The sequence below is a fragment of the Barbus barbus genome, assembly GCF_936440315.1.
Source record: "Barbus barbus genome assembly, chromosome: 18".
Lineage (NCBI taxonomy): Eukaryota > Metazoa > Chordata > Actinopteri > Cypriniformes > Cyprinidae > Barbus > Barbus barbus.
The window spans coordinates 12,462,381-12,534,469 of NC_136746.1; the positions used below are offsets into that span (position 1 = coordinate 12,462,381).

At 37.9% G+C, this 72,089-nt stretch overlaps 4 protein-coding genes across 5 annotated transcripts; 1 reads left to right on the forward strand and 3 right to left on the reverse strand.

Annotated features, from left to right (window-relative positions):
• Nucleotides 1–298: 298 nt before the first annotated feature.
• LOC306883939 (deubiquitinase DESI2-like) lies at nucleotides 299–10,679 on the reverse strand. Of its 2 annotated transcripts, none has more exons than XM_079439477.1 (5): nucleotides 10,122–10,679; nucleotides 3,008–3,080; nucleotides 1,691–1,784; nucleotides 1,436–1,577; nucleotides 299–1,296 (listed from the first exon to the last, which is right to left on the reverse strand). In XM_079439477.1, exons 1-5 carry the CDS (start codon nucleotides 10,158–10,160, stop codon nucleotides 1,054–1,056), a joined length of 591 nt encoding a protein of 196 aa, XP_079295603.1. In that variant the 5' UTR covers nucleotides 10,161–10,679; the 3' UTR covers nucleotides 299–1,053. The 2 variants fall into 2 exon arrangements, with proteins under 2 accessions (XP_079295603.1, XP_079295604.1); XM_079439478.1 differs by having other exon boundaries at nucleotides 299–1,221; nucleotides 10,122–10,649.
• Nucleotides 10,680–11,043: 364 nt separating this feature from the next.
• Nucleotides 11,044–17,992, reverse strand: LOC306883870 (cation channel sperm-associated auxiliary subunit epsilon-like; the record flags this gene model as incomplete). Its single annotated transcript, XM_079439360.1, has 18 exons — nucleotides 11,044–11,505; nucleotides 11,596–11,646; nucleotides 13,592–13,749; nucleotides 13,873–13,953; nucleotides 14,029–14,128; nucleotides 14,356–14,435; nucleotides 14,655–14,685; nucleotides 14,785–14,838; nucleotides 14,947–14,999; nucleotides 15,132–15,222; nucleotides 15,336–15,394; nucleotides 15,525–15,644; nucleotides 15,921–16,240; nucleotides 16,399–16,843; nucleotides 16,933–17,428; nucleotides 17,566–17,669; nucleotides 17,760–17,837; nucleotides 17,957–17,992. The coding sequence occupies 18 exons, from the start codon at nucleotides 17,990–17,992 to the stop codon at nucleotides 11,379–11,381; spliced, it is 2,484 nt and encodes an 827-aa protein (XP_079295486.1). The 3' UTR covers nucleotides 11,044–11,378.
• Nucleotides 17,993–20,914: 2,922 nt separating this feature from the next.
• On the forward strand, nucleotides 20,915–39,095 carry adss2 (adenylosuccinate synthase 2). The gene is made up of 13 exons (XM_079439954.1): nucleotides 20,915–21,134; nucleotides 29,100–29,202; nucleotides 29,956–30,024; nucleotides 30,096–30,146; nucleotides 31,652–31,718; nucleotides 32,739–32,846; nucleotides 33,027–33,108; nucleotides 33,329–33,455; nucleotides 34,002–34,156; nucleotides 36,214–36,338; nucleotides 36,431–36,528; nucleotides 36,608–36,757; nucleotides 37,057–39,095. The coding sequence occupies exons 1-13, from the start codon at nucleotides 20,979–20,981 to the stop codon at nucleotides 37,107–37,109; spliced, it is 1,344 nt and encodes a 447-aa protein (XP_079296080.1). The 5' UTR covers nucleotides 20,915–20,978; the 3' UTR covers nucleotides 37,110–39,095.
• Nucleotides 39,096–56,990: 17,895 nt separating this feature from the next.
• Nucleotides 56,991–62,877, reverse strand: LOC306884142 (zinc finger and BTB domain-containing protein 18-like). Its single transcript, XM_079439836.1, has 2 exons — nucleotides 62,730–62,877; nucleotides 56,991–59,061 (listed from the first exon to the last, which is right to left on the reverse strand). The coding sequence occupies exon 2, from the start codon at nucleotides 59,045–59,047 to the stop codon at nucleotides 57,434–57,436; it is 1,614 nt and encodes a 537-aa protein (XP_079295962.1). The 5' UTR covers nucleotides 59,048–59,061; nucleotides 62,730–62,877; the 3' UTR covers nucleotides 56,991–57,433.
• Between the last annotated feature and the right edge of the window lie 9,212 nt (nucleotides 62,878–72,089).

Sequence of the window (72,089 nt, forward strand, 5' to 3'; positions counted from 1 at the left end):
CCATTCCTCACACAAAGCTTTCATACATTATTCAGACGACTTAGAATATAGTGCACAAGTTGTATGGATTACTTTCATGGCACTTGTCATTTTTGGAGACCAGCAACTTTTCACTTTTATTATATGGAGAAGAGCAGCTCAGACATTCTGCTAAACATCTGTATTTTTGTTTGATAAAAGAAAGAGAAACATAGATTTGAAATGACAAGAGAGTGAACAAATACTGAATTATGCCTTTAACATGAAACACTCTTGTATGTCTCCGTTGAGTTGTCAGAATTAACGGATAACTTTGTTTGAGAACAGACTTGTATATTTTCTTTAATAATCATCAAATGGAATACAAATGTCTCAAGTACATATAAGACTCTAAAAACTAAAAAGGTGTAAAACATCTGAGGAAGGTCTCATAGGATAAGAAGCCTGCCACTCAAAGCAGACCGAACAGGCAGAGATCTGTAGAGAAAGAGTGCAGATGTCTCTGAGCACGTAACGGTAAAAATCTTCAGGCAGTCACCAAAGTGTGGGATGTGCGTCATTACAAAAGTGTGGAGATTTGGCTTTTGTAACCCGCACACAACAACACAATCATACACGGATTGGAACGCAAGAAATCTGTAAACAAATGTTCTCCATAAAAAATGTCTCATATTCACTGACTAGGCGCTTTCTGTAGGAATAAGGGGGAAAAGGCTAGTGCGCAACTCCAGCATAAGAAAAGCATTAAAAAATAGAAAACAAAAAACGTGACTAAAAAAAGCCATAGTATTCAAGTCCTGAGTTTTTAAAACAAAACATAAAAGGCCAAAACGTAATTAAGTCAAAACACTGACAAACCCATAGAAGGTTTTACAGTAAACAAGATTGATAGTTTCCAGGCCCATAACGGTCACTTGAGCGTACTGAAATAAATCAGTGAACACAGATGGTGGGTTTCATCTAGTCTGCTGGTGAATTTCTAGTCTCTCAGGAGAGGTGGTGAGGGGTCTATTGGCAGCAGAAGCTGTGGTCCAGCTCAAAGCAGGGGTGGCCTGTCACTCAAGGCAGCAGGGTTCATCGGCGTGGTTGGTGTCGGGTAGGTCTGGGAGCAGGTGCCACGGCGCAGGAAGGCGTCGAGGCAGAGGCTGCAGCATCCTCGGCCTTCTCCAGCTCTCCCTGGAGCTCCTGACTAACACTGGACTGCAATGCGGCCGGCGTCAACCACTCCATTGGCAGGCAGCTCTGAAGGAAGGGCACACAAGAGCTGAAGTAGGCCAGTCGGTTCACCCAGCGTGGGATCTCTCGACCACAGAGGATCTACCGCAGACACGAGGGAGATATAGTGAGATTTTAGACTCTTTATGGCAACGTGGACCCAAAAGATTAATATATATATATATATATATATATATATATATATATATATATATATATATATGCACTTCCTTCTGCTCACCTCTGATAGTGCTGACGAAAAGTGATTGCAGTTCTTGTGCATGAGGTGGTAGGCGTTCCCCTTATATTCCTTCCCCATTTCCTCCACAATTCTTGCCACATCCTCTTCTGTAAAGTCTGTGCTCCCTAAAACAATGGCCTCTCTGAGAAAGCAAGTAGAAAGTAAAGAGGGTGTGAGAAAAAGGCCGAGAGAGGAAGAGGTTTTTGCAGACATCCTTTCAGTCTGATCAGCATAGTGATAAATATTGTGACTCACTTGAATTTGAATGTCTCTCCCAGTTCTGTGGCGTCACCAGGTGTTATCTCAAATATACCTGAAAAAGGATAAGGATGTCCTCCATAGGCAAATTCTGCAGTAAAAGAGTTAGGTTATTAAAGTATCTCCACAATCTGCCTCTACAGAGAGATTGTTAGCACACAAATGTGCTAAAGAGCACATTTTATCATTTGCATGAATTTTATAGTCATTTAACAGTTTTAAAGTTTAACAGTGTAAACTTTTAAATGATTTTACATGCATGCTATTCTGACATACAGTTTTCAGAGCGCACATGCAGAAACGGGCTGATACAGAACGTGTACTTGACTGAGTTCTCTTTTGAACAAACTCAAATACAAGGTTTACATACACAGTCGGTTGTGACTTAAAGTGAAGATTTTGAACTTGAATACTACTGTTCAAAAACATACTGTACTTTTTAAATTTAAAATTTTAAACACTGTTTATTTCAGAAAAATTGTGATTAGACTGTATACAGATTAGACTGTATCGTGATATACATTATTTTTACTTATTGCTCACCCCTAGTCAACAATAATGTTATAATTATTCATATACTTATTATTTATACTATATAGTTTTTTATAATCTGTATAATTTTCAGTTTTCATTTCATTTTAAGTTTATTTTTCTATCAAGTTTTAATTTATTTTTATTTCAGTTGTATTTTAGGAATTATAGCACTTTCAGTACAATTATTTTATTTTTGATTTAATATTTATATTTTGTTTTATTTAAATTAATGAAAATGTTTTTACTAGTTTTAGTTACTGTTTCACACTTCAACAATGGGTGTAGATAGTGTAAATAAACTTATTTTATAACTTACACATTGAAGTGAGGATATGTTGTCTACACCTACAGCACACGGCTATGTTAGTATGCTATAGGTCTATCTGTCTATTTGGGGTAAAGGTGAAAAGCAAACTTTGATGATCAGTATCTAGTCCTGTTAGTGTAATTAGCATCCACTAAAAACACTTTGTCCATACTTATAAACACCCTGGAAGGCTGTGTGATCTTTTTAGTCAATTTGTTCACACAGACATCATTCAAGAAGGCCAATGCAAACTCTCTAGAACTGCCAAACAAAATATCTCCTCTTCATCTGATTACACTGGAAGCCTTTGGAGGCAGAAACTGCTTAAAATGTCAAGGTCTCTTCCTGTTGCATCAACAGATCATCTACGATGTGAGGTTTAATCATGTTTAGACACCTCTTCTTTCTTTTTTGCAGTCAGGCAAGTTAAACACCAGATTTCTGAGCAGCTTGACTCATAATGCGAGCCTTACCTCTGCCATAGATCTCAATTCCTGAGTGAAAGACTCCAATTCCCAGAGAGGTAGTGAACTCATTGATCCAGTACTATAAGGAAGCAAAACAAGTCTGAGTCACATACAGTCAAATGGTAAAAGTGTTTCAAGGACAATTGGGTTGCTGTTTTGATTTGCAGTGTTCAAATTTGAAAAGGATGTTAATAATAAGTGTTAATATATATATATATAATATATATTCAATAGATTCTCATTCTCCATAATAAACCATTCTTAACTATGGACTTAAAGACTCAAGTGTACAGTACTATTACACCCCTATAGACATTAATGAACTTAGACGCTACATTGAACTTAGCATGGATGAAAATGAGACCGTGAGGGACAGACTTAGTTTTTTTTTTTACTATGGTATGTACAGTATAAATGGCATTTTTGTGTAATGTTTTGGCTCCCTAAAGTTTTTTTTTTTAAATAAAAATGTTTCGTCAGCCAAACAACTGGTATGTTGTTAAACAACAATCCATTGAATGCACTCTACTTCCACCCTCACGGCTTGGTTTTCATTCCTGTTAAAAATAAATCATACCCTGACTAAGGTACTTAAATAATTTTTTTAACAAATAAGGGATGTGCAGAACTTTCAAATTCTTTGCAAATCTGCTGATATTTTTGAAATATTCTGTAGGTGCTCCAAAAATATGCGCAATATGTGCATCTGGAGTGGATATTCATAAGCTAGCTATAAACATTATTAAAAACGTTCATAATATATATCTTTGGTCCAGGTTAAAATTATTTATTTTAGGTTTTGTTTTGCTAATTGTCTTCACAATTACACTACTAATCCATTATGACTTATTAAAACCATTTGTTAGAACATTTAAACTAAACAAATAAAGTATCCAAGGATATGTAGAGACAGGCAATGTCTCAAAACCTTTGTGTTCACACCCAACGTATTTCATTAGCAGGTCTGTTGTTTAAGGAAGTAACCAAACAGATGTCCCCAATTGATTATGTGTCATCAGAAAATAAGATGTGACTGGACCAGCTGGTTTCTAGATGTCTTTTATGGCATTAACCTACTGCACTAATTTAACTACATTTGCAATATATGAATTGGCACAATGTAAAGTGTTGTTTTGTTAAAACAATTTAAAAATACAAGAAGAAAAGAGATAAGGGATAAGAAAAATTGATCAGCTAGACAGTTCTCCAACTCCTCATCGTTCAGGGTTGTCAAATAAGATTCTTATCCTTCTGGCCTCAATTACTTCAAAGCTTATTATACATATCCTTCATCACAGAACTGGGGATTAGTCTCTGTGTGATTAGCAACTGGCTTCTAAGTGTGATTTTCAGCAAGACTACTCTCATGCCAAGAGCTGCGATCAGAAAATAAAATCTACAAGCTCTGACATGGGAGATCTCACTCTGATAAGTTCCTATGGGAACTATTGTAAGGGGACTTTATTTCAGCAAAATACCTTATGGTAAGTTTGGAACCTAGGTTCATGATATAAATGGATGTATGATTAATAATGAATTAGCCTCAAAATTTCAAACTACACTTTAGAAATCACAGGCCACTTGTATGTTAAAAATAGAAAGATTACTACTGACAAATTTCCCATTTCCAGCTTTTTAAGCTACAAATCTCCTACATGGTTTATAGGCTTAACTAAGGGCATACGACTTGTAATGTGATTCCCATCCAAATTAAGCTTAATTTGACATCCTTTAAAACCTGGAGCAGCTCAAATTTCTAGCCTTAATCTTTATGTGAGAACATTCGCTTAAAATAGTCCAACATACTACTATGAGTGAAGAGGCCCAAGGAAAGTATACATTTCCATGACCCTGTTTCAAAGGACACACACGAGACAGACTAAATCTTTAAATGGAGACTATTCACATTACTCAGTGATCAATGACTCTTAAAAGGTATGGTCAATTTTTCCAGTCAATTTTTTTTTGTCTTTTTCAGCCCACAACATTTTGTACGTTTGGGGTAAAATGCATGTGCATTAATGTAAAAAAATAGGCCTTCCACAGCACAAAGTGACTTGCTACTTTAGCCCTGTTTCCACTGCAAAAACTTTCCCCAGGAACTAGGGACTTTGGGCTGGTACTCGGTGTGTTTCCACTGCAGGAACCAGGATCTAAATAAAGTTCCTGGTACAAATTTGCCCTGCTCGTGAGTACTTTTTGAGAGGTCCGGAACCTTCGGGGGCGGGACATGCTGATTGGTTGAGTTCACACAGCAGTGTATTTCAACCACCATATTCGAAATAATTTTTTCAAATATTACTGTTATTGTGTCATGAAATGTAGTTTTAAAAGTATTACAGGCGAGAATGTAGTTGATTAAAACTCAAATCTGCGGTTTATTTATAAAGACAGCGCCTATTTGAAAATGTGCTTCGCTGATTTCGGAGACGTGAGCTCCACGCGATCACCAGGCGCTCAGTGCTCATGTATCCCACTGAGAGGAGCATGACCTCGGCTAGTCCTTCTGAAATTTGCCACTGGTGCTGAGGTCTCTGTAGTGGTTAAACATGAGATATAATTCGCTTTGGGTAAATCTAACAGGTAATCTTTGGTCTTTATTCTATAATTCTATTAATATGTTAAAATGAAAATGAAAAGAGGCAATGCTGTTTGATATAATATTTCGCTTCATTGTAACTTGCGTCATTCATTGACTTACGTCATCCCGTCGGCGGGAGTTCACACTCCTGAGTCGAACTCGTGAAGTCAGAACTACCGTATTGAGAAACACACACAGACCTACGTCACCAGACTATTTGCCTATTCTTCTCGGTATTTTAGACCACGATGGAAACACAGACATCAACAGGTCTGGGGTAAAAAAAAGTTCCTGGGACAAATTGTTCCACATAATTTCAGTGGAAAAGCGGCTATAAATTAGTTTACGCCATGTAGGCTAAATAATATTATAGGATATAATATATACATCCATGAGGAATTGTAAATTATATAAATCAAATAAAAATGGAAAAATATAAGACTATTAATTTAAAAGATGTGTATATTTACATTTATTGCAAAATATGCATACAAATATTCAAGTACTTTGAGAGTGTAGGGAAATGGTCTCACTCGTAGTGCTTCATGGTAGTGGGTGGGCGGTAAAGAGTTCTTCTAATGCAAATTGCTTATTTCAGTTTTCAATTGGTGAAGGCTTTGGCAGAATCGTAGTTTTTCAGTTTAAAAATAAATTGAAATATTGTGGGCTGATGGCTCCAACAAAAGCATACACCATCAATTAACAACCTCATAGCTTAGAGCAGGTCTGTCTGTAATGGCATAGCCTATAATTTATCGTTAAAAAGCAATTTCTGAATGGAGATGATGAATGGGATTTTTACTTCTGGAATAGACTGTTGCATTACTTCCGCTCTCTGAGGTTATGTTTGCATGAAAACAATGCAAGAGCTTTTTTTTTTTTTTTTTAATTGCATACAGACAACAATGTTGTCGAAACGAGCCCCACTACAAACACTGTATTGCGCATGTTACGCTAGTAGTTGGTGATATCACTTTTTAAAGAAACACTATGCATTCCTATAGACTGAATATGTAATACACGTGCATGACGTCACCATTTTCACAAATAAATTTTTGTAGTTTACACGGAGACGGTAATAGTATTGTTTTCAAAAACTTGCGCTTTGGCGACATTTACACCAATTTTCAACTAAAAATAGAGAAAACTTTGTGTTTTGGAAGTATAGGGCTGCACGATTAATCGAATGCGATTGCCATGCGCATTTAGTCAGTAAAGCCGGTTCTGTAATCAGCAGTAAATCTCCATCAGCTTCTTTCAGATGGAGCAGCCGTAGTTCACTGACAGGTAACGGAAAAAAAAAACCTTGCAGACGATATTATTGCACGATTATGAAATCAAAGAAATCGTTCGCGATAATGACAGCTGTTTGCGTAGCTTCTCAGTGATCTACGGCTCTGTGTAGTAAATGTTGCTCTATCTGAAAGCATGTGAAAATACCACATTTAATAACATGTTTTTACTCCAAACTCACTTCATAACATCAGTCGAGTGTTTGAAATAAATTCTTCTGTGAAATTATGTGGCTTTTTACACAGAATAAGGCACGCAACATATTTCATAGTATTCTAAGCAGTGATAAAGGCATTGCATCATAAATACACTTTATTATAATGAAAATTATAATAATAAAAACTCAGATAAACTATATATTGTCATAGTCATGTGTTTATTAGTCACTGAATCAATGAAAGCAGTTAAATCTTCTGTTTATTCAGCTGCAGTGACTGGCATTTCCTGGGTTTCTTCTGCGGGGCGTATGTGGAGTTTCTGCATGAGAGCACCCTCTGGCCTTTGGATGAAGATTTACTGCTGATCACAGAACCATGCTTCACTGAAAGATACACATGACAATCGCAGCTTCTGCCTAATCGCGATTTCGATTTCACTTCGATTTATCGTGCAGCCCTATTTGGAAGTTTACACGACAACTGCATTTTGGAGGCCTGAAAACAAACTTTTGGAAATGGGTTTCAAAGTGCACAATACGGTTATCGTCTCTGTGTAAACTACAAAAACGCGAATTTGTGAAAACGGTGATGCCAAGCATAGGCCTAATACTTGTTCACACAGTGTTTCTTTACATCGCCAACTACTGGCCTGGCATGCATAATACAGCTTTTTAAGTCATTTTCGAGGATCCATGTGAACGGGGATTGTTCTGACAACATTGATGTCTGTACACACAAAAAAATGTTTGTAGTACATTGTTGTTGTGTAGTATATGTATCCTTTGAAACCAGTTTTCTAAAGTTTGTGTTTTTAGGCCCATAAAGTGTTGTTGTGGTGTAGACACCCCCTGACACCCCTCATGAGCTCAAGCAGGAAATAGAAAACCTGGGCCGTTTCTCAATATGCATTCTTGTAGACTTGTGAAACGTCATCAGTCGCTGCCCAAGTACTGTTCCAAGTCAAAGTTCACATCTAGCCAAGTACAGTTCAAATCCCCGAATGTGTTCTTGCTCCGCCCGTTTTATCAAGGATGCATCCAGAGGTGATTTGTGCGAACTTGAGGCAGCCATGTATCCCAGAATGCATTTCGCACCAATCAGTGAGCGTTAATGGTGGAGGGGGAAACCGCAAAATTTTCTAAATATTACAGTTATTGTGTCATGAAATGCCGTTCTAAGCCGTTCTGAGCAGCCTCACCGCGGCTAGTCCTTCTGACATTTGCCGCTGGTTCTGATGTCTCTGTAGTGTTTACCTTTATGAGGTAAAATTCCTTTTGGGTAAATCTAGCAGGCAATCTTTGGTCTCATGAATCTATTATTTCTTCCAGGTCATATTGTTTTGGCTGAGCACAAAATTATGTTTTATTAATCGTAATACAGCACTGACTTAATGCCTCTGCCTCCATGTTAACATTACATACATTTGACTGAATTGTTTGCTTTTGTCTATTTCCTATTACATATTAAGTCTCTTATACTTTATACTTTTATAATGGCTATTATTGTTCATTAAAACTGACATAACAAAACAGGCAGAGTTGTGCTTGTCGTATTTCATTTTATTATACATGCATACAGTGAAGATAATCAGAGTATATGTGCATATATTACCTAAACCACATATTAATGTTTTATATTTTTAAAATGAAAACGAAAAGGGTTGTGTTTTATATTTTGAAGAAAACGAAAAGGCAGTGGCATTTGATATCATTTCGTTGTATTGTTATGCATGTAGGCGTTGTATGAACCACATTTTTGTGGCTATTAATATTTTAAATATTAATAACAGAAAAGAGGCAACGCTGTTTGAAATAATTTTCCTTTCACTGTAATGTATGTACGTTCCCTGAAATACAATTTGGCCACTATTGATATGTTTACATGAAAACAAAAAGAGGCAGTGGTGTTTGATATCGTATTTTGTCGTATTGTAAACAGTGTAGATGACGAGCTAACTGACATGATCAAGTACACTACTGTTCCATTTGCAGAATTACCAGACTTGTGTCCTCCCGAGTCGAACTTGCGAAGTCTGAACTACCGAGGCAAGTTCAAACTTTGCGTACTTGGTATTGAGAAACGGCCCTGGAGTGAAGTGATTACAGAACACTTTGAACCAGGAGGAGCACTTCCTGTCACTCAAGGAGTGTCTCGCTGCAGCCCACAAGATCCAGGGGGCGTGGTTGGATCCAGATCCAACTCCTCCCAGCTTACATTTACCTAAACCTACCCATCTCCACGCCCTGATCCCTAAAGCCACCCCATCTCCACCCATAAACCTACCAATATGATGTCACACTTAGATGTGGGCGGGGTTTGATGTCCATACAGGATGCAGCAAGCCCTACTTGTGTTGTGTCACTCCGCTCCACTTATATGCGATATTCCATTTAGGCTTTAAGTCTGTATATTGCTTTTGGCTTTTAGTCTGTATATTGCTTGTTGTCAAGCAAAGCTTGATGCTTTTGAGTTTGACAGAAAATAAAATTACACACTGCAGAACTGTTTTCTGAGACTCAAGTTTCTTAATGTTAATTAGCTATTAATAGAAACTTCTATTTAAGGGAGTTGTAATATTGCTGTAATACTGATTAATTGAGCTGTTCTCTTGTCATTTTAAAAAGTAAAGCATCTGTTATGTTTAGCATGACTTCTTAACAGCTGTGGATTCAAATGACAGTTGAATTAACAGCTAGACAGTTATCTCAATACTTAGAATTCAACACCTAACAAACTTGATGATCTTTTACTACAGGAACGTGGTTAAACTTAAGTACTGTTTAGGAAATAAATAAAAGCTGGATCCTCTCTGATAAGCTTCCAAGTAACGTTACCGCACACATTTCCTTAGACTATAAAACGTTATCTTTTCCATTGCATTTACTAACGGAGCTTTAAATGCATGCACGCATGCAAACCTAGCAAGCTAAGCTGACTACACGTTCAAGCGTTTGCAAAATACTGCCTAAGTAGGCAGCTCACAAGGTTTTAAGACACAGCCAATGAATGTGTTGAACTAATGCCAGTAACGTTACTACACACATCTGTCACGGGAGCGAGTTATCTGTATTTGTTTAAAGTCACCTACCATATCATAGACGTTCAGAATAACCGTCTCGTTTGCCATCACAGGGATGTTGGTGTTTTTCTTTCACTTTAGCTGCCGACCAGCTGCTGCTGCTGCTGTCCTCCGTTTTTCCTTTTCACTCTTTCTCAGCACACGGACTTATTTTCTTTCCCCTTGTGAGCACCTTGCCTTTGCTGCGTCCTCTTGGCCTTTGCTGGTTTATAACAGTCTAGAGACATCCAAAAGATGGCCCTGAAGGGGTTTTTCATTTATTTAATTTTTAGGCCACTTTTTATAGTCCAGCTAGCTACAGGGAGTAGCTACGCTGCTAGGCTAACTGCCATTTAGCTTCATGACCAGCGGAGACAAAAATGAACGGCACAAAAGAGAAAGATAAGAATTTGCGTGGAGACTCAGCCATTCAGACGACGAAGTGATATTTACAGTGAACGGAAATGAAAGCAGAAGAACGTCAGATAAAAGGAAGACGTTTTAGCACCCGAGATATGAGAAGACTCCCCCGTTTTGTGTGTCTGACGATAGTGCGGTGAACTGAAGTGAATGCGCGTGCCTGATGATGCCCAACCTCACAGCGATGCTTTACTGCCACTCTAAAAAACAGCCTCCACACATGGACACCTCATCTTTACATTGACATTACATTTAAAGCATCGTTACACACCATTAAAACCAAGCATATGTCAGCTTTTTAACAAGATAATTTATGTAAATTATTTTGTTTTGTTACCTATATATAATGTTATAAATAATTATGCAATTAAAGTTGTTAGAATAGTTATCTATTACATATTTTAAATCTACACATAAAATAATAATTTAAAATAATAAAAATAATATTAACAACAGAGCTTGTGACTATATATTTCATTTTGGGGGAAATAAGTACACTTTCTCATTTTTTTAAATGTATTTATTTATTTTTATAAAACAAGCTGTATTAGTTTCTAAATCCATTTTCGAATGCAACAATATACATATAATTACATATGGTTTCATATAATTTTAGAAAATTAGTTCTGAATCTGTTAAATAAGGTTAATTGATAGTAAAGTGGCAGTATCTATATCTCTATATATGTGATTTGAAATAACTGACAATGGGGGTTATTTATAAAACATAAGATGTGTATATCATTCATAAATTCATTTGTACGTAAATTGTCCCACTGAATGGTTAAGTATAATAAACAGAAAATTCAATGAATAACGAACAAGGCACACGCATATGTACACTATACACAATTTAGTAACTAACTAATCACACAGATTTCTTCTGAAGCATGTCTCGAAAGATGGAGATATATCTGTAGAAGCTGATGCACAGTATGATGAGTGTAATGACAGATTGGAACAACAACACATAGAGGGGAAAGAGCTGATCAAGCCTGTGAAGAAAGCAGGTTAATAGTTTTAATCATTAGTCATTTTCCAAGATGATCTTTAGAGGAATAACAGAGGAAAAATTAATTGCTTACTCTGGAATTCCGTACGTTTGGACTGCAAATACAGCACGAAGATCACAAAAGCTGAGTGGAAAGAAATATGTGAAAATAAGATATTTTTTCACTGCAGAGCATATAAAGATTCTGCCATCAGGTGGCCAAGATCTTCAAAAACTATCTACAAGTTATTAGTATCTAATCCCAAAACCAGCTTCAGTAACACACCCTAAAAACAAACAAACAATGGGTCTTGTTCACTAACTGCCTATAAAACAATTTGCGTTTGAAATCTGCATATGAACATTTTTAATAAAAAATCATAATTAATCAAAAATGTATTTTAAATAGGAAAAACTGACATGCAAAAACGAGCCATTTAAACATGTTAAGATTAAATTTGATAGCTCATATCAAATATGAGGAAGGAAGGCTGTAAAGGAAAGGCTTTGGGGAAGAACCTTATATGGAAATACTTTGGGCGTGTTTAATTTAGAATACTGCTAATTTATTAACATCAGAACAAGTTTAAAATGCCAGATCACCCAATATTTAAAACTGTCATCATTTACTTACCTTTGAGTTGTTCTAAACCTATATGACTCTCTTTCTTCTGTTGAGTACAAAAGATAACATATTTAAGAATGCTATTAACCAAACAGTTTACGGTAGCCATTGACTTTCATAGTATGGAAAAAACTATGGAAGCCAGTGGCTACAGTCAACTGTTTGGTTAACAACATTTTTCAAACAGCTTGTTTTGTGTTTAGCAGAAGAATGAAACCCATACAGCTTTGGAACAACTTGAGGGTGAGTAAGGACCAATCCCATTTCTACCCCTTAGCCTTTCCCTTTATACCCTTCTGTTTTGCGTGTTCACGTGAAGGGGTAGTGGTGTCTCGATTCTGTTTTGGTTGGAGGGGTAGGAGTAAGGGGAAGGGCCAGATAGCCCTTCAAACGAAGATTTTTCAGGACCACACTTCAAACGAAGGGGTAAGAATTATCTCAGCATAAACTGACTACAGCAGCAGCATGGCTGCCCGAGCGAGCAAAAAGACACAAATGTAAGCATTATTGGCATTGATAAAGATTTTAATGCGCAGTAATCATTTGTTTTATGTTACATTCAATCGTGTGTTCATATTTACGGTCATTTTATTCAAAGAAATGTTTGCAAAAAATGGCTAAAATTTGCTAACGTCATATCATTACAGACTGCACCATAGTGCCACAACATATTTTCATGTCTGATCAGGGTGATAACTACCATAAACATTGAGGAGGGCAGGTACCCCCACTAATTATAAATCGCTAAACCTTTTTCCTCAAATACCTATTGCCAATTCGAGAGAGAGAGAGAGAGACAGAGAGATGAAAGTTGCGTGAAAGCATGTCTGTGCGTCTCTCTTTACAATGAGTGAGTTTACTTCAAAAACAGTGAATTTATCCTCTCCTTGCTGGAAAATGTAATGTAGCGATTCAGTATGTAAACTGTTATTAATAAAAGTCATGGGGCAGCGTTGACAAGTTCCTGGACGTATGAGCTGCGCGATCGCCGATATATGTGTGTGTGTGTGTCTCTCAGTAAGCAGCATATTAATATAGAACGGTAAGGCTCTAATGCACACCAGCACACCAGTATAGGTGTATTTATTGTAGGAGCTAGATGACGTATGATGACGTGTGACGGTATAGTAGTGGTGTCCCAATTCTTAGGGGAATATTTTCACCCCTACCCCTTGTTTCAAGGGACAAGGGGAAGGGGCAGGTGGAGGGGTATAAATTAGAATTGGGATTTTGCCTAAATAATGACATAATTTTCATTTTTGGGTGAACTATCCCTTTAAGAACATTAATATGCATATGCATGCACATTGCAAATTACACTGAAATTTTTCATGAGAAATTCTCCTTTGTGTATAAATACGAATAATCCATGTAATCATAAGTAAACAAGACCCATTGTCCTTTTCAGTTAACACAGACAACCTATTTATCTTCAAGAGCTATTTAAAAAGAAAGTGACAGGCACCTGTAATTTGGGTCCACAATCTTTACATTGAAAACATAAATAGCACTGTTTTCTTGAGAAAAGGTAAGATAATTCATGGAACTCCTATTCATGATTTCATAGGGTTGGTCAAGGTTTCCTAGTTTTTCAGAGTTGTCAACAAAACAGCTCTTGTAATTCTGAAAGACATAAAACACATCCCTTTTTATTTCATTGCTAATAAACCACACGATTGCTCATATCCCTGAGAGAGAGCCAGGTTATGAAAACTAGAGTGAGATAAAACTGTTAACGACACCCACATGAGGTCCCCAGGCCTCTTCAGGACGCTTCTCATTAACTAGCATAGATTTCCATGTTTGGGCCTCATGAAGGCAGCCTACCTACAGAGCCAAAGAAAGCTTTAGGGTTTCTACAAAAACATACTGCCGAAAACACACAAATCTGACGCATCTTACCTGATGCATGGTCGCATTGAAGTAATAGTCTTTTCGATTAAAATTCTCCCACACTATGAAGTTGGCATCAACACTGCGCACAAATGTCTCTCCATCATACCTAAGGAAATAAAAATACACATTTGATCAATTTTATAAAAAATGCACTGCAGTAACAATCTACTTCCTCACAGAAATATGCAGTCCTCATGATTAGCAATATGAATTACACACTGTTTTACTTTAAGGTGCTAACTGTAAAACAGCGTGTGACTCATATTGCTTATTGTTTCAGGTTTAATTTCACTTTTGTGCTTAAGAGTCTCATTATGCTTGTGTCTTACTCACAGCTCAATGTCTGGCTGAAATTCATCTTTGTAGTGGATTCTCAATACACAGCCAAAGTTCTTCCAGTCATAGAACACAGTCTGTGAGACATTAGAGAACTCATGACTATCACCAGTTGCCTCACATGTATTATAGCACGGGGTCATCACAATATAGTTGCTTTGTTTTGTTTTTTTCTGTTATATAAATCTGTTATATGACTCTATGACAAAAAGAACGCTGTGCTTCTCATACTTATGTCGGTGATGCTGATTAAATGACAGCATCATTATCTACAAGTACACAGGACAGATTCTCACCAGATCCTTTGATGAATTACTAAGTACAAATCTGTGAAAGATCAATTGGGAAAATTATTAAGCAGGAGTCAGGACTTACTCAAATTCAATGTATTCTATTATTAAGTGTCATGTTTTTAGTGAATATTACCCTGGAATGGTATAGCTGTCAAAAATGTGCATCTTACATGGAATTCTCTGTGGTCTACAAGGAACAACACGATAAGTCTGGTCAAAAGGTATAAACTGCTACAGTAGATGGTTGTAGGATACCATTCTAAACGATATTGTTAGATAATCAGATGACACTTACTTTATAACACGAATGTGTCTGTTTGGTGGGCAGCCCACAAAGAAATGGGAAATCTACAAACAATGTATGCCTTATTTAGTGGTATAGTCTAGTCTATAAACAGTAGCTTTCTTATGAGGAAATGTTTTTCTACAAATAAGAAAAAGGAAACTCTTCAGTAACCGCCCAGCATGCAAAAAACGTACCTGATTTTTTGGCAGATTGCATGAATTATCAGTCTGGGTTGGTACCAGCTCCATAGTGACTATATCACTTGAGTTTCGGCTGTTTTTAATTCTAGGACAAGACAGTTGTTATAATAGCTGGAAGAACTAGTTGTCTTAACTAATATGGTTAAATTAATCTGTACAAGAATCTTTCATTGATGTGCCATTAAAAAAAACACTCACACGAGATCAGAATTGTTAGACACGTCTTTGTAGTCTGCATCCTGGTCAATTTTAAAGGTCTGGAAAAAGAAAAGAGCTATTTTTTTTAACTTTGCTTATATAAGCATCACAAACAACTGACTACCTAAACAGTATTTAAACACAGCTCAATGAAGACTGGCTTCACTAAAAGACCCTTCTTGTCCAGACCTTGTTTGTTGTATCCAGATTGCGGACACTCTCAAAATGGGTCCTTTCTGTGATCTGCAACACATGGTCTTTGTTCCTACGTAGCATCACATTAATGTTTTTACCTTCATGGTAGACTATCTGGAAATACACAAGAAGTATAAAAATATTTGGTTGGCATCTATGGCTCTACAAAGAATCTTTAACATCCATTAAACCATTCCATTGCACAGAAGGTTCATTGTAGTGAAAAAGGTTCTTCAGATTATGTTCAGAGTGTGTTCTTCACACAAAAAAAGTGTTTCTTTCATGAACTGCTCACTTCTTTGGGGAATCCAAAATGGTTCTACCATGGCATAGCACATTTGGTAACTTCTCTTGTGATGTATGAGCTACAGCAGGTCTACTCTAACTTACCTGGGCCCAAAACTCAATGGACTCTTCCTTATCAATATAGTAGACAGGCCTGTTCATGCTGTGTGTGAAGCCAATAAAGGGACAGCTGTGGACCTCCCCTCGCATGGCACTCCTGATCTCCATCTGCAAAGGGTACTTCTGTACATGCAAACCTCCATCTAACATTGTCAGCATAATGATCTCCCCTTTCTGGTTTAGGTAGAGCACTACAGAATGTCCAGGGTCATTCCAGGTGGGCAGCCGAAACAGTTTATTCATGCCGAATTTACAGAAGAACAGCACGTTGTTCTCCATCTTTACCAGCATGTTCCTTGAGTGGTCTGTAGAGCAGAGTCAAAAAGAGTGGAGATCATTTTATCGCTTTATTCTTAAATCAAACTCTTATTAGAGATACAAATCAAGCTTATTTGAATTTCAAATGTATTCTGAAGGAAATACAACTGCTGGCACTTCTCATAATCTGATTTCTTCCACTCACCCATGACCACGTGGTGAATGTGGCTACCACTTGCTTCTTGGCTTATGTTTGAGGAATCCATTATTTGCAGGTAACGCCATTCACTATCATTGTGAAAACTATAAAGCATAGTGTCTTTGTTCCACACCAGCAGAGTTTCGAAGGCTGCGCTGACAAAGAGCATCTGAAATTGCCCTTGGAGAACATTTGTACTCAAAGTTCTGGTTCTCCAGATGCCTTCAGTCTCACAGGATGTGAGCAGGGACAGTTGTACAGAGTCTGTGGACATCACCAGTGCACCAAAAGATGCTGGATGGGATCCAAATGCAGCAGTAAGAATAGTAGTAGTTTTGGGAAGACTCAGTACGTTTGACATGTAGTTGCTATTAGTCTTCCAATCCAGAGCTTTCCCACCTTTATAAAGCTCATGGTCTGTCCATGCAAGAACTGTGGCAAGTTCAAACCCCTGCAAGTAAAATTCAAGAGACAAATCAACATTTCTGTAACCTAATATTAAGAAAAAACAACTGATATTTAAAAATGGTAGACACTCACTAGCAAGGGGTAATAATCTGCACAATGAGTCCTGAAACTCAGGCCTTTCACCCCTTCACCTAGCAGTTTCGTAGGATTCCTCCTCATTATTCCTTCCTCGTTGTCCCTCCAGAAAAGAGCATCTCCTATGCGGAAAATCGAGCCATTCTCCAACAAGACGGCATCGAAAACAACGTAATAACCCTCAGCTGGCATTAGCAATTCTCCAGGATCAACCTTTATCTCCTCATAAGTGAGGAAAGCATTTCTAGTTATGAATGTGCCTTTGTCAGACAGGAGCAAGGCTCTGTGAGGGCTACATGCACCCCATATTATCGACATTTGACTACCAGTTGGCAGGCGTAAGGACACCTTTTTGTTGCCATGTGGTTTCTCAGGTGATGTCCTGAAGAAAACTTGTTGACTAGAAGCAACAGAGTTTCCATGAAAAGATACTGACTGACCAGTTATGTGAAAATTATGATATTCATGTACACCAAGATGAGCCTCCCAAAACCTGAAAGAAATCATGATTGTGAAAGGTTGCTATTTAGATCATTATTGTAAATATATTTATTGAACATTAATGAATCATTTTAAAAAGTCAGTAAACATGGAAAAAGCCTGACTTTGAATAGAAGTGAACCGGATTACCCCAGATTTGTAAAATAACTCTGGCTTGTCTGAGGGAATGAAGACAACTCGATGACTGCAAACTCTCCACCGACAAATAAACACTTAGTAAGATATCTGAAATACTGGAAAGGTACAGAGATTTATTCTCATGCACTTACAATAATCAATACACAGCTAACATTTTACATAGGATTTTTAAGAAGACGACTTACTACAGAGGGAATCATTGCTGTGTTTTTGATTACAGCCTCATCTGCTCGCTCCGGATCAATGATCCATATTTTGACAGTCTACAGTACACACCAAAAATCATTATAAACCACATGGTCTTGAACAAGGGAACAAATCAACCTGCATGTGACACAGGTTCACATTTAGCAAAGGTTTCTGATTAGAGTAAAAGTCTCACCTGGGGGTCACGTTCAGATGAATTTCTGATGGACATGGGGGGGAAAAAAACTTTTGCATATATATTTCTATTCAAAGAATTTTCTCACTTTCTGAATTCTTGAGATTTTTTAGTGCAATAAAAGCTGAAAGAAGTTGAGCTGGTTAAAACCTGAGCAAAGGAATAACAGCATACCACGCAAGCCTGAAAAAGGAGTCACTTATATAAAGGTGTCGCTCTTCTTCTCTTTCTGTAGACACATCCTGCAATGAAATTATGAAATATTTGAAAAAGCTAATTGATGAAAAGAATGTGTGGAACCTCATGATATATTTGTGTGTGTACTTACAGAAATAAGTGGCTTTACAGCTTGAAATCCAGGGGATTTACACCACATAACAGCATGAGGTGACCTTATTGGATCAATTTGTCAAAGAAGTAAATTTAAATTGAACTGATTAGACATAAATACATATTAATAAAGCTATACATTAGAAAATGATCATACTTATTAAGTAAATATGTGGATTACCTCTTATCACTCACATCACAACCATCAGGATATTGCCACTCCAAAAAAGAGGATCCTTCATACTCTAAAATTATCTGCATGAAACATAATATTTGTGGCTTATTATGTAAATAAAACTACATGCTCGTATTTTGATAAAAACCTATTTGTTTTTCAGTGGCGATTTCTTTAAGACTGCAAGGGAAGCTCAGCTTCCCCTATAATGTCAAAAAATGTATGGTCAAACATGTACTATTGTGTTAACAAGTTATTGTGTTTATTGATTAAAAATGCGTTAGAACACGTTCATCTCGAAGACGAGTTCGTTCAGAATCAGCTACATATAGCAGGTGACTCGATTTCCTTCTCATATATTCCCGTAGCATCAGTGTATTTGCCTGTTGAAGCCCAGCGTCCATTGACTTCTATGGGGCTGCTTTGAACAGTTTTTTTCAGTGCTTCAAAACTAGACGCTCATTGGATAAATGCTCCGATTATGTCCCGCCCCCGGACGCTCAGCGTCTCTGGGGGTGAATGGAGGAGTGGGCGGGGCCGGACTCCGGGCTTCTGCGTGATGATTGGAGGGTTTGTCGAAAGACTGCATCTCCTTTTGATTGACAGCGATTGTGTCCTATAAGAAGTCGCTGATGCTGAAGCTATTCGAGCCAGTGTTGCCAATTTAGCGACTTTTCAGACCACCCTAGCGACCTTTTTCCCCAAAAGTGACTAGCGACAAATCTAGCGACTTCTTTGACAAACCCTAGCGAGTCTCTGTGATCGCTGGTACTGCCGCAACGGCGCGAGGTCAGCGCGCACGCACCTCTTTCTCTGTTCAGTGAGCGGCTGAGAGGAGCAGCGCGTTCAGTTCAAATAGATATTATGTTGCTTCTCTAATTTTACATGCAAATATAGCCGAAATCACAGCACAGGAATTGTCTTGTCTTATCTTGTGTGTATTATTTGATTTAATCAGACGACGGCTCGATTATAAATTAGTATTTTTGTGCAGACTAACTTCTTGGAAGGGAGAGCTGGTTATGTATTCTTAAAGGGCTGCGTTTCAGTCACTATTTCATATTTATCCCGTTGACTGACAACATAAACAGTAAAATATATAAAGGAGAACAGTTTTATTGAGAATTTGGCTGCATTAAAATACAGTATGAGCACAGAGAGACAAACAAATGTAAAAGGCAATATGACGCGATGATTAATATGCTAATTAGCGCATGACGTCATCTGGCGACATTTAGCGACTTTTCAAACTGGCTTTAGCTACTTTCCATCGAAAGAAGCTGGCAACACTGATTCGAGCTCAGTCCCATAGTGGACTTTGCAAGTGTAGTCAAAAGACAAACTGCTGCAACCTATTTCTTGATATTTGCTTGGCGAAATTGCTGGCCAATTTTCATTATACGTTTCACACAACACCACATTCCTTGTTTCAGTTTAACCTAATTCCCACATTTCCTCCGTCGAGTTTAATATGTTTTTTTAGATCGTTTGTTATTCATTCATTCATACAGTAGGCCAGGCGGTGAACTAGCCAGCTAGCAAACTGCACACGATGGCAGAATTTACGTATAAATAAATGGACAATTTTTATGATGTAGGCCGAAAATGAGCTTCCCCTCTTTGAAAGACCAGCAGCCGCCGCTGTTGTTTTTATATTGGTGTTGAGAAAGCAGTTCACTTAGGCGTCAGAAGACTAACCTTAAATCACTATGAACAAGATCATCCCTTACTTACAATAGCAACCACCAAAATATTGTTATAGAAATTAAACAAAACATCAGAAATAAATCGACGAGGATGATTATACGGCGAAATCGGTCTAAAATAATTGAAGCCACTGTATTTTAGCGGTACTATTTTGTTAAAATTGTGACTTTTGTAAAAGATTATGTTCACTTACAGCACTGTCTACGATGAATAACTCTTTATCCTCCAAAATCTGCTTGTATCTGTTAATAAACAAACAGTAACAGCAATCACAAATTATTTACATATCAATAACTTAGCTTTGTGACACTAAAAGTGTTTAATTGGTTAATAATTTACCTCCAAATTCCGACGACAGTTTGAAAATATAAAAATAAAATGTATGTTAACACAACCCCAAATCCCCACATCTTGTTCCACTGTGTTTTCCCGTTGTTTGATGTAACTAACAGGGTGACAAAAGCTAAAGCGATTAGCTGTAATACTCGCTTTAGACTTCAAGTATCGCTGTTGCACCATAACAAACTGCGCAGTCGACGGTTGGAAGTTTACGTTTAAACAAACAAATTATAAATAAATACATACAGTTGAGAAATGTTACACGGAAGCCTATACGTTGTTTGTAATATGATGTACAACAGTTCTATTTATATAAAAAATATTTTTAAAGCACAGAGTACTTTAATGACTACTATGTAGTGTGCGTGCGTGCGTGCGTGAGGAGGCTCCGCCCTCGGCGTCTCAGGTGTGCGTGTGACGGAGGAGCATTGCGGACTCAGAGCTGCAGGGAGAGCAGAGGGGAGTCGAGTCATGTCAGACAGCGGGAACGCACAGTCGCAGGACGGAGGATACCCGAGTGTGGGCAACAAAGTGACCGTGGTGCTCGGAGCACAGTGGGGCGATGAAGGGAAAGGAAAGGTGGTGGACCTGCTGGCCCAGGACGCTGATATGGTCTGCAGATGTCAGGTTGGTTTATGAGAACCGTAGTGTTTGAATATGTGAATATATCCCCGGTGGGCTGTGTAACGATGACGGTATTGTGATGCCCTGTGTACATCATCAACAAGCTTGTTTGTACGGACATATTCATGGCTGATCAGAGAGTAGCCTGTGGAGTAACGTTAACGTTACTGAATGCATGTTAAGTGCTGTGAAAGCTCTTGCAGTATGTGATTACAGGACTTGTTTGCAATCCAATTCTTAGTAAGCTGCTGTATTATCAAAGCGGAAATGGACATTACTGCGCGCTTCCGTTACTATCAGCTACGCTGCCTGCACGCGAGCGACGTCAATTATAATGCAGCCTACTGGGTTAGCTTTGCTAGCAGTGTACCATAGGGTGTTTGCAAATGTCACCTTGACTGAATTATGTGCTGTTGATGCCAGCGTGATTTCTGAGCGAAGGCCAGCCCAGTGTTGCCTTGAGATCTTGCCAGATGTCATTCCATCAGTTAATGTTGGAATATCCGGGGTGTTTTGCAAAGGATGTAAACATCCTATGAAGTCTTTGACGCCCAAATGTGTGGTATTTATATGGGTATTACAGTCAAAGCAGATGTTGCAAGGGGTAATAATTAAAATAATAGTTGATTTTACAGAACATTAATCTCCAGCTACTTGATTTTCCGCAGTTGTCTCATGTGCCCATGTGTTATAAATGTACACAATCCTGCAACTCACTGATTTTAAAGACATGACCTGCTACAACTTTGCTTTAAAGCAAAGTTAATTTATTGATGAAAATGTATGGGAACTGTGTTAAAAGTTAATAGTCCTACTCCTAAATTGTTTTATTATGTAAAATACCCAAGGCCAAGTATATATTTGTGTGTATATATATATATATATATATATATATATATATATATATATTACACATATACACACACTCACATATATTGTTAAGCAGTTGTTAAAGAAAGGTTTATGTAGCATATGGCTTCATGTGTCAACATCTCACATTGCCCGTCAGAAAGAAACAGGTGTCACTATTTCAGCCTCATTGCTTTCAGACGCTGCTGTGCTCTCACTTAACATGCACTGCAAAACTGTTAGATATGATATATATTTATAATGAAAAAGATCATGGAATATGTATGTGTGTGTATGTATGTGTGTGTGTGTGTGTGTGTGTGTGTGTATATATGCCATGTTTTTCTTTTTAGACTCCCTAAGTAGGGTTAAATGCTTCTATTCTATTCTGTTAGACCTGGTGATATTTAAATGTTTACACATAATTATATAGCATAATGTTTAGATTTGTCAAGAGAGGACTTTTAGGGACAAATGGGGAAATGGTACCGCAGCAGTGGTTGTGTTATGCTAGAGAGCAGTGATAGCAGGCCGCTTTACGCCCCCTGTCACTATGCATGGTATTGATAACAGGTTCACATTGCAAGGATTCTCTCCTAAGAAGTTTGTATTCTGCCAAGGTTGTGACTGCATTAAACAAGACACTCGGTGCTGCACTATGCAAACCGTAATGTGTGTGCTGTGCAAATGGATGGGGCAGAAAGCAGATAGTGTTAGTCTTTTTATAAAAAAGGTGCACTCAGCAGTCTGACTGGTTTTCCTTACAGACAGATGATATGGAATAAAGACCATCATGCTGTTCCATGTCACACCAAATTGATGTAGGTCCAGAAACCAGAGGATCAAACACAACGCATGACCTCTTATAATAATGCCCTTGACATTTTATTTGCAGATTAACCTCTTTATATATTGCCTCTTCTCCTGTCAGCCTATAAATCTGTTTTATCTGTTGACAAGTTGGTTTGTTTCACATTGTAGTATTGTAGGCTTATATTAATCATGTGCTTCTTGTGGCTTGCTTATTGTTTATGGTTTTCCAGGCATATGGGAAAACCAATGTCTCCAGATCTATTTTTGTGAGCTTTATAACCATCTAGAGGAGTGTATATGAGTATCCTTTAATCAAGCTATATTTTTGGTATTACATTTCTTTCTTGGTCTGCTACTGTAATAGCAAATCTGGCAAGAATGAAAGGCCATCTGTTGCTCTTACAGATAAGTTCTGTAATCAAATAAATTTGCTATATTGACTTTGCAATTGACACAGTTTGCTTCAAAGAATATACCTACTACTAAAATATTTTAACTTAAGTGACTTAAAATATCTTGACCATTAATGTCAGCTTGATAATTGAGTCTGTGGAAATCTCTTGACTGGAGTGTTGCAGTGGTCACGTTGTGTATTGTGCTGCTGTTTGTTTATCAGTGAGTCCAAGTATGTTGCTTACTGATAATTAAGGTGCTATTTTTAAACCCAGTGTCATTCAAGTCCCAAATGCTTTATTTGATAACAGGAAGTGTTGAATGATTAATTTCTGTTTTTTTTTTCTCTGTATTTTTTGTAGTTAAAAAAGTTTTACACAAAGAAATTAATAGTTATTTTGAAAGAATTGGGGCTGACTGGGAATAATGCATTTCTGCAAAAGCATTGGTGATGGAAAACTTAAAGGGGTGGTCATATGATGCGATTTCAAGTTTTCCTTTCTCTTTGGAGTGTTAAAAGCTGTAAAGACTAAAGTCTCAAAACCAAAGAGATATTCTTTATAAAAGTTAAAGGGGTCATATGATGCTTTTTTAAAGATCATTAGTTTGTGTATTTGGTGTAACGGAATATGTTGACATGCTTTAATGTTCAAAAAACACATTATATTTCAAATACTGTACAATATTGTAGTTCCTCTATGCCCCGCCTCTCTCAAATGCTTAGTTTTCTACAAAGTCCCTCCTTCCGACAAGCACAGTCTGCTCTGATTGGCCAACTGGCACAGTGCATTGTGATTGGCCGAACACCACAAGCAGTCGTCAGAAATGTTCCGTCCCTTTCCATAATCACGAGTTTCAGCTTTCAAAATAAATGTAAAGACAGTTAATAATGTCCTTAGTTTTACCATCAGTTCAAGTCCGAAACGGGAACAGAGTCGCGTGACAGACACAGTGATGAAGCTCGTATGTGTTTGCACACAAGCCACGATTAAGAAAGCTGACTCCACTGTGATGTGACCCTGTCTCTTTATCTCACACACGTGCGTGAACACACAACGTGCAAAACTCTGCATTTGAACAGTCAAATACTTAAACTAATAACAAAACATACTTACAGTCGCTGATTCAGAAGCGCCAGATTGTCATAGCAAAGTCAGAATTACCTCCTCTCCTAGGTTCATTAAACAGTCGTCCATAAAATGCATTGCTGTTCAGTTGTAAATAATCTTAATGATTCCTAAATGCATCTACTTTCGGAAGGCCAAATAAAGTGCTTTTGCTTTCGCACAGAAACATACAGCATCTCCCTGACATGGCTGCATCAACAGTACAGCGGTTGCCTTCTTTCTTTGCTTCTTTCTTCACGCCTTTCTTTGCATTACAAATATTTCCACATCGTGACGTAGAAATGTGGGGGCGTGTTTGAATGAGCCGTTTTAGGGGGCCGTTTTTGAATGAGCTGCTTTAGTCTTTGCCACTTCAGGGATCTTATCTATGCACAATCAGCTTGTAACACTCCAAAGAGAAAGGAAAACTTGAAATCGCATCTTATGACCCCTTTAAGGCTCTGCCATGCCTTCCTAAAATGGCTCATTCAAACACGCCCCCACATGTCTACGTCACGGTGTGGGAAGATTTGCATAACACTGCCCAAACGTGTACACAATGAAAGAAGGCATAACTTTTATTCTCGCTGTAGTATTGTTGTTGCTGACGCCAAGTCATGGAAACGCTGTGTGTTTCGTTGTGAAAGCGAAAGTACTTTGTTTGGTCTTCCAAATGAAGTACACAAGAAATCAGTGGTTAAGTTATATTTACAACACTGTTCCAGAACAGTACAATGCAAATATTCGAGTGTGTGCAGCCCTTTTTACGGAGGTCTATTTCCTGATCCTGGGAGAGAGTAGCCTACAATGTGAGCACTATGAATGGCTGTGAACACTGTAAAGTGGGGCAATTCCAACGTTGAAAGGACAGTCTGATGCTTCTGACTCAGCCTGTAAGTACGTTTCGATATTTAAAGAATTTGCTACTGACTATTCAAATGTGAGTTTTGAGCAGTGTAGAGTAGTGCTTGTTTGGCATTTCTACGATCACAAATGCAGACATGGTGTTACGTTTAGGTGGCGCAACGCGTAAAAAGACCGTATGCGTCATTATAATCAGTAATTATGTCCTCACTGAATGCAACAAATGCCTCATTTATAGCAGGGTTTTATTCTTTTAGTCTCGTTGCGCCAGGACCATAGACTGTAAAAAGGGACATGGCATCACAACATGGGAAGGGGCATAACATTTCCGTCACACCCCTGAGGTATTCGGCCAATCACAACGCCTCGGTTCTCAGAATGATGAGCTTTGTAAAAATCGGTGCATTTCAGAAAGGCGGAGCATAGAGGATCAACAAAAATGTACAGTATGTGGGAAATAATGTTTTTGAACCTCGAACTGCGTAAACGTATTGCATTACACCAAATACACAAAATAATGTTCTTTTTAGCGACATCATATGACCCCTTTAAGTCCATGACACAAAGAAATAAAGAAAAATGGAGGGCATTTGTAAAGGACTGTTTTGCTGCAGAAAAAGAAAGGTCAGGGAATTTTAAAGCTTGAAATACATACTTGGATAAGAAAGTGTAAGTGAATAAGTGGAAATATTATTATTTATTTATTTTTTTACAGTTTGCTCCTCTCTAAAACTGGTTCATTAACTAGAAGTTGCCCTTTGTGAGTGCATTTTCTAAAACCTTTTTTTTTTTTTTGACTTGGAATGTTTCTTTCATCATCCTAGAGAGGTTTGAGTGCCATCTGTCCTTTCTTGGGAATTTGAGACAGGCTTATAAATTTAAAGTGCCCCTATTATGAATTTTTGAAAATTTCCTTTCATGCAGTGTGTAACGCAGCTCTAAGTGAATGAAAACATCCTGCAAAGTTTTAAATCTGAAAGTGCACCGTGTATAAAGTTGTCTCTCAAAAGAAAGAGTCGACTCTGAATCATTGAAAGGAGTTGTTTTTAAAACGAATACCAAGCCGTTTCATGTTGACGTCAACATGAAACATTAGCATATTGCTGCCCACTTGTTGGTCTGAATGGAAATTCATTCTTTGCCACTAGGTGCAGTTATTTGCTGAATTATTTTCTTAACGTGGGTCGTGCACCGGCACAACTCCTGGATGAATCTAATGTTTTAAGGAATATGTGTGGCTGTCAGTCACTGCACCGGTGTGGATATTCACTGTACTTCGGAATCACAGATTCTACGTCTTGGAAGTATGACCCAAATAAGAATTTTCACCGGATATTGTTATCTGAACGAGTAAGTAACAAGTCTGACATTTTGTACTGACCAACTGTGGAAAAAAACATTACAATAAATCCCGCTACCAATGGTGATTAAATCTAACCATTGGTTAGCTCATATCACATTAAACCGTGCAAATTATTATTAAACTTTGTTCTTAAATTGTTAATGCTAACAACATCAGCATTGCGTGACTTCATGCTTGTAGTGTGTGTATTAGCATTACATGTAATTTCAATTTCTGTAAAATCTCTAATACCATTCGAATTTCATATAAAGAAATTAACTTAAACTTTAACTTAAAAAGAAAATGACTCTTCCTTAGAACTGGTTCTCTTTAAAATACAAAACTTGTGTAATCGAACATAGGGTATCTAATCAGATGCACATTTAAAACTGGAATATAATCTAATTTCCGTCACTTGTATTTCATAAACGCATAAACCTTTTTACCTTTTTGGATTACAATCCGCCATCAGAGTGATAAATTTACTTAATTCCATCTGCTGTGAGAATAGGCTATAAACAATCCGCCACCTACAGCATCCTCACATGCGATAGTAGCCGGGACAACTTCTTTGTTTACAGACGTGACGTAATGACGCAGCGCCATACTCAAATTTCCTACGAATTCCTACCAGTGCCACTCAAATTAGAAAACATTATTATAAACTTACTATTGTGAATCGGGCTAAGTTAAGGTGATTTTTGAAGTGTTGAACACTGGCTGGTTATGTACTTGCTCAAATTGATTTTAGATAATTTAACCAAAAAAGTCACGTACTGCAGCTTTAATAAATGCACACTCTCACTCTCATTCTCAAATGTGCACCCACTCTTTATTCTGAGGAACCAACAAAAACCAAACCAGATACAACCATCACAACAGTTTAATCTCACCACTGAAAACATTATGTAATCAATCTATTTAATGGAATTGGTTTGGTACTTTTTCAGCTTTTTAATTCTGATGGTTCCTTGTGTGTGATAAGGTGGTAACTTTGCTAGAAATCCCTGTATTATTTCCTCAACCCCTTGTTCCTCCTCAAACAGACGGTGGAGTAGATCACTCACTCTTGCCACTTTTAGCACGCCAGGTTTGGAACACTGGACGCAATCCAACAAACCCCAGAGACAGTCATGAGCGAAAATGTGACACACATCCTATGAAAGAATGTTCCAGGTTATTGTCTCAAAATATGACTCTGCTCTTCCGAGTTTTCTCCAAAATATTCCAAGGGGAAACAAATTTATTTGCTGACATTAACAAACTTTTCACAATCCATTTTTTTTGCATAAAAACACATAGTTTAGAACAAATGAATCATTTAGTGTTATGCTGAGATCTTTTGGCTTACAGAGAACTTCTTTGCATTCTATGTTCTTAAATGTAAATGTATGATATCCCAGAGATTATTTGGAGGTGGACCACTGTGTAATGAAACCACATTCATTACATGAAGCCAATGCTTCCCAAGTTTCTAAATTGTCAGCACGCTGTTATGAACAATGTGATGTATAAAGAAAAAATTCTCAGGTTGGGCCCTTAGAAAAGCAACCTTGTAATAGGAGCCCATAATTATAATGTGCCTCCAGCAATGCTTTTGGTCACCATGGGTATGAGAACATCGTAAATGGATCTAAAACGGAGAGGCATCCACACACACACACACTACTAAACTGGTCAAAGAAGACCTGGCCTGAAATAGCTCTGCTCTGTTCCTTGCTGGATTAAAGACTGATTTATTGAGCACACTTTGTTATAACGCCATCAGATGTGACATGAGGTCAGAGCTGATTGACGCCATGTTGAAACCTAACGCATGTGAGGACTCTCGATGATTCTTGACGATGGTAACAGTTGGTGTGCCAAGTGTGCTCTTTAATCTATGGTTTAGTCACTTTCTCTTTAGTCACATGTCAACAAGGAAGGAATCAAGTTTGCATTCTTTATGTAATTTTACAGCTTTTACAATTTTACAGGAATGACAAATAAAATGAACATTAAACCGATGTAACTCTGCAGAACTGGAATGTGGAATGTTCGCCCTTTGCACATTCATTTAAGAATGTAGTAATTTTAGATCTGTTCGATGCATTTTACCATGTTGAATTCTATTCTGAAAGATACAACACACAATTACAGAAAATGTGAAATGGATTTCGTCTGGTTTCCGACTTGTATCTTGTCTAATTGAGCAATAGAGCTCTTCTCACATTAAATCCACACCTAACAACCAAAATCAATGTTGTTTACATGCTTCAAATTTTCCATTTCACAATTGCATGTCTAAGCATGTCTGTACCATACCATAGTAATGCTTGGGATAGTTAGAGAGAGTTCATCCATAAACTTGCTTTCTTCTCTGGAACACGGAAAGATGATATTTGAGATCCAAACAACATTGGATCGCATTGATTTCCATTGTGTGGACAAAAACACTGAGGCATCTTTTATGTTCCATGAAGAATGTCAGTCATAATATTTTGGATGACATAGGTTAGTACTGTAAATAATGACAGAATTTTTGATGTGAACTAACTATCCCAGATTTGTATGTCATCTTCTCAAGAATTGAAAAGTCTTTGTGTTTCTTCTCTCCTGTAGGGAGGCAACAATGCAGGACACACAGTCGTGGTTGATTCAGTGGAATATGACTTCCACCTTCTACCCAGTGGAATTATTAACCCTAAGGTCACTGCCTTCATTGGTGAGTAATATATTAACATGTAAATTTCCTCCCTCCATTTGGATTATATGAGTTGTGCACATTCTCATGCAAGCAGTGCAGATCTCAGTCCTTGCTTTGAAAACAACACCATAGCTTCCTGTTAGAGTGTTTGGATGTTGGCCAGCATATCCAGACTAATATAGCTGAGTGCAATCTATGCAGTTTATTTGCAAAGATCCAATTTTACTAATGGCCACTACTGTGTTTGGCTTTCTGATTCATATGTCAGCACTGTAGATTAGTATGATGTATTGGAAGTGCTTGATGTTCACAGTACATTAGATTATACAGGTTTCAGAAATCTGTGTTGCAGGGTTTAAGGGTTGATATGTGTGATTTTTAAGATTCTTCTTCAATATTACAACCCTTCCTATTCATTCCAAAACCTTTAAATAGGTAATTCTTTACCTCTTGCTCCATTTCTTTTTAAATAATTCTCACTGTACATTTATAAACTTTGGTTAATGTTATTTTTGCATATTTATGAAGTTAATAATGTTGATTGGACAAGCACACAACTTGCTTGTCCATCTGTGATATTGTTACAACTAAAACGATCACAGTATTACTCAAGAAACAAGTTTCTATGATTGTACAAAGTGCGTGAGTTTGTCTGTGGCTAAACAACTTGCTGTAATATTCCAACACTACCTTAGGCACTATGTGTTCAGGCCAGGATTAAAGCCCTGTGAATTGGACAGTGATGACTAACAGCTCCTCATTTGATTGCAGGTAATGGTGTAGTCATTCACCTGCCGGGTCTCTTTGAGGAGGCTGAGAAGAATAAACGGAAAGGAAAAGGTTTGTTTAACTGATTGTGCCCTTAGGCTGTATGAGCATTGACCGGAGTCTAACAGTGAGTTTGCTCGCAGGTCTGGAAGGCTGGGAGAACAGGCTCATCATCTCTGACCGTGCACACATTGGTAGGCTGATGGCTCCTATGACAAATAAACACCATCATATCCCAAACACAGCAAAATTTAGCTTTATATGGTTGCAAAGAAATTTATTTGATTGCAATTCTTTACTAATTGATTATTTTCGATTCGTAGTTATTTTTAAACATATGCTGAATACTTAATATTTTCACTACCATTCAAAAATATATTTATTTGAACTAAAATACAGTAAAAACAGTAATATTGTGAAATATTATTACAATTTAAAATGACTGTTTTCTATTTTAATATATTTAGAAATATTATTTATTTGCGATGATGGCAAAGCTGAGTTTTAGTCCCGTCTTCAGGGTCACAAGATACTTCAGAAATCATTCTATTATGTTGATTTGTTGCTCAAAAAACATTTCTTTTTATCAATGTTTAAAAAAAAAACAAAAAAAAACAATTGTGCTGCTTAATATTTTTGTGGAAACTCTTGATAGTATTTTTTTTTCAGTATACTTTGCACATAAAGTTCAAAACATTGATTTGAAATAGAAAACTTTTGTAACATAAATGTCTTTATTTATGATCAGTTTAATGCATCCTTGCTGAAAAAAATGCATTGATGTACATTAAGTACATTGAGTGTTTTGGATTGATCAAAAATGGTCAAGAATTGTTATTTGTTAAAAAAAAAAAACATAATACAGTAGGTATTATTACAGTGCTTGAAAGACATTTTATTGATGCCCCTCTAACATACTGGTAATTTGTTTTTACAGTAATGTCTGTTTTTTTAAATATGAAATTTATGATAAAATTTTGAAAACCTCCCTTTGACTCCATATTTATTTTAATCCTGAACCTAAATCTTAAACACTTTTTATGCCTTGCAAGCACTTCTATTCCCTTCAGGAACTGCAAATCTAGCTAGAAATAATAGCTTCCTATCAATAATAATATTTAATTAATGCATTAAAATGTTGTTTGATGCATCAATGCATTTTTACTCCTCTTTTTTGTGTGTGTTTGTTATGCTTTGCTTTTAGCTTTTGGCATTTGAAGTAGGCAGATATTGCTCTCAAATGTCACAATCACAGAGTCCTTTAAAATTAATAATAGTTCATGTTTAAATTATTAGGCTGATGATACATGGGGAAACGTTTTGAGCAGTTTTGCCAGGCAACTTTTTTTGAGCAGTGTTGTTTGGTCAACTTCCCACTGAGAAGGGGTAACAGATTTCTATCTGGATACTTTAGATCGGTCGTGGGCCCTGTGTTTTACCTGGTTGCCCTGTTGACGCCAACATTAACCAAAGTTACCCAGCAACATTGTTCAAAAAGTTGCCCTGTGTATCATTAGCCTTATGCCTTTAGACTATTGTTGTAATTCTAGATTCTCAGCAGGAGTGGTTATAATAAAAGGACACGGGATCAATTGTAGTCAACCCAAGTGTTGATATGGTGACCTGCTTTGGCATGTTGGGTTCAGAGCTCAGGGAGATGAGTTGTCTCACTGTAATGTATACACTCTCCTGCCTCTAGTGTTTGATTTCCATCAAGCTGTGGATGGAGTCCAGGAACAGCAGAGGCAACAGCAAGCTGGCAAAAAGTAAAAACCCTGCTTTATGCACACGCATACAACACGCTAGCAACATGTTATGACATGAGTTCATAACAAATAAAAAAATGCTTTGAGAGATGAACTTTAGTCGTGTATTGGTGGCTTTTCTAACCGCTCGGGTTGATCTTAGTAATTGACTTTCGGTTCTAAGTTCTTTTTTTGTGAAATTTGATATAATATGCAAAAAGAAAATATTTTATACTCTTAATAACATAACATTCAATATATGAAAAATAAAACAAATAAAATATTAAATGTAATATTGGCTCAATCTGGCATTAAATTTAAGAAGCTAAAGCTCAGATGAATATTTCATAGTCCCTATGAAACCACGTTAAAGATTTATGCGAAACTAAAATGTAGTGTACAAATAAATATGCACATCAGTAATGATTCAGTCAATGGCTTTTAGTTGTTCGCTACTGTTCAAAAGTTTGTGTTCTGTAAGATTTTTTTTTATGTTTTTGAAAGTAGTTTGCTCACCAAGGCTGCATTTAATTGATTAAAAATGTAGTAAAAACTGTAATTTTGTGGAATATTTAAGATTTTGTTTATGAATGTCATTTATTCCTGTGATCCAAAGCTGAATTTTCTGCGGTCTTTACTCCAGGCTTCAGTGTCACATGAGTTTTTGAGATATCATTTTAATATGCTGATTTGCTGTTCAAGAAACATGTATTATTATCCATGTTGAAAATGTTATTGTCAGTATTCATAATGAAGTTGTGCTCTTTTAAAAACTGATACAGATTTTCAGGATTCTTTAATGAATAAAAAGCTCAAAGGAACATCATTTCTTTTAGATTTGGAAAGACATTATACATGTCTCACTTTTTATCAGTTTGAAGTGTTGAATAAAAATGTGTAAATTACACTTAATTTTATTCAATATTGTATGTAACAGGTTCACTTGTTTTAACAGACCCTTGTTTTAAAGCAACCAACATGGAAAAAAAGGCATGTGAATATCACTCACGAGTCTCACCTTCTTTCTGTTTCACCACCTAGTTTAGGAACAACTAAAAAAGGAATCGGGCCCGTATACTCTGCCAAAGCAGCTCGCAGTGGCCTGAGGATATGTGACCTTCTGGCTGACTTTCAGGAGTTCTCCGAAAGGTCAGGGTGTGCTTACCTGTTCCAATGAGCTTGTCACATTTCTATAGACCGTGTTAAGCGTCACCCTCTGTAAAAACACTTAATCCAGGTCTTAATCCGACAAAAACAATGGAAGAGCAACTGATCATGCTACTTGTCTATCACAGTGTCAGCTGAGCAGTCTCATGTCTTATTTCACAGATTTAAACATTTGGCCTCACAGTATAAGTCTATGTACCCATCACTGGAGATTGATGTGGATGGGGAACTTGAGAAACTCAAGGTGAGAAGCTTAGATATCACACCATTTTATAGGACTTCAATAAGAGTTAGAGATCCACAACATATCTTTATCATATCAGTTATCATATAATGTTAACTTTTTTAAATACATTTATTAATTACTGTATACATAACAGTAACATCTACTGTGACACACAGACAACAAGGGTTACCGCACTTTCCGACACTGACTGTTTTTTTTGTTGTTTTTTCTTTCTTAGACTTATGTAGACAGGCTAAAGCCCATGGTGAGAGACGGAGTCTTTTTCATGTATGAGGCGCTACATGGGCCTTCGAAGAAGATTTTGGTGGAAGGTGCCAATGCTGCCTTGCTGGACATAGACTTTGGTGAGTAATGGATACACCGAAACACATTGTACATACCATTCGCTGACCATGTGTAACATAAGATTATGCAGTGTGCTAACCAGTGATTCCCATTTGTGAACTTCTGGGAAAATCCTCCCATATTCGTTAAGTCCTGTGAACTATCAACAATAATAAGTCTACAAGTCAATAATACATTTCATTTTATGATTTTTTTTTTTTCCCGTCATGTTAAAATTCCTGCTATTTTTATGGTTGAATGATTTATGTATTGTGTGTACTTTAAAAAAAAAAAAAAATACATTGATTAATGGAGATGCTTATTACTCTACATTCTTTGCAGCTTTACTAACACTTCAGTCACCTTCTATTTGTTTAATCTCATTTACATTTTGTTAATATATTATTTTATTGTTTGATATTGATTGTTTTTATTATAACAGGTTTAACTTTACAGACGCAAAGGTCTATTATTGTACATACAGTAATGAAAATAACCCAAACATTACCTAAAGCTTCACTAACACTTCACTGGCACGCAAACGCTGATCTGACGCTTTTGTTTAGGGACATATCCGTTCGTGACTTCTTCAAACTGCACTGTGGGAGGGGTGTGTACGGGTCTGGGCATGCCGCCCCAGAATGTGGGTGAAGTCTATGGAGTTGTCAAAGCCTACACCACGAGAGTTGGGATTGGAGCTTTCCCTACAGAACAGACCAACGTAAGCAGCTGCTTAACTTCCTCTTTTGTTTCCGCATTGTTTGGATGAGCTCTCACTATTGTTTATTTTCCGATGCATTCAGTGTTATGAGTGTTTCGGCAGTAATGAACCTGACTTTAGCCGAGCACGATTATTGTTATGGATTGATTTGAACAGGAATAATGAGGCTGGAGGAACAGCAGTCAGTAATCTGTCACACTACATGACAATGAATACATTATGTATGAGACATTTATGATTTCCTATTCATAATGTGCTTTACAGTGACTTAATATGTGCTTATAAATAACAATAGCAGGGTTTCCACGATCAAGGAAAACCTGGAACTATTAGGATTCTACAGTGGAAATTAATACAATTGTGACATAGACATGAAGAAGTCTAAATGGTGTAGGTTTTAGTTCAAATTTACATTCACACTTGTACATAGCAATACATAGGGTCTTTAACCAACAAAAAAAAAATTAAAGGAATTTATTAAATATAACAGAAATGAAATGCAGATATAGTTACTTCAGGTGTTTTTGAATTATAAACACAATGTAAAAACATGCATATAGACAATAAGTGCATTGTATCATGTAATTATATTTAAAATGTCAGCACATAGTATGATTTATATTGAAACACATAATATAAAGTCAGTCCAAACATATTTCTACTAGAAAATTGCTTGCACTTCAAACACTTCAAATTTTCATGTTTTAAAATGGCTCCATCTAGTGGTATTTTATTTAGACTTCATCATTCAAATTGTCAAATACTGCTCATCATATAGCTCATATTTTATCATGTAGATCATATTGTTTTTTTGTTTTTTTAGTTTATTAAATAAGGTTATTGAACATTAATAAACTTAACTGTAAATACACCAGGGTGAGTCAAAGTTTTTTTTTTTTTTTTTCTTCTGTAGTCCCTGGATAGAATGTTACACAATCATCCCTTAAATTGCAAATTATTACAACCCGAATTCCCGGAAATGTTGGGATGTTTTTTAAATTTGAATAAAATGATACGAGCCAGTATTATATTCACAATAGAACATAGAGAACATAACAAATGTTTAAACAGAGAAATTTTAAACTTTTTATCCACTAAATGAGCTCATTTCAAATTTGATACCTGTTACAGGTCTCAAAAAAGTTGGCACGGGGGCAACAATGGGCTGAAAAAGCAAGAAATGTTGAAAAGATTCAGCTGGGAGAACTGGGTTTCAGCTGGGTTTCTCCTTTTGAATGACCAATATATACGATTGATAGCTGCTCAAATAGACAGTTAATTCCTCTGACGCATGCGCAGAACGCACATGTTAGTTTGCCGTCGGCTGTAGTCTGTGCGGTGTGTTCGAGCACAGCTTTTTGGTCCGACGCTGCCAATGCGAGGCGACAACACCATCAGCTTTCGTTGCCACTAGTTCTTTGAAGTCGGCTTGGTGTGCCCTGGCCTTAACATGATTAGATATAAAAGGGATGTCTTAGAGAGGCAGAGTCTCTCAGAAGTAGGCTCTCCAATCTGTGAAAGAGGCTGTAAAATGATTGTGGAATACTTTAAAAACAATGTTCCTCAACATCAAATTGCAAAGGCTTTGCAAATCTCATCATCTACAGTGCATAACATCATCAAAAGATTCAGAGAAACTGGTGAAATCTCTGTGCATAAGGGACAAGGCCGAAGACATTTGTTGGATGCCCGTGGTCTTCAGGCCCTCAGGCGACACTGCATCACTCATCGGCATGATTCTGTCATTGACATTACTAAATGGGCCCAGGAATACTTCCAGAAACCACTGTTGGTAAACACAATCCGCCATGCCATCTGCAGATGCCAACTAAAGCTCTATCATGCAAAAAGGAAGCCATTTGTGAACATGGTCCAGAAGCGCCGTCGTGTCCAAGGCTCATTTAAAACGGACTGTTTCCAGAATTCGGGTTGTGAAATTGTCATTGAAAAGCTTGACTGTTTAACCTATTCATTGCGAATATTCAAATACCTGTACACATACTGTAAATACACAAAATAATTAAATGTTGTACTTTGCATACTGTACTTATGCATAGGAAACTGGAGAGCTCTTGCAGACAAGAGGCAAGGAAGTGGGCGTGACCACAGGTCGCAAAAGGAGATGTGGTTGGCTGGATCTGGTGCTTATCAAATACGCCCACATGATTAATGGCTTCACAGCGTGAGTGTTCAGATAATGTTTCCTTTGGTTACTGCATCTGTGCTCTATAAAATACTGTTTTCTTATATGCATCCTTCTATATGTCTGTTTAGCTTAGCTCTCACCAAACTTGACATCTTAGATATGCTTCCTGAGATCAAAGTTGGTGTGGCATACAAAGTAGATGGTGAAATCATCCCACATTTTCCAGGTAAGCAGCACTTTTTCCCATATCACCCAAGTAGATTTAATAAAATCTAGTGTAGTTGAATATCATACATGTTTCCCAGCAAACCAAGAGGTACTACATAAGGTTGAAGTGCAGTATGAGACTCTGCCAGGCTGGAAAACAGACACATCTGCTGCCAGGACCTTTGAAGAGCTTCCAGAAAATGCACAGAAATATGTCTGTTACATTGAAGATCACTTGGGTGTGCCTGGTAAGATTTTAAAAGGGATAGTTCTTCCAAAAATTATTTTTTTTGTGATTTACTCATCCTCATGTAATTCCAAACTTGTATGACTTTCCTTCTGCTGTGAAACGTAAAAGATATTTTGAACAATGTCAGTAACCAAACAGTTTTGATTCCCATTGACATCCAAATAGACAAAAATGTGAAAAATAGTCATACAGCTTTGGAACGACATGAAGGTGAGGGTTGTTGTTGTTAGTCTGATCGTTTAAAATGCAGTTGTTTTACTACAGCGATCCTAATGACTTACTCCATCTTTGCTTTAGTAAAGTGGATTGGTGTTGGGAAGTCTCGGGAATCAATGATCCAGCTCTTTTAAGAGGCTGCTTGGCCTGCATGTAGCACTGGCTGGAGTACGCTCTGGACTCGGGGACGGAAAGTTGTCTCATTTCTTTCTTTTCCCACCTTACTTCAGTTTCTCCATGGCAAGAACATCATTTTGTGTCCCTCAGATCATTCTACAGCCCTCTGAAATGGAGTATTAGCCATATATAATGGCATTCCTGTGGTAAATGAAAAAGGGCTAGTTTCAACTAGTTATTTTTTTGTAATCATTTAACTGTTTCTCATTTGCTTTACATCATTCTCCTCTGGTATTTCAAGCTCTCATAAGCTCAGTATCTCCATCTTGAATCCATATGCTGTACGTGCTACTACTTCAAGCAGGCATCAGTAGTGATGTATATTGTTGTTAGATATCAATTTGTTCACACAGATTGGGTAAAACGATTACTTATACAAGTTATATTTAATGTTCTTTATTTTATCATACAAGAATCAACGGTTATGCAATGTGTATTACCACACTTTGTCCTTGTTTTAAATAGACTATGATTGACTTACTCAAGTCAACTTCATTTAAACATACGCTTTTTAAAAGACAATTTAAATGTTTCTTTACCAGATGCATAAAAACTCATGTGATTCAATATTCAGTGATTCTTCTGAATACGAATTATGTACAATACAGCCTCCAAATGTAATACAATTACAGTAGGTGTTTTCTGTTTTTGCAAAAATAGAAGTAAAACAGTTTATGGAAGCATCTTTAAATTTGAATCTATTTAATTTGCTCTAAAAAATTGTATATAATTCAAATGTGCCTCAAGAAGCATATACTATTATATTCAACATACATGAAGCTTTCCTGTAGCTCAAATAGTAGAGCATGGCGCTAGCAACGCCAAGGTCATGGGTTCGATTCCCAGGGAAAGCAAGAGCTGATAAAAATGTAAAAAAAAAAAAACTAACTTGAATGCAATGTAAGTCGCTAAATGCATAAATGTAAACGTTTGCACAGTCCTTGGATGTTTATTGTTCAACTGTACAACTTTATGCCACAGGCATATTAAAGCCACTTTAATGATCAGTAATGAGATATCAATAAACTTGCCTTTCGATATAGATTGTCAAAGTATAGATCCTTAAGATGTTTATGTGAATTCAGACGCCACCTCAGGATGTACAACTGCTTTTCTGACTTCCAGTAGTACATTTACAGAATCTAAACAGAGCTTGCCTATTTAAATATGACTGGGTTGTTTCAGAAACCCAGAATTGCTTCTTCTGTTTTGTCTCAGTACTGCACCTTCCAATAAATAAGTAATATAGGATAAAGTGTGCCTTGTTAATACAGATGAACAATGAAACTTGAAAACTAATTCTTCGTCTGATTGAGCTTTTATGGATTTTAATTGAGAAACCTCTTTTAGCTTTTTCGAGGGCATTAGTGTCATTGCCATTTGCCAAAAGTGTACATGCATCCAAAGAAGTATCTTAATGGATAAAATGAATGCTGTGATATAAAGAGCCTTTGTAAACGACCCAGAATGATAACTCTTTCTTTTCCAGATTGATGATGGTGTGATGCTTTGCATTTTGTGTAGCTCACAGCTGCGGAATAAATGGTGTAACCTGTTTGTTTGTTTAGTAGCATCTATTACATGTCATTTATCTTGTATTAATACAACATTTCCTGTGAACAAATTAAATTAGCAAGAATAGGAAAGCTAAAACATTAAAACGACAGTATGTTTGCACAAACACAACTTTTTTCTGTTTTTGAAATCCTTTACTGTTTCTGTGTTGTGTTGCTGCTGATTGGGTCGTCATGTATGTATATACAGAACACAAAGCCATATTCTCTTGAATTTACTGTTACTGTACACTTCGCTGGTGATTGATACTGATGCATGATCATCTAGAGGGATTTGCACCAAAACTCACTCACTCTATTTATCTCGGATGAATGGCAGACAACTGTCATGACACTCCAATCAATAAAGTAATACAGTGAGAAACACTTTTTTGTGTTTGTTCATTTTTAGCAGTATTTTGTGGCTGTTTTTGTTTTCGTCTTGGAAATACGAGGTTCAACAACACACCACCAGAGGGAGACATTTACCTTGAAATACACGTTGAACGGCGACATCCGCGGATTTGAACAACAAGAAAAAAAGCCCCATAATTACGTTTGACAATAACCTGTGATGCTACACAATTACTCCTAGATAATGATAACATTCTGTTCTTGGATTTCCCCACGTATTTAGTACTTGTATTTCTATGGTGAGTTTAGAAGTTAATTGGTGAATGTTACCATATGCGTGGCCTATAGTTGAGGTTAAATTTAGCTGTAAGGCTGGGAACCAATTAAAAACATAGATATCAACGTTTTTCATTAACACAAACATTTAGGGTATTTTTAAATAAAGGGAAGTGTAATTTAAGTTGATTATTTCTATTTTAATTTGGTAAAAATCTCCTTTTCCCCTCATCTTGTAGCGTTTTGCAGGTCACTTGCAATGTGAAATAAATCTGTAGCTTCTGTTTGATGGGAATTACATTTTGGAATGTTGATAAAACATTATAACAAGCACAACTTTGGATTCAGGTGGAAATGACAGCTGTGTGAGCTGGAATTTGTACAAAAAGTCACAGTATGTATTTATAGCCTATTTTACCCTTTGCTTGAATTATTATAGTTTTAATATGATTTAAGAAGAGTGAAACAATTTGTTTTTTAATATCACTTCATATTAGTACTATTTATACTGCTGTAGAAAGTTCTGGTCATGTATGAATGAAAACTAAGGAGTGCTGTGTACAGATCATAAAAATAGTGTTCCTGAAGATATTGGAATAGAAATGTTTTGCTTTCACAACCAGATCTATATGTTAGAGGTATGCGTGTTGGCTTGTTTGGCTGGTGAAGGTGCCTGGATATAAATGTACACATATGTGCGATGTAGTAGGAGGTGACGACTGTGGTGAGAATGATGAGATCTCTCGTACTGTACACTCTGGAGACTGAAGGAGTCTTCCTGCTGTCATTACAAATTCACCGCACTGGTTTCTATGAACTATATCAGCTTAACCTGATTATGATTTAGATCTGATGCTGACGATATCATTGGTGTTAAGTTTTTATTTATTTAACTTATTAAGATTTAGTGTTTTAATTCATTTGATCACTATTGTTGTTGTTAATACTTTTCCACAAATATTGCAAATACAGTACACCTAAATTCATGTGCATTGTAATGTCAAAATATTTGATACAATTATTTTTATTTTCTTGTAAAACGTACTCCAATGAGCATTGTTTTTGTTTAACTTTGAAAAATAATTCTTTACAAACCATTGTTTATAGATTTTGAATAGTACAAATAATTGTGTGTACAGAAAAACAGTAGTTTCTTACAGTTTGTAGGTTCATCACACAATGAAAAAAATAGTTCAACTAAAAGGTTCTTTAACCACTAAAAATATTTGTTAAAAAAATAGTTTATAGTTGTAGAACGGCAGAATGATAGATTGAACGATAGATAGTACAGCAGAAAAATAGATGAATGGACAAAACGATAGAATACATAGAAACTATAGAACGTCAGACAGATAGATAGATAGATAGATAGATGGATGATATACTGTAAGATCTGAAGTTTGCTTCAGAAGTGTAATGTCATTCAGACCCTTCACTGTGTGTGTGTGTGTGTGTGTGTGTGTGTGTGTGCGTGTGTGTGTGTGTTTCATGAATTTAAATGTTTTTGCAGTTCTTCCTCTTGTCACAGCTGACTCATTACACAACAGAGCTCTGAACCTTTCACGAAACACCGCACACAAACACACTTCCACACAAGGGCTCCATTCTGGCCTGATGGTGTGCTGAGTGTGTGAAGAAAAGTTCAGGAGAGGGCCAGATCAGTGTGTGTGTGTGTGTGTCTGTGCATTAGTGGCTTTGACACACTCATTAGAGCAGATGTGTTGCTGCTGCAGTGGCGGCTGCCACTTCCTCCTCCTGGCTTGTGAACACGGGCAGCTGTAGAGCAAAGGGCCAACGTCTGCCTGATCCCTGACCTCAGCTCCACCCCAGCTCCAATGGGGGCAGGGCCAGGGGCCGCCAGATGGGGGCTGGCTGTGTGTGCAGGGGGGTGTTTATGAGTTTAGAGTACTGGCTGTTGCTTTTTGGGGGGAAACTTGTGGAGTTTGTGTTTGTCTGTGGGGCATAAGGGCTGGGGGTTGGGTTTTGGAGGGAGGTTGTAGACGCAACACATGGCTCAGAAAAACATTAGCCGAGAGGGGTGTCTGAAGTGTTTCGGATGAGTGGCGTGCAGCCGTTTATTGACATTGTTTTAGCCAGGAAGTACTTTTTGGTTACACTTTATTTTAAGGTGTCATTGTTACAGTGTAATTATACATTAATGACTGAGTAATATTAATTAACTACATGTACTTACTATATATAGGGTTAGGATTAGGGTTTGGTTTATGGTTACTTGCATGTATTTATGCATCATTTATTGTTATTGTAATAGTAACGTACATGTAACGTGTGTAACAAAGACACCTTAAAATAAAGTGTTCCCTACTTTTTCTATTAGAATTATAGCAGTGCAGTTCAATTCAAGTTAAGCTTAATTGACAGCATTTGTGGCATATTGGTGATTATTAAAATTAATTTTAAACAAAATACTTGTAGTTTCATGAGTTCAGCCACATGATGTAAACAATAGTATTACATTTTTATGTAAAAAAAAGAGAAAAAAAAAGCTGATTCACCTTATATGAGAATATTTATATGTTTCAAATCTGTTGTCAAGACAATTTAATAATTAAAACCATAAAATGACAATACAAAACTTAATAAGCAAGTTTTAACAGGAAAATTAATATAAGTGCTTTTATAAAATTATAACCAACTCATTTTTCACTTTTAAATGCTCCAAAAATCGGTACTATTTACTTCCATTCTAAGTGCCTCACTGTAACTGTATAGACAGACAGACAGACAGACAGACATATAGATTAATAGACAGACAGACAGACAGACAGACATATAGATTGATAGACAGACAGACATACAGACGGACGGACGGACGGACGGACGGACGGACAGACAGACAGACAGATAGATAGATAGGTTTAAAGAAACAAACAAAAACAAGACAAATAAATGAGGGATGAGTGAAGATCATTTCCTGTGATAATCAACATTGTCACAAATGTTGTGGATTGAGGTTAACTTGTGTTGAACCCGGAATATTCCTTTAAATGGTATCCATTGTTGAAGTCAAACTGACTGTAACTCAATATTTGTTGGCAGGCGAGGCACACACATGCACAATGGTGATCATTGCTGGAAAAGGCAGCACTTTGAAGCGTGGCCCTCTTTAAGTTCATCGTCCACCCTGTGGTTGGACAGCAGTGGGAGTCTGTGGCCAGCTCTGCCTGGACATTTGCTTCCCCATGTCTCCAGAGCGGACAGGTGTTGGCGTCAGCAGCGTCCAGACTCGTTTCAGCAGCTGCTGCGCTCGTCCGCACACACGCATGCTCTCTCCGACACACCTCCCCCAGCTGACAGATGTAGCCACACCACCCAACTAGCTTTATGGAGCCAGAGCTGTTTTAACTTTAAATATTTGCCCAGGAGGGATTGCCCTGTTTGGGCAAGGCTTGTAGTGCTGCACGGCTGGGTGTAATAGGATGAGAACAACACGGACTGGCCGACAAAGAGGCACGGCCTGTACAAACACATAAACCTGCCAGCAGAACTGGAAGTCTACAGGAGTGTGAAGTCTTTAAGTTACGTTCAGATGTTCACCAATTGTTAAACAGGAGCTCCAAAATGTGTGGACACTTTTCGATACACAAGTGACACTTAAAAATGTTTGACGAATATTATTATATTTTAAACAAAATATTACATCGGCGGCATCTGAAAACAAATGATTCACTTTATTTTTTGAGACATTTTCTAATTAATTTTAACCAACTGGAGTTATGCTGATTTTAGTGGTTGTGTAAATGAGTTCACACAGGTGTCCTAACAGAGTATCTCCAGGTGTAGATCATCACAGTAACTGTCCACAAAGTCCAAATATTATTTATAATACTTTTTCATTTATCTGTAGATCTATATCTACATCTATGTATTTGAAATATATATAGTAGGCTATATATTGATTTTAATGTATTTATTATTATTATTTAAAGGAATTATATTTGATTATATTTTACATTTATACACACTCACACGCACACATATATATATATAGCACATCTATAGATTTCTATATCTACATCTATATATTTTAAATATATATTTTTTCAATTATTAATGCATTTATTCATTTATATTTATAATATTTATAAATAAATTTTTCATATTATATATATATATGTGTGTGTGTATACATGTACTGTATGTATATATGATATTTATTATATATTTATTTTTATTATTTATGAATTTATATATTTATATTTATTAATTCATTTATCATATTTATTATATTTTATATTCATACATATTTAGGCTCTATAACTATTATTTGCTTTTATATTTGTATAAACACACACACACACATATATATATATATATATATATATATATATATGCACACACACACACACACACACATACATACATATATATATATATATATATATATAGATATAGATATAGATATATACACATACATTTATATATACATTATATATATTCATATTTTAAGTTGTTGTACAAAATATGATACTTTATTAGGTAAATAAATGTATTGAATGTATTATGTACACTTTATTTTGATAGTCCACTTTAGACGTTCTACTAACTATAAGTAACTTTGCAACTACATGTCAACTAATTCTCATTCATTTGCAATGTCTAACTCTCAGAGTAAACTGTTAGGTTAGGTTTATGGTTAGTAAGATAAGCTGACATACTTGCAAAGATTCTTATAGTCAGTATGTTGTATGTTGTGGACCCATCAAAATAAAGTGTTAGTAGATATTAAGCAGACAGTCTACTAATACTCTAATGACTGCTAGTTGACATGTAGTTGCAAAGTTACTTATGTGTTAGTAGAATGTCTAAAGTGGACTACCAAAATAAAGTGTTATGAATGTATTTATTGATATGTTTATTTACATGAAATGCTAGTTTGCATGCTTTTGATGTTTTACAATGCAAAGGCCAACATTTTTAAGCGTGACTCAAGTGTCCAGACACTTTTTGTGGCCACTGAATGTGATAAAGACTCTCAATGCTACTTGCAAGCTGGATTTTTTTTTTCTTATGATAAAACCTCTTGTAACTGAAGTGTGAGAAATTTCAAAGCTGCACTGAAAGGGGAAGGTAATCCAGCTAGATGCACCGCCTCAGAAGAAACCTGGAAGAAAGCACTTTGTCTCACCATCTGGGCCTGTACTCACCCATCCCATTAGGACGCCACATTAAAGAGCAGGTACAGTAATTACGAGAGCCGGCCGACAGGAGCGCAACCTGCAATACTTTCACTTGTCCAAAGAGAGAGGGAGGCAGAGGGAAAACTTTCCTAGCGCAGCAGATTCATCTTGCAACAGCTTCTAAGGACTGCCAAACAGATGCCAGTACAATTGCTTGTCTTTTTTCCTCTTCCCCTGCAATCTAAGTATGGCGCCCATATGGCTGCAGCTGAAGGGAGTGATTGTTGGTATTGTTCATTTTGTCCGTGATCCTGGACAATGCGGGAGCACTAATGATAATGCTGTGTGCAGATGTGTGTTGGGCGCAGACGCTCATTGAGGAGGGCGACTCTTCACTCATTCACTCTCTGAGGCCTGCTTGATCTCAGGCTGGGACGGGGGATGCAGCTGATGACGTCAAGGCAGATGTTTTTCTTGGTGGGATGACTTTTGAATGTGTCAGATTTGTTCAACATATTTGCTCCAAGAATATGTTGTTGAAACAAAACTAGTCACTGAGTCATTCAGAATGAGGAAATGAAATACAGACGTGAGGCTGAAATTAAGAGCATCTGGCTTTAATGAAATTCAGTGTTGAGGTTGCTCTACTGTTTCTGACAAATGACCTGCCTCCTCAGATTTTCAAACCAACTGGATTTTAATCGCAACTTCCAAATAAATGTGTCTTTAATAATCAAGTAAAAAAAGTGTTTGTCTAAAACACCGTGGCAGAAACACACATCCAAAAAATAATTCTGCCATTATCATTTCAGTAATGATAAAAGCTATTTTACCAAATAGATGCTAACAAACAGAAGCCATGTTTGCCAGAAGAGGTACGTCAATAAAACTAAAAAAATACTGCATTATTGTAGATATAATAATCACAGCATCTTTCAAAAATATTTTGGATAATTGATGCTAATTGTGCAAGTGATGCCAAATTACAAATTATATGCATCGAACCTTGACAGATTGCGGCTGAAAATTATTTTTACATTTACATTTGATCATTTAGAAGCGATGTTATTAGCAGTATAGGCTACTGTCGTTTATTACTATTTAAAAAATTGGTTTCATTTTCATATTTTCAGTCTTCATTTAAGTTTAGTTATACACTTTTCAGTTTATACACTGAATTTTTTTTTTTATTTATTTTATTCTAAGATTACATGAGTATGTTTTACAAGAAAATACAATTTTAGTATTTCTGCTTAAAATGGAATGTTTAATTCAATTTATTACTTGCCATTACTAGCAATTTCTGATTTTGTTTCAAAGTATTTTTTTTGTCAGTGTGTTATTTGGTCATTTTTCTTCTTCATCATCTTTTTAATATTTCTATTTAGTTTTAGTTTTATTTTCAGGTTTGGCTTTAATAACTTAAGTACTTCAGCTTAAATTATTTTATTTGTCCAACGCCACATTTCCTATTTTCTTGCAAGTGTTTCATATAATATTTATACTGCCACTTATGCCTTTAAAAAAAGTGCCTGTAGTGTTTACTTGGTTGTAAAATATGTCTTGTTTGTCAAAGTTTACATACAGTGTCATCAGCAAGTGATCTGATGCTCAGTAGCCATTCAGCAGGCCGTGTCCCTCATCTCAAACGCCTAATAACCTGCGCAAATCTATGCTAAATACACGGACAAAATCAAGAGGCCTTTTGGAGGATGCTTCAATGTTAAAAGTACCAGTATCACATCCGTCCTCCTTCAGGATTTCTTTTCAGCTCCCTGCCAAGGTTGCTGTGCGGTGGTGGATAATGCAGCATTGTGAGAGGGAATGTGTCACGTTGGCTGTGCCAGGTCCCACAGGCTGAGCCCACGTTCTCTCTCCCTAACCCAGTTCAGGATGTGCGCATTAATCCTGCGAGTCGGCCTCGGGCCACTCTGAGTTGCTGCAGGTTGGTGGAGGCGACAGATGGGGCCCGCGCTGCCGGACCTCGCAGTGAGCGGAGAGCTTGGCATCTCCGGCTGAGACGACAATGCTCCTCTTTGTACGCAAACTAGCTTACTACAAAAAAGATTAGAAAATGATGAGGCCACTGCACTCTTGTTGGTTTGCATTCATTTATATGCGTACTATGGTTAATTGTTATGGTATACCAAAAATGTATTGATGCTAACATCCTTATGGAAATGTTTGCATGGATGTGAGGTCTGTATTGGCATGGTCATATCTGTAAGGTGTTGGTGTGTGATATTCTGCTCTAACAGCATGTGTGTTCTTCATGTGGAGTTACAACCACATGTGTTAAGAGTGTGTGAGCTCTGCTGAGTCAAACGCTTGGGGTGGACAGGTGTGGGGTCTCTTTAGAAATGACTATTGCAGGAACTGAGCTCCAGAACACCGGGAAAAACAAAGCTTTTGCAACACAAACCACTGAAAGTGTCTGTATGTGTGCATTGATCTGTTGGTTAACTGGATAACTACTTAACTTACACTACCATTAAGAAATATTGGGTTCTAAATTTGATGTTTTTGGATTTAGCTGATCAGAAATACAGTACAAAATGTGATATTTTATTAGAATTTAAAATAACTATTTTCCATTTTAATATATTTTAAAATCTAATTTATTCCTGGGATAGCAAAGCTGAATTTTAAGCAACATTATTCCAGTCTTCAGTGTCACATGATCCTTCAGAGTTCATTCTAATGTACTGATTTGCTGCTCAAGAAACAATTGGTATTATTAATGTTGACACAGTTGTGCTGCTCAATATTGTTGTGGAAACTGTGACATTTTTTAATAGTCTCTGATAAATAGAAAGTTCAAAAGAACAGCATTTGTTTGAAATATAAATCTTTTGTAACATTAAAATGTCTTCACCGTCACTTTTGATCAATTTAATGTGTCCTTGCAAAAAAAATAAAAAAATACTGACTCCAGTCTTTTCAACAGAAGTGTATATGATATTTTTTCTATATGGATACCTTTTTTAATATAGATATATAAACAAATGTATATATGCAGTGTCTATCTGACCCCTAATAAGGTCACAGCATTGCACCCAGAAAAAGTGCTGACTCGCTGCTGACTAAATCCTGCCAGCATCCCACACCCTGTTGCCCACTTATCTACAGTGGGCAGAAGTGCTATTAACAGCTGGTTCTGAGAGAAAGAAACATCCGACCAAACGAGTCACATCAAGGGTTTGCTGGGCCTCCAACACTGAAAGGCAGTATAACAAGGAAATGCAAGAGTCCTGTAAAGTATAATTTCTGGTTGTGTTGAATTGTATTGACTAATTGTAAGGGATCGTGTAAAGTCAACCTGTCATTAGCACAATAAGTCTCAGATTAAGGAGTATTTCATAATAATGACTGACTGACTGATTATAGCACTTATTACCATTTAAGTGGACATGAAATCTTGATTTGAGCTGAAATTATTCTTTTTATTTGAGAAGAGAGCAAAAAGTAGAGAGACATGTCAGAAACACAGCTACTGTAGGAAATCTGTCGTTTGAGACAACTGTCAGTTGTACTGAATCATTAGTAGTCATCATGCTAAAATATTTGAACACTGAATGCCACAACTGTTCAATCAGTACCATTTCAGGCAGCTGTTTGATCAAATCACTGTATAAAAATCATAGTATACACTACACTGATTCTAAATTTAGGGTCAGCAGGCTTAAGAAATTAATACTTCTATTCTGTAAAGACAATAAATTGGATAAGACATTTCTATTGTTAGAAAATATTTCTAATTCAAATGAATGCTGTTGTTTTAAACTCTCTATTAAAGACATTTTCAAAAAATGATTACATTTAAAAATATTAAGCAGCCGTTTTCAACCCTGATAATAAGAAATGTTTCTTGTGCAGCAAATCAGCATATTATGATTTCTGAAGGATCATGTGACACTGAAGACTGGAGTAATGGTATGGTTATAAATAGACTAGAATAGAACAGAATTTAGAATAGAGTTTTTCAAAAACCATTGCTATAAATGAATTACAATCAAGTGATATTCTTCCATAGGACAAATATTAAGAGGTAAAGGATTTGTATTACTTTTTGAAGGTTTTTTAGCATGAAATGAAACGTCTCCTTCAAACATTCCAATGTCAGTTGTACAGGTTTTTGGATTTAAAAATGTTAATATAAAAATCGACAAACTCTTTAAACTCTCCTGTTCACTGATTTGCAGTTCTTCCCCATCATCGTTTAGTACAGATGACAACCCCCCCTTCTTTCTGCTACGGAAGAATCACACAAAAGAAATGTGTTTTATCTGTGCTAAAGCGAGCTCCACAGACCCCTGAATGTGTTTGTGTGCAGAACCTTGTCTGCGCCTCTCACTCCTCACCAAACAGCACCACAACCCACACACACACACACACACACACATGCGCATGCTAACATTTAAGTTGGGGTTGCATCTTCTTTTGTTGGGGGACACAGGGTGCATGGCATACCCCTCCCTAAACCAAAAATATTCCCCCACGCAGACCCCTCTCCCCCACCCCTGACAGGCTGTAGCACCACTGCATTGTCTGAAGGGCCAAGACAGGCCGCTTGTTGCTTGCCTTCTGTCTGTGTGCACAGGGCGCTCAACAATGGCTGCCTTTTAAATGAGGCAGACAACTGAAAGAAAAAAGACGTCGTCCCTCCTGCCTGCTTTTCTCACCTTTTATCTGCTCAGTCCTTGTACTTTTTTTTCCTTTTTCCTTTCTCTTTCATGTAGGACTTAATGCTCCTTTCATTCCCTCAAATTCTTTACATCTTAACTGCTGGCTGCAGTTGAATTTCCAGCCCTTTTTGGACTCTTCATGAGTGGAAATTTTCTTTCACCAAATTGTGGTGAATAGGATACTAAATGAAATATTTTATGAAAATGTTCATATTTAGCTATATTAATGTTAATGCGCATACATAAGTATACAAACATGTAAGTATTATTACACATGTATTATATTTATATTTATTGATTAACAAGACATAATATACTCACGTTAACCTGTTTTATTCAGACAGGAAGAAGAAATGAGCTGTGGGCTTTCATGTTTCTAAATTTTTTAGTCTATTTCTGTATTATTGTCAATATCAATTTGAGTTTATTTTCATATAATTTCTATTTTTATTATTATGTTTAACCTTCATGTTCTGTTGAATGTCCCAGAGACCCATATTGTGTACCAATTATAATAGCAATTTTTAAATGAACCTCATTTCCCATTCAAATTACTTTAATATGTTAATCAACACCTACACTCTTAAAAAATAAAGAGGGTTTTCACAGCAATGCCACAGAAGAACAATTTTGGGTTTCTAAAGACTGTTGCAGTGAAGAGTTTTTAATAGAACCTTTTCTTTGTGAACAACATTTTAATAATCTAAAGATCCTTTTGCAGAATAAAAAGATTGCATGGGCATTAATGGTTCTTCATCTGTTTCTTCAGGACAGAAATGTGATTGGTATTCATTCCTCAAGAAAAAAATTAATTAAAATAAATACATAAAAAATAAACAACTAACAGGAATCTCTGCATGTGTTTAACAATCGGAGTATAATTTTTCTCTGGGGGTCTCTGAGAGCCTAAATATACTTCACTTAACACAGAGGACAAAAGGGTTATCAAATTTGTTTACAATAACTTGTGTTTATAATTATTTCTCATAAGATTAGAAAGTGTCACTACATTTACATTTATTCATTTAGCTGACGCTTTTATCCAAAGCGACTTACAATTGCTATATATGTCAGAGGTCGCACGCCTCTGGAGCAACTAGGGGTTAAGTGTCTTGCTCAGGGACACATTGGTGTCTCACAGTGGATTCGAACCCGGGTCTCTCACACCAAAGGCGTGTGTCTTATCCACTGCGCCATCACCACCCCTTCACCCCATCACCACCACACTAAGAATAAACATGACACTTTATAATCTATCCAAATTTCCAAACAGAACACGAGGGTTAATGACATTCAATAAATGCACTAACTTCACAGAGCAGGGCATTTGCTGCAGCTCCTCTTCGAAGGCCAGCAAACAGAAAGTTCAAGTTCAAGTTTATTTGTATATCGCTTTTTACGATACAAATGTTGCAAAGCAGCTCAACAGGAAATTAAGTTTCCACAATATATTTATATATTGCAGAACCTTAATATATTTAACTTATGGCAAAATTTGGTAATTCTGTATATTGTCTGAGCGTTGGCATCCTCTGAGGTCATCTGAGGGGTTGGCATTATCTTTTCTCAGGTGTTCGGTCATCTCAGATCATTTAAGGGTTGGATCCAGACTGAAGCTGTTAATCCCGTGGCAGAAACAGAGAAACAAATAGAGACATAATTAGCGTAGCTGCTGTTCCATCTAAGCAAAAATGATTTGTTCAACCCAAGCTAAAGAATAATAATAATGTACATTTGATCAGATATAACTGCAGTACAATATTATAAGATGCATTATGTGAATGCTTGGCTAAAGAGATGCCGCTGCATTTTGGACTATCTGTAGCTTTATTGAAGATGCAGGACAACCACCTAGCAGTGCATTACAAGAGTCCAGTCTAGAGGTCATGAATGCATGAACTAGCTTTTCTGCATCAGAAACAGTTAGCATGTTTCGAAGCTTGGCAATGTTTCTAAGATGGAAGAATGCTGTTTTTGTAACATGGGAAATATGATTTTCAAAGGACAAGTTGCTGTCTAATATAACACCCAGATTTTTTACTTTAGAGGACGTAACAGTACATCCGTCTAGTTGCAAATTATAATCCAAGAGATTATGTGTACTATTTTTTGGTCCAATAAGTAATATCTCTGTCTTATCTGAATTTAATAGGAGGAAATTATTGGTCATCCAATCTTTTTTACACATTTTTTACACAATCTATTAGCTTAGATAGTTGAGAAGTTTCATCTGGTCTTGTTGAGATATATAGTTGAGTACCATAACAATGAAAACTAATCCCGTATTTTCTAATAATATTACCAAGGGGCAACATGTATATTGAAAATAGCAGAGGACCTAGGACAGATCCTTGTGGTACTCCATACTTTACTGGTGATAATTGAGATGACTCCCCATTTAAATGAACAAAGTGGTAGCGATCGGACAGGTAGGATCTAAACCATCTTAAAGCCTGCCCTTGAATACCAGTATAGTTTTGTAATCGATCTATGAGTGTGTCATGGTCTATAGTGTCGAATGCAGCACTAAGATCAAGTAATACTAGCAATGAGATGCAGCCTTGGTCTGAAGCAAGAAGCAAGTCATTTGTAATTTTAACAAGTGCAGTTTCTGTGCTATGGTGAGGCCTGAAACCTGACTGAAATTCTTCATAGAGATAATTTTTTTGCAAGAAGGAGCGCAATTGAGCAGACACAACTTTTTCTAAAATTTTAGACATAAATGGAAGATTTGAAATGGGTCTGTAATTTGCCAGTTCATTAGAATCTAGTTGTGGTTTCTTAATAAGAGGCTTAATAACCGCCAGCTTGAATGGTTTTGGGACGTGACCTAAAGATAACGATGAGTTAATAATATTGAGAAGCGGTTCTTCTGTTACAGGTAACAACTCTTTCAGTAGTTTAGTGGGTACAGTCTCTAATAAACATGTTCTTGGTTTAGATGCACTGATAAGTTTATTTAGCTCTTGTCCTATAGTTGTAAAGCACTGCAGTTTTTCTTTGGGTGCGATGACTGAAGCTGAAATACTAGAGGCAGTAGAATATACATTTGATATTGTATTTCTGATGTTATCTATTTTATCAGTAAAGAAATTCATAAAGTCATTACTATTAAACTGTGAGGGAATATTTAGATCGGGTGGCGTGTGTTTATTTGTTAATCTAGCCACTGTGCTAAATAAAAACCTTGGATTGTTTTGGTTATTATCTATGATTTTGCGGATATGCTCTGCCCTGGCAGCTTTTAGAGCCTGTCTATAGCTGGACATACTGTTTTTCCACGCAATTCTAAAAACTTCCAAGTTAGTTTTTCTCCATTTGCGCTCAAGATTACGAGTTTCTTTCTTGAGAGAATGGGTATAACTGTTGTACCATGGCGCAGTACGTTTTTCTCTAACCTTTTTCAATTTGAGGGGGGCAACAGCTTCTAATGTATTAGAGAAGATAGTGCCCATGTTGCTTGTCATTTCTTCTAGTTCATGTGTATTTATGGGTACACAGAGCAGTTGAGATAAATCAAGCAGGTTATTTGTGAATCTGTCTTTGGTGGCTGGAACAATAGCCCGGACGATAACGTGGAGCCATATAATTAATATCAGTAATACGCACCAAGCACGATACAAGGAAACGATCAGTAACATCATCACTTTGAGGTACGATATCTATATCGGTAAGATCAATTGCATGCGATATAATTAAATCTAGCGTATGATTAAAACGATGAGTGGGCCCGGTGACGTTTTGCTGGACTCCTAAAGAGTTTATTAGGTCAGTAAACGCAAGTCCTAACTCATCATTTGTATTATCAACATGAATGTTAAAATCTCCGACAATTAGCACTTTATCAACATACATTTATAACCAATAGATCTGAGAGGAAATCTGCAAATTATTTTAGGAAATCTGTATATGGCCCTGGCGGCCTATACACAGTAGCCAGAGAAAGAGACAGGAGAAATTTATTTTGCATATCTAACAGTGTAACATTAAGCAGAAGTATTTCGAATGAGTTAAACCTTCTGTATCCTGTTTTCTGAGTAACATTGAGAATATCACTATATTGCCACACCACCGCCACGACCAGTCTGACGGGGCTCATGTTTATAACAGTAGCTTGGTGGAGTAGACTCATTTAGACCAAAATATTCAGGCCTCTTCCTGTCTGCGCTCCTCTAATGTACATTATATTTGGAGCTGGTCACAGAGTATGGCGAGGCACTCTGCAGCTATCTGCGTGGGCAGAATCAGTCATACCTCAGTGCAACTGCTGCCCTATCAATGCCATGTGCGCCGCTCTCTTCCAGTACACTGGCACGCGGCTCCCGCTAACTTCTGTGGTAGAGCTACATATAGAAGCCCAAGCTGGTAACACACTCATCACATCGAGCCCACTACCCTTCGGCACAGCCAAATGTTTCCACAGCTGCCCCTTTGTCTCTGCTCCTTGAGTAAACAAAGGACAGATACAAATTAATGACCTAAATTCATAGTAAAAAAGCAAAGAGAGAAAACCATTATGCTCCAACTGTCCGTTCCAACCAGATGTTAGATGCAGATTTGTATGTGAATGTCACAAATCAAATCTGAGCTCTCTGAAAAAAATCAGCGAAAGAGTGCACAATATTGTCGAGAAATACAAAAGAATAAGGCACTATTCAGACTTCCTCAATAATACAAGCGGAAATGGATCTTAAGTCCAAAATGAGTTAGAAAACTAAATCTCGCACCAATTAGGAGGTGCCGTGTGTGTGTGTGTGAGGAGGGGGGGGGGGCAGGCTTACAGCACGGGACCATCTGTGGCAGTGGCCTGTTGAGTAACGCTCGCTGACTTAAAAGTGGTCAGCCTTTAGTGCATCTGTAGGCCAGGTTTGCCGAACAGCGAGACATTAGATAAAGCTGATTTGTTTGCTGGAAAACTGTACTTGAGGAGCTTTGGAAGCAGCCTGTGTGTGTGTGTGTGTGTGTGTGTGTGTGTGTGTGTGTGTGTGAGTGAGTGTGATGCAGGGGGAGGGGTTGGTCTTCGTACAAGCTGCTGCACATTTTCCCAGGTCCAACCCACGCCTTTACTGGAACACCAGCCAGACATTAAAGCAGCATATACACATGAGCCATGTAAGACCGCGTACACTCACGCACACGCACACACACTCATCCGGACAGTATACTCAATCCACAGACCTCACGCACTGGAAAACATGTTTCCACCCACACGAGCATCTACAGTAAATAAGATTATTGAACTGAATGCAAAAACACAAACACCATCTCACCAATTTGCACATTGTCATTGCTCTGGCAAATTCCACCAGAAGTTTCTGACAGAAAAATGTCACGGAGTGGTTAAGGTTCTTATAATTTATTGCAGTTTGCACACAATTTAAAAATTTCACCAACAGCACACCAAAAGTACAAAACTAAACAGCCTCATAATTTACTTCCCTTGAGAAAATTAAACATACTATGATTGTCAAAGCTAAATGTCTAAATCCATAAAAAGAACAATGTCAACATAGCAAAAAATCTCAGAAGGGAAGCAATTACATGTGAAGTCGAATCGTCTTCTTTTTATTTTTTTTCCATCCAGACAGCGATTGTCGTTGAATTCAACAGATATTTATTATTTTCTTTCCCATACTCATTAGCCACCAAGTTTGATTTTGACAGAGTTGTTCTTCACACTGGGGTTCCTGGGTTTCAAGTAAACTAAACGGTTGTCTAATTTATGGATATGCTTCATAGGCCATTTCACAGCTTCATTTCCATTGAACGAAAAAAAAAAAAAGTCCAAGAAAGACATCCAGTATTCCAGCAACAGTTTCCAGTTTTCACCCTCTGAGTATAAGCAGATAACAGTAGTTTAAGGCGGTCAAGTACAATAGAAGCCAACAAAAAACAAAGAAAAAGAAAGCATAGAAAATAAATCAACCCCATAGTTGATTTTATTTTATTTTTCTGTCACATTTTAGAGTGCAAAAGGTAAAAGTACCACCGTGCAAAACGCCATGGAGCGTGCGCTGTTGGCAAAGCTCAACCTTTTCACTAGCTGTTGCACCAGCCAAATATATGGTAGGACAGTTCCTGAGGCCTACATGTGCGGAGCCCCTGGCCCTCTCTAACTAAACTAGAGTGTGTGAGTGACTGATCTATGTCTACAGCGCTAAGCCATATGTTTTTCATTTTTCTTTGCTTTTTATTTCTCTGGATTTGACAATGAAATTGTTTTTTGTGAAACAAACCAACCAACCAACAAACAAACAAAATGAACAGAGTTTTCACATAAAAGAAACCTTTGCAAATTAAAAGAAAAAATAAATCATTTTCAAAATAAACTTTTCGAAATCACAAATGCTGCAAAAAGTTAACAATCACAAATTTATAGATCTTTTTTTCAGTGTAACAAAGTCAATTCAATTAGGTTAATAATTAAGCATATACATTTCATAAAGGCCTCTTTTGCACATCATTCTAATTTCATTAAGCTTCAAAGGTGCAACCAACCTTGCCAAACACGTTCTAGTGACCAAAAAAAAAAAAAAGACTTAAGAATTGAACACAAACACATGCACACAAACCACTCAGATCAGAGTGTGTCGAGCTTTATGCTGTTTTAAAGATCCTTCAGCTTCTCCAAATAGATGTGCGCTGCTGAGGACACCCATAAAGAAGAGCTGTATCATCAGCCACGCAAATGTGTCTTCATGGCAATCAAATCTGAAGCAAGTGCCAATTGAAAAGATAAATAAATAAATTACAAACAGAGCCGACATGATTCAAATGACAACAGCCAGTAAACAGGACACTGAGACAAACAGCAGTTGAGGACCCAGCACTGGGAAGAGCAGCACGCGAGGAGATGCTAGCAGAAGCCACGCTAGCCTTCTGAACAATAAACGTAGCGATCCAGCCTCTGCTGACACCTGGCCCCTCGTTAACCCCCGAATCCTACAGCGAGCCCGAACCGAATCGCGTTGCGATTGGTGTGTAGATACTGTAGCCTAACGTCAGTGCATTTCCACAATCTTCACAGCCCAGAAAAAAACAGCTCACTAGAACCCCCGATTCATTCTCTAATGAGAGGAAAAAACTCAAACCTACCAAGGAATCAAATGAGTTAATTAAAAATTACACTCTCTGATGCAAAACAAAAACGAAAAAGAGTAAGTTAAATAAAATTCATGCAATTTCTACAGCGGTAATATTAAAGGTACTTTTTTTTCTCAACAGACAGGTGCCCTGACTGTAATGAATCAGTCAATTACAGTGTACAGCAATACAGCAAGTCACATCTTTTTCAATATACAGGTCAGACATCATGCAACAACAGATTCCGTTTTAAAAACGAAAAATCTTAATAAAACACTACAGAAATCTTTAGAAATGCAGCCGATGTAAAAACCAACCTCAGTAGCAAACGAGTGATGTCGCAACTAAAACGCGAAAATGACTTCAAATCATAATAAGATAGAAAAAAATGCGGCAACTGATATGAAAAAAGGAGGCTGTACATTGCATGAGTGCCTTGTTTGTCTTCCATCAGTCAAGTTTCCTATAACGAGTCAAAAATGTACAAGAGCTTAAGTAACGTGAGCTTAGAGCTTCCTCGTGGGATTTAAAGGACTGACCTGCTCACACACTACGTGTGTATGTGTGCGTATGCGCATGAATACACATGCACGCACGGCCACAGTCACACAGGTACGTTATCTGCAAATTATAGTAGTGCAATATATATATATATATATATATATATATATATATATATATATATATACACACATACTCAAACAAGAGGCGAGTGTGTACAGGTAAATATATGACCATAGTACCCGTTTAGTGTGTCCTTAGTTTTAAACTCCTCTGTCTATTACCTGAAATCTTCATATGCTTTTCATGGCAGATGTTCCTTGAAATTTAGGAGCGTATACAAATACTGTAAATTATATACAGTTGAAAATCCCAATGAATAATTTTTCTGTCAAAGTTGGTTACTGAGACCAGCACCCATGTTTTATAAAAGCTCAAGGAGAACAGGAAAAAAGAAAAGAGACCAGAAAATATATTAAAAGGAAATCAGTAGTAACATTTTCATGTGCTAGTAAAGTGCAATTCAACAAGATTTGCAATGTACATACAAGAAAAATGACTGATCCAGACCCATCGGCCGTCACTCCGCCCCACTCTTACCTTCACCTCTCTGCCCCAACAAAATGCCACTCAGATCTCTCTCATTAATTTAACAAGCAGTTCAAACAGTCTGCTATCAGTTCAGCTTTCATTTCCACAGTTCTTGAGAACTATCTTCCAGTGCCCAGTCTCTGACCGTGGGTAGATTGAGCGCCTCGCTCTTGACCGAGAGCGAGTTGACCAGTTCGCAGTGGAACTTGCGGATGTGTCGGTACAAGTCCCCTGACTGCGTGAAGCGCCGCTCACACCACTTACAGGCGTGCGGCTTCTCGCGAGTGTGCACAACGGCGTGTCGGCTCAGGTTGTGCGAGTACTGGAAGCTCTTGCCACAAGTAGTGCATGTGTAGGGCTTCTCGCCCGAGTGTGTCCGCTCATGGCGCTTTAACGTGTACATGCAGGAGAAGGTTTTGCCGCAGATGGAGCAGGTGGGGACATTGACGTCACCGACCGGCTTGGACCGTACGCCTTCCTGCTCGCGGAAATGCGTGCTGAGGTGGATCTGCAGGATGTGTGGGCTGGGGAAGACCTTGTTGCATAAGGGGCACATGAAGATCTGAGTATGTGGAGCCCCCAGCATGCTGGAGACGTAAGGCAACAGGGAGTTCTCGACCCCCACGGCCTCCTGCGCTCGCTCGCTGTCCCCTCCCAAGACATCTGCGTCGTCGTCGCCTCCTTTGTCGTCCCGCTCCAGCTCGCTGGCCAGCGAGGCCTCACGCAGGGCCGAGAGGTGAGCCTCCAGGCCCAAGCGCCGTTGCGCAACGAGGCTGATGCGAGTCCCGTTGGTGCTGGGTGGCTCCTTGACACCGCTGTGCTCCATCTCGTAGTCTCTGCTCACCAACTCGTCATCGTCCGAGCCGGTGTCCTTTTCCACCTTGACCTGAACCAGGGCACTCTGGAGGCTGTCTGGGGTCACGGAGCTGCAGAAATAAGGGTTGCCAGCCATGGTCTCCCCAGGACCTCCGCCCAGACTGGACTTGACAGAGAGGTCAAGCACGCAATCGGTGTCAGCGGAGACTCTCCGAGACACGGCCGAGCGACGGGACAGGGAGCCAGTGGAGCTGCTGGGGCTGCCGGCAGGAGATTTTCCAGCGTCGGGGCCGTGCGTTTCCGCCTCCCTGGGGCTAGTGGTGGGAGACGCAGTCCGGTCAGAAGGCAGACGCATCCACATGCTCCCCGGCTCCTGAGGACTGTCCCGCTTGTTCTCCATGTCCTCGTCGTCGCTCTGCAGCAGGTCGGCGGTGGCCGGCCGGCCCGTGCTTCCACCTTCAGAGAAGCTCTCCAACTTGTCCGAGCAGCTGGAAGCATCCTCCTCACGCTTGGTGCTGTCGGCCTCAGCCGTGGCCTTCTGCTTGAGCTTCTTCTTGCACACTTTGACAATGTCGTACATGTGGAGGTAGCTGGCAGCAGCCAGCACATCCTCCACTGGAAGCGATTTGAACTGGAGCTTTCCTTCGTACATGAACTCAAGCAGGAGAGCGAAGGCCGGGGCCGTGACAATGTCGCTGTTCAGATGAACAATGTCCCTTTTGTCTAGCTGGTCCTTGTAAAAGAGGTGGAAGTACATGCTGCATGAAGCCAGCACTGCACGATGGGCTCGGAACTGGGCATCACCGACCAGCACAGTGGAGTCACAAAGGAATCCCTGATGCCTCTGCTCGCTCAGACACTGTAGCAAATGTCTGCTGTGGTCTGGAAACTCCATGCTGTCTTCATAACCTGCAAAAGACCACAGATGTTAGTGAAGCTCGCTAGAACAACAATTGTTTTGTCTGCAGCTCTGTGTGGAACTTTTCTCTTTCCCACCCGCTCCGTCCCCTCTCTCTCTCGCTCCATGCACACAGACATATTCTCACACTCTAATTCTCTCTCCCTCCCTCCCTCCCTCCCTCCACCCCTGTGGGAACACTGGAAAAATGTTCACCACAGTCCTGACATAAAAGGATTACAAAAAAGCACATGCAAAAAGTATAACATCACAGATTATATATTAGACTAATTGCATTTTCCTCGCTTGTACACTTTAAAGTACACAGTAGTGTGTTTTATATTACATTTTACACTAACCCTTTTAATTAAAAGTTTAAAAGCACGAGACCAGGGAAATTAACTCAAAAATGTAAATGAAAAATATCCCAATTGTAAATTAAATTGAAAGCAATCCTGCAGTACGCATCCCATCAGCACCATTCGGGTATAATCAGATGGCGTGATGTAAGGAGCTGAAGTCCTGATTCCACAGATGCCTGCGCGAGAGAATCTTTCCTGTTTTTCCTTGCTGTGCTCCTGGAGCAGTTATTTATAATAACCCACTTTGGCCAGGACGCCAAGTATAGGTAACAGGCTTACAGGTGCACAAACAGCTCACCATCATGGGCACAAGTAATAAGTATTCTAAGTACCATGATCTCTGAGGTTACGACAATTGAGGTAGCAGAACATCAGTGTGATGTGCGTAATCAAAGACGGACAGTCTGCAAATAAAATATGCACTAAAAATATATATTATCTTTAAAAAATACACAAACAATTTACAAACTAAAAAAGTTGAAAGTAAAATAAACGCAAAAAATTATGAAATCACACCTGTTACCCGCGGAGATCGTTCCCGTCTAAAAAAATGCACCGGCATCATGTTCAAGCAGCGAACTTAAATGAACTCATTTGAATCTTCATTTAAATCTGGTTGGGATAGCAAGCCAAAGCCCCCCACCCCACCCCAAACAGCATTCAGACCTTCATTAATGAGGGGCTTACAGGGGGACAGGGGGATAACAAACCTCTCGCCAGCCCTCACCTCCCCCTTTTCCCCTCCCCAAATCTTTGGAGAAATGGAACATCCTCCCCAAAGAGGCGGTCCACAGCAGATTTACAATACAATCACTTTAAGTGCCCCGTAGTCCACATCAATCCTAATCCTTAAGATGGCTAAAAATAAAGATTGCAGGACAGCTCACAAGGTAGCAGCGATCAAATTAGGAGACTGGGAGGACAGAGAGGGACGGAGAAGGAGGCTTATGAACATCTGATCCAGCTGACTGAGACCATATGGCAGCTGCTGCCCAGATAAAGAGATTAAGACTAGGAGTGCGATTACAGCTGTCTAGCCAATTCAGGCAGCTCAAATCTGCAAGTTCTAAATTAGTCCTTACATACAAGAAAAAAAGGAAAGAGTTGAGCAAAAGCCTGACGAAGGGACGTTTTGAAGAACGCGTGATTATATAAAGTTGCAGATTTATTTAGCTAAAAGCATTTCTGCATTTTCAGTCGCTTTAGAAGATGAGGAATTTGGTTTAAATGCACTGAACATCTCGTTACTTAAAGCAAAACAGGTTTTAACAGCATATAAACGCATAAGAGTTTCTAGTTTTAAATCTGTAAGACAATAATGAACTCCCCTACCAACGGCACTCTATACTGCACAACAGAGCAACAATTTGCCATTGAGAACGAAGTAACCGAATAGAAGACCTGCAAACAAACAGAATAATCAAACGCTTGCCTGGAAACCTCTTCATGGCAACAAAAAGTGTCACTTGTCCCCCAGGCTGGTTACACTACACCAGCTCGAAATCCTTTACTTCCCATTTCACACACTCTGATGGCAGACACGCAAAAAGACTTAACGAGAGCTCCCTATTCAAAACACATCCCTGTTGCCCGGACCCCCCGGTACAGTACCTGCAGTACGCATCAACTTGATTAAGTCCACTGTTGTGGTAGCGCCGGCTGTAACTCCCTTCGCCGAATCAATGAATGGGTAGAGACACGAGAGAAAGAGAGAGAAAATCAAACTGTGAGGGACAGATGCAAAGTGGAGGAGATGTTGGAGGGGAATGCGATGCCTCCTCCTGCACACAGATCTGCACACACACTAACTCCCAGTCTGTGCGTTAGAAGAAAAGACTGGGGGATGGCAGCCTGTCAGCTGCTCTGACATCATGTTCAGATGGAAATGCTACCTCCAGCTGTGCTCCTTTTAGTGCCATATGCTACTCCTCTACACTCTTGCCACCAGCCTCTCCTTTATACAACTTTGTTTCTCTTTCCCCCCTTTAAAAAACGGGAGGAAGGGAAGTGTTGTGAGGTGCTTCTGTAGAAAACTAGCCAATCCCCCCCTTTAGTTGTAATCTCTTAGCAAAGAAGAACTTGGAAATGGGTCCGTCTGAAAGCTGACACTTTTTTCTAACCTAGTTTCCTGCACTGAGAATTTAAATACCCTCAAGTTTCCCCCCCTCTCCTTCCAGTAACCATAAACAAAGGGCAGCACAGCACATTTGCAACTGACAGATCCACGCAGCTGATATTGTTTTTGACTTCTTTATGGTTCACTGGCCACGCCATTAACGTCATTCATTTTACTAACCCTTTGGACAACTGACAGAGGAGGGGGGGGGAAAGAAATAAGAAACAATGGGAACAATCATACAGGCCTTAAAAGGCACTGTATTCTGCATTAGAGCTTACAAACCTCATTACTTCTTAAGCATCCCACTCATATTTGTGCTCATTTTCAGAAACTTCTTCAGTGCGAGCCAAACAACAGTTTCCTGTTTACCACCAAAATCAGCAAAATAAAGATACTCAAATACAATCTGAAGGTCTCTTCTGAAAGATGTCACACTCATGAGTAGGAACAGAATATTTCGGGGTTTTTTTTTTTTAACTCATATGCATGTGCATGAATATTTTTTAATGCATAAAAAGCCACAAGAATGACGAGTTTGCTGCATCTGTCACGTACATTACACTTGGTCTCAGAGGTTTTTAAGCTAAAAGAGCTTTTCATTCAGTATGTACTTGAACGATTAGGCTCGCTTATTATTACGTGTTTTGGTTTACAAAGCAATTGGCAAACATGAAGGTAAAAGTAAAAAAACTAAGCCGACGCTAGCGCATTGTTTTATACCGTGACATGTCAAAGTGAACTTGTTTTCAAACCTGGGAAGTTGTCCTGAAAGATTTATCTGAATGGTGCCAAGTTAGCACCTTCTTCAACTTAAAAGCTACGATACAAAACAAACAGACATAAAATAAAACAAACTACGAGTCCACCTAGGTAGGAAATGGGTTTATAGCAGGCTACTCCTACACACACACACACACACACACACACAGAGCACTGCCGACAGTCTTTCTCTGGATCCTGACCCCGTACGTTCAGGAAAAGCTAGCTTGTGTGGCTAACAAATAAAAAGTAAGCGTTCAACCTGCATTGTTACAGTTTTGCGACAGGCCCCGATGCCACGCGCTCGAGCAACTCGTTCTGCGCGTCGAGACCGACAGTCGCGTTAAAAACATCGTTACTTTTCCCCATAACAATCCAGCCCGTGCCTCCAACCCCCCTTTCATCTCCTTAAAGAGCACCTCGTATCACAGGCACTTACAGACAACCAGGTCCAGCGTCTTCCTGCTTCCTCCGTCTAATCCTCTCAGCGAGAAAAACAACTCGATTGACTTTCAACAGCTTCCCATAACAACCTGCGGTGGCAGGAAAGACGGAGCAGGCGAGCGGAGCGACGAGAGCTGCGGCAGCCAGATGTTTCCGAGCTGTTGCTACTCAACTCTCCTGTAAAGAGGAAGCGCTTGACTGGCAGCGCGCAAGCCAATGGAAGAGGCGAAAAGAAAAGCGAAGGCAAATTGGAAGCTGCCGCTGAAGGGGGAAGAGGGAGGGATGTCTCTTTCTCGGCGTAGGTTGACACCAGGCAACAGTGAGAAAGCAGAAAAAAGGCCGAGCGAGCGAGCGGGTTCCTCTAGCAGACTGGCGCAGCGCGCGGATCGAGGGACATTGCGCAATGTTACGTGGGTACTGTAGTCACGGGCCGAGCAGCGGTGAAGAACAGGTGCACTGCAACTTCCTCCAGCGCTGCGGAGAGATAGGGGCACAGAGACAACGACACGGCCGCTTAAACCTACTCCAAATGAGGAACAGAGGCGCGAGTGTCTGATGTAACTCTAGAATTATTACTACAAAATAAAATGAAGCATTGCATTTGAGAGGGGTTTATAATTTACAAGTATTTAGCGTACAAAACAGGGCTATAAGCGGATGAAAAAAATACTTGGGTTATTGTAATTAGTTATTTTGTTATTATTCCTGATTATTATTATTATTGTTATCATCATCATCATCATCTAAAATGTTACCAAGTTGTTTACCTTTAGTGGCAGCTTTAATTGGGAGATTATTAATAGGTTCATTCATTCAAATTTCCTACGCGGGCAAACGACATTAATGCAATGCACCGCAGTGTATATGATTCTGTCGCTACCACCGTGATATTTTGGGCTAGCCTATACACTACAATTACAAAAATCTCTTTCTTTGGAAAAATATATGAATAATTTATAAATATATAAATAATTAATTAAATGCAATTAGATAAAGAAATATAATTAATATAGCCTAATAATATAATATAACCGAATATAATTAATATAATAAATGCAATCGAATGAATGAATTAATCATTTGATGAATAATTACCCTAAATAAAAACATTGGCAGCAGGATTTTATAAAATGTAAAGAAAATACAGTAATCTACAATGTGCTAAAGGCTAGATTCCTGTGCTTACATGCCACATATACAGTTTGTGTGTGAGTCAACAGGTGAACGTTTGCAATGCTAAGTATGTGCAATAGCCCACAGATGCGCTAGTTAAGTTCACTCCAGAGCTTGTGAGCACAGTCACGTGTTTGGCATATTTGGCTGCTGAACGCACCCGCCCAGCATCCACGCTCCCACACTCATGCGTCCTAGTAAACTAATTGGCGTTACTAATACATTTCAAAACAAACCACTGTCCTACTGGTACCGGAATCGTGACATAATAACATTATAGTTTAATGCAAATAATGGCCTCATTAAGCTGATGTGGCAAATGAGTCCAGGCATGTGATGTGTTGGTGTTTTCCATGTAGTCACCCAACAATATTCCTTCTGTACAAGAGTTATCATTCACAACAGGTCACATCAATTATAATGAAATATAAATCAAATGTTATGTTTCCAAGTTTTCATAGCTTTTCATTTATGAAAATTAATATTTGCATATTAATAAAGCACAAGAGTCATTTAATTTGAATGCACAGATATATTATTCAGTATTTAGTCAATATACTAATATTTCAATATTATAATAATGTTTAAATCATTATTAAGCAGTAATACACAATCCCCAAACTGTTTTCATGCAAAAAATGTGTGTTTTACATAGTTGCAACTATTAGCATAACTGCTGTTAGTTCTCTGCTCCAGATAATAAACAGGTCTTTTTGATCCCAAATGTTTTTTTGGAGATGACAGTCCCTTGAATGTGGCTGTGCCATCAGCAAAGCACGGCTGATGTTTGAAATGATATTTACTGGAGTTCTCTCCATCTGTTCAGACTGAAGTCAAAGATGTGAGGCCTCGCTTCTGTGCAGCTAAGAGCAGTTTTCTGAAGAGCGATAGAGAACTAGTAAAAGTCATTTTATTTTATTGTTCCAGTAATAGAAATAATCGTGACTTGGTTTTATGAATGGATAACTTTTAAGTGTATATTTTACAGTAGTTATAATATATTGAAATTAATATAATGAATTATATTTGGCACATAATTACATATTACAGCTGAGTTCAGAAAGAGGTAATTCCATAGCAGTATGAATTTGTAAGAGGTCTTTTAGGTGATTTTGTATTCTTATGCTTGAAAATCTAAGCTTAAAAAAGTGCAACACAAAACAAGGCTATGTTCTGTATTTATGTGTATATATACAGGCTGAAATGCTAGGAGAGCCACTAAACACACATTTGACAGTTTATTATGATCAGGTACTTCTGCATTCCCACCTCTTGAGGTCACTGTGGAATCCATGTTTGTGGATGCTACTGGATTCACTCAACTTCCACCATAAACACAAATATGGTATAGCTGAAGCCTTTTATGCAATCTTACATGCACGAGATTATACATAATTCACATTTTAAGAGTATGTAATGCGTGTTATATAAAGTAAAAATTGGGAATGTTAATTTACATGTGGTGGAGAGCTATTGTACACGCTCATCCAAATTATGAGGAACTTCATCTGGAGATGAGCTATTAGACAGACCTAAACACATGTTTATACAAGTACTCTGACCTTTATGATGCGATGCAACATGCACTAGAGCAGAGAGCTTGTCTAGCTGCACAACTACAACAAAGACTATGAACAACGTACAGCCCCAGACGCAAACATTAAGTAAATTCACCCCTCACAGCAGATATGAATTATGTCATCCCGGCTGTGAGCAATGTATGAATTCAAAGTCCTGAAAATTGTGGTCAGTTTGAAAGCTCTAGAGTTAACAATACTGGTTTTGTGTCCAGATCTTAAATATGTTTATTCTCACTTTGAAGCCATAGAGAGCAGAGGGACGTGTCCCTTCTCTGGTCTGGATTCTGGCACTAACATCTGGACTGGGCACTTTCTCGGTTTCAAAGTACTTTAGACCTCAGGGTAGTGGGTAATTTTTGATGGGAATAAAAATGAGGCTGTTAGGGATAAATGTACAGTGCATTTAATGTATTTTATTGTTGTTTAACAACATTCCAGTTGTTCAACTGACGAAACATCTTTCTGGGAAGAAAACAAACAAACAGAAACAAAACAAAATCTTTTTTTGGACGTTGTGGAAAAGTTTTGGAAGTTGTGAAAATTACATGATACTAGGACCTTTATACAGTGTGTGCCATTGTAAAAACTGTAAGTCTATCCCTCACAGCCTCGTTTTCATCCATGTTAAATTCAATGTAGCGTCTAACATGACTAAGGTCTATTAGCATGATTGTTTTCCATATACTATAACAATGCAAAGCATCAAAAAATCTAAGATAAAACATTTAGCAAAATAACCTTTTGTATTATTTATTGTTTTACCTGTACCATTATCTAATATTCATTTTTAAAAACACTAATAATTTAATAACACTGTTAAATGTAATCTTTTGCAAATCTCATAATTATTGTATTTTCATTCTGTACATTGTAATGTTGTGATTTCTAAATTTGTGGCATTTAAACAACGTTTAGTTTTTAAATACAGTACAAATACAATATTTTTTTTACTGAAATACTTGATTCGTTTAGTGTTTGTAAATGCATATACACTCACCTAAAGGATTATTAGGAACACCTGTTCAATTTCTCATTAATGCAATTATCTAATCAACCAATCACATGGCAGTTGCTTCAATGCATTTAGGGGTGTGGTCCTGGTCACGACAATCTCCTGAACTCCAAACTGAATGTCAGAATGGGAAAGAAAGGTGATTTAAGCAATTTTGAGCGTGGCATGGTTGTTGGTGCCAGACGGGCCGGTCTGAGTATTTCACAATCTGCTCAGTTACTGGGATTTTCACGCACAACCATTTCTAGGGTTTACAAAGAATGGTGTGAAAAGGGAAAAACATCTAGTATGCGGCAGTCCTGTGGGCGAAAATGCCTTGTTGATGCTAGAGGTCAGAGGAGAATGGGCCGACTGATTCAAGCTGATAGAAGAGCAACTTTGACTGAAATAACCACTCGTTACAACCGAGGTATGCAGCAAATTATTTGTGAAGACACGCACAACCTTGAGGCGGATGGGCTACAACAGCAGAAGACCCCACCGGGTACCACTCATCTCCACTACAAATAGGAAAAAGAGGCTACAATTTGCACGAGCTCACCAAAATTGGATGGTTGAAGACTGGAAAAATGTTGCCTGGTCTGATGAGTCTCGATTTCTGTTGAGACATTCAGATGGTAGTCAGAATTTGGCGTAAACAGAATGAGAACATGGATCCGTCATGCCTTGTTACCACTGTGCAGGCTGGTGGTGGTGGTGTAATGGTGTGGGGGATGTTTTCTTGGCACACTTTAGGCCCCTTAGTGCCAATTGGGCATCGTTTAAATGCCACGGCCTACCTGAGCATTGTTTCTGACCATGTCCATCCCTTTATGACCACCATGTACCCATCCTCTGATGGCTACTTCCAGCAGGATAATGCACCATGTCACAAAGCTCGAATCATTTCAAATTGGTTTCTTGAACATGACAATGAGTTCACTGTACTAAAATGGCCCCCACAGTCACCAGATCTCAACCCAATAGAGCATCTTTGGGATGTGGTGGAACGGGAGCTTCGTGCCCTGGATGTGCATCCCACAAATCTCCATCAACTGCAAGATGCTATCCTATCAATATGGGCCAACATTTCTAAAGAATGCTTTCACCTTGTTGAATCAATGCCACGTAGAATTAAGGCAGTTCTGAAGGCGAAAGGGGGTCAAACACAGTATTAGTACGGTGTTCCTAATAATCCTTTAGGTGAGTGTATATATATATGTGTGTGTGTGTGTGTGTATGTTTATCATTGAATAATGATTTACATCAAATATTAGCAATAAGAGCTTCCACAGTTGAACTGCAGGGTGAAACATGCTTATCCATTCAGAGGGAGGTTTTCTCATACCTTTTCTAATTTCTGTTCCCAGAATGTACCTATCATAATAGCAGATGTTCAAGAGTGGCTTATGATGATGAAGAGCCGGACAGCAACATCATAATATGATCCACACCATCTCAGTACTACTCACAACTAACAACACAGCAGAGGGGTCCAACTCCGGCTGGCAGAAGGTAGGATTGTGATATTTATAATAAACCCAAAGAAAGTGTCCAACTACCAACTCTGTGGATCTTCATCAAACTCTTCAACGCGAGAGGCCAACTTTAAATTAACTGTACAATGTGGGGATCTTAAAGTGTGATAGTAAGCCAAGCTCTCAGAACAACATTCATATAATGAACAACATCAGAAAAGACCCAAGTTGGATCCCATACAAGAAACCCGCTGACACAACACAGCACCTAATAGCAGGAGGCATAAAGCAGAAAGGAACAGCATATATTTATATAACACAACCACGTCTGGGGGTTGTGCATAAAAAAAGGTGAGGCACAACAGAAATAATAAAAATGTTTTTTTACAAATCGAGGTGTGGAGAGAGTAGTGCATAAATGTACACACATACAACTATAAAGCTATATAAAATCTGCAGTGATGGCACAATGAAACATCAGCCCAACAATGTCACCCTTACTCCACACCCAGCACAGACAGACAACAGAGAGACATGTTCTCAGGGGAGAGGACGAGCTGGAGAGATGCGGCCGTATCATCAGATGGGCGATCACACCGTCTCAGGAGAACAGTGGGATTGTTTATCTAGAGCTCAGTGTATTCCTCCTCTCTTGGGACACTGCAGCTGCACGTCACCCAGTGCACACAGCAGCCTCGCAATTATTATACCTCATAATAATTAGCATTTAATGAAGCACCCAGCCATATGGAGGAATCCGTCTTTAACTGGTGAAAGCATGCTGATAAATGAAGGTTAATGCTGGGTGATAAATAACACAGCTGGAAAAAGGGCTATAGCTCTGCGCTGAAATACAAATGTGTGGTAAAATTTATTATAACTTTATCAGTCGTTCCAGTAGGGTGTGTGTTTCCATTCAAAACAACACATTTAAAGCAACATGACAGAACTCTGCACATAATCAGCAAAAGTTCATATAAAACCACGTTTTGAGGCTGAGACATCTAATACTGATCAAAAAGGTTTTTTTTTAGCATTATATATTTAATGTGAGCTTTATATTATAAGATCTGAAGTGCGGAAATGAGCAAATTACCAATTTTATCCACAAAAATTGCAAAATAATTCCATTTAAAATAGATATCTGTATTTGTCATTATTGGCCTTTATATTGGTGGTATTGCCCATCCCCAGTAGAATATATGAAAACAAAAGCTATTATAATTCAATATTCAAATAGTTGTAAAAAAAAAAATAGAACAATCGCAACGCAGTATGGAAATATGACAATGATGTCATGACAGCATTCTGAAAGCTGAACATTGTATTAATGTCAGTCAATGGGAGATATTCTAAATATCATAAAGTATTAAGTTACATCCTTAGCATAAGACATTATCTATAAAACAAAGTTATAATGTTATATGAGTTAGGCTCAATCAATCAATCAATCAATAAGAGTCTATGTTTTGCCCATTCCTAGCTTTGAGGTGTCTGTACATTATAGTGTTTTTTTAAACAGTGAGTAAAAGTTTATCATATCACATCTTAAGCATATTCTGCATTTAAAATGTACAGTCTTTCTCTTATAAAAGTGTACCAAAAGTACTGATGACAACAAAGATTTTTTTATCCAATCGTATGGTCTCTGTAAAGAGGATGTTCTTCTCCCTAATAAAACCTGTGTCGTATTCTAAAGCAGTACTCAATACTGCACTTGTCAAGTGAATTTATGTACTCGCTTTGCAACATATAGCAAAGTCTAATAAACATACCCTAAAAATCACTTCCTGCACATCAGAGGATCCGGTGACATTTTTAACAGAAGCTAAGAACAATAACATTTCAAGTAAATAATTCATGACCTACCTGTCTCACTTGCAGCCCTCTTATTAGGCAGGGAAACAGCTGTTCTTTCCCACAGCCCACCCAAAGCCTCTGGAGGTGCTGCATCTGTTTGGGGGGGAGGGCACATCCTCTAGGGTTCAGGCGTCAGGGGAAACTGCTGTGTGTTTAACTTGTTTATCCACAGATGGTGGAGTTCAGGCCACAAAAAGGAGGCTTTAGTTGAATTTCTCAACGCTTCTTCTGTCTGTCAAGCAATTCTTACGTACATGCTTACTCAAGTTGTGACAGTAATGCCCTTTGAATGGATCATTCGTGAAACCAGTGTTTCCCCAAGATATTAATGTGTTGTGTTATGATTTCAAGGTCTGATACACATTCACATCTGCTTGCCTAATCACATCTGCTTATAATTGAATCTGGAGCAGTGCAGGGTGTGATGTGCCATTGGTAGTCCAGCACTTCCAGCAACCCTGAAAAACTCTTTGAAATTAAAATCTTCTGACTACATTGTTATATTATAATGGTAACACTTTACGATAAGGTCTCATTTGTTAACCTGAGTTAACATGAACTAAATATGCATTCATTTTAGAATGTATTACTTTTAAATTTACAATGAAATATTTGAGTTACTTTTTCAAATAAGTAATGCAAGTTACTTTGTTTCCCCATTTATTCACTCATAGCTCTCCTGTCCCCGTGCTGAAGGAAATTGGGACTGAGGTACAGAGGCAGAGGCACTTCCTTATTAATTTTACTTTTGGTGTAAAAGGGCCCTTACAACTGCCAAAAATATAACCTTTTTTTTTTAAATTAAAAACAAATAAGCAAGCCAGGTGATAAAAAGTAACTAAGTAACAAAATTAAGTACTTTTTCATGTACAATCATCAAGGCAATATTGCAATGCATTACTTTTAAAAGTGCACTCTTAAAAATAAAGGTGCTTCACGATGCCATAGAAGAACCTTTTTGTCGAAAAATGGTTCCATAAAGAACATTTAACATCTGAAGAACCTTTCTGTTTCACAAAAGGATCTTTGTGGCAAAAGAAGGTTCTTCAGATTATAAAAAGGTAAGAAAGAGATGGTTCTTTTAAAGAACGTTTGACTGAATGGTTCTTTGTGGAACCTTTATTTTTAAGAGTGTAACTTTCCTCAGCTTTGTTGAACAGATACAACTTTTGATTATGAAAATGTATTAGTAAATTAAACATTAAAAGATTGTTAACCAATGTAGTTAGATAATGTTAAAAAAATTAAATTTTTGAAACTATGTTATCATTATATATGTGCTATATGCAGCTCTGCTGATATTCAGACCAATACCTTGATTGCAATGTTACTTTTATATATACATTAAGCAGCCAGTTACTTTACATAGCTTTATTTCTCCACCGAAAATAGTTCCAAACAAAGCCACAATAATTAATCACCTTTTTTTAACAAAATGGTTGAGTGAATGGTTTAGTGACTTACTGATATTACCTGGTTAGGTCTTATTTCAAAGGCTGCGCCCTCTGGAGGTTGCATTTTTTAGTCGCATATGTCATCCAGGATGTCTCATTTCAGAAAAGTAATCATTATAAAATTGACTTATTCCTTTAAGACGTAGATCACAAATGTGACCTCCAGAGCACAGCAACATTTTGGTCCTTTAATGAATCAGCATTTTTGAATGAATAATTTAAAATTGAACAATTGTCACTATTTGTCGCTACCTACTGGTGTAACAATGTAACCTGCAGAAGGAGTCACTGAAGAAAACCCACAACTTATGCATACATATAAAAACTATATATTTATAACAAAAGAAAACCATGCTGCATGTATAACTTTATAGGATACTCAGTGGTCTTAAAACCCACATCATGACATGCTCCACTCCAAACAGAGACCTGGTTTGGACTAAGCACTACTTCCTCTCTCATACTCCAGCCTTTTCTCAGGCCTGTAGGGGGATGTTTTCCTGGGGTAGGTGGAACACAGATGCGCTGGGAGAAGAGATGGCTGACTACCTTTTGGCTTGGAGGCACCATTAACCAATTTGCTATCCAGATGTCCATCAGTGAGCAGTGGCCAGCTTTGTGCCAGTCTGAGCAGTCCAGACACATACATCTGGGCAAGACCATTATATTCACAGTCTCAGACTCAACCCCCACACACAATCTGTTATTTTTTCGTATGTGAATCCAAAAGCATGCCTCAGTATGACCAAATGTGTGTGTGTGTGTATAAGTGTCACTTTTAGTGTGAAGCGTGTGTGCTTTTTTAGTTTCCTTACTTAC

Bases quoted from the DNA above. Each gene is read 5' to 3' on its own strand.
- LOC306883939 (XM_079439477.1), bottom strand. From the start codon at position 10,160: ATGGCAAACGAGACGGTTATTCTGAACGTCTATGATATG. The intron at 3,081-10,121 runs GTAGGTGACTTT...GCTTCCTTATAG, and splicing joins TTCTGAACGTCTATGATATG to TACTGGATCAATGAGTTCAC. The intron at 1,785-3,007 runs GTAAGGCTCGCA...CTTTTACTGCAG, and splicing joins AATTGAGATCTATGGCAGAG to AATTTGCCTATGGAGGACAT.
- adss2 (XM_079439954.1), top strand. From the start codon at position 20,979: ATGTCAGACAGCGGGAACGCACAGTCGCAGGACGGAGGATACCCGAGT. The intron at 32,847-33,026 runs GTCAGGGTGTGC...CTTATTTCACAG, and splicing joins TTTCAGGAGTTCTCCGAAAG to ATTTAAACATTTGGCCTCAC. The intron at 36,758-37,056 runs GTAAGATTTTAA...TCTTTGCTTTAG, and splicing joins AGATCACTTGGGTGTGCCTG to TAAAGTGGATTGGTGTTGGG.
- LOC306884142 (XM_079439836.1), bottom strand. From the start codon at position 59,047: ATGGAGTTTCCAGACCACAGCAGACATTTGCTACAGTGTCTGAGCGAG.